Consider the following 72,089-nt stretch of genomic DNA (forward strand, 5'->3'; position numbering starts at 1 on the left):
AAAACTTGATATGTGTATAATGGAAATCATTGAAGGATTTAAATTGTTCTGAAGCATATTAAGGTTTCCAAGAAATTTATTAAATAAAGCTTCAAAAATCCTTATATGAATTGAAACAATCAGGGACCAAGTGGTATAATCACCTGAGTGAGTACCTGTTGAAAGAAGGGTACAACAATGATTCAATTTGTCTTTGTGTCTTTATAAAAAGATTTGGATCTGAATTTGTTATAATCGTCATGTATGTTGATGATTTAAATATCATTGGAACTCCTAGGGAGCTTCCTAAAGTAGTAGACTGTTTAAGAAAGAATTTGAAATGAGAGATCTTGAAAAGACAAAATTTTATCTTGGTCTACAAATTGAGTATATGAAAGATGGAATTTTTGTCCATCAATCAGCATACACTGAAAAGATTTTGAATATTCTATATGGATAAAGCACATCCATTGAGTACCCCGATAGTTGTGAGATCACTCGATATAAATAAAGATCCATTCCGACCTTATGAAAATAGTGAAGAGCTTCTTGGTCCTAAAGTACCATATCGTAGTGCAATTGGTGCACTAATGTATCTTGCTAACACTAAGGCCTGACATAACTTTTTTAGTTAATGTCTTAGCAAGATATAGCTTTTCTCCTACAAGGAGACACTGAAATAGAATCAAACATATATTGCGGTATCTAAAAGGGACTACCGATATGGGCTTATTTTATGGTGTCTACATGTGGAGGCACTGCCATATCTTGGCGATCGACTAAGCAGTCAATCGTGGCTACATCATCTAATCATACTGAGATAATTTCTATTCATGAAGCAAGTCAAGAATGTGTATGGTTGAGGTCTATAATACATCTTATTTGAGACAAATGTGGTTTAATGTGTGATAAACTACCCACAATTTTATATGAAGACAATGAAACATGCATAGCCCAATTGAAGGGGGAATTCATAAAAGGAGATAGGACAAGGCACATTTCACCAAAGTTATTTTTCACACATGATCTTCAAGAGAATGGTGATATCAATATACAACAGATTCATTCAAGTAATAATATGGCTGATTTGTTCACCAAATCTCTACCGACGTCAACCTTCAAGAAACTAGTGTACAAGATTGGGATGTGAATGCTCAGGGATGTGAATTGATGCTCTCATCATGGGGAGTTAATACGTGTTGTACTCTTTTTCCCTTACAAGGTTTTGTCCCACAGGATTTTTCTTGCAAGGTTTTTAACGAGGAAACCAAAAGGCGTATTTCTAAACATATGTACTCTTTTTCCTTCACTGGATTTGTTTTCCCATAGAGTTTTTTCCTAATAAGGTTTTAACGAGGCACATTATCTATGGACATCCAAAGGGGAGTGTTATAAGAAAAATTAAATTATGGTGGATGTCTACTCTTCTCCATTATCTCCATAACTTCCAATACTCTAATAATTATGGGGTTATGATTGTAACTCCATAACCTCATCTATGATCTTCCTCTCAAATGCTTAATGACATGTTCAATGACATATTTTGCAATAGTGATTCTTCACTTTTCATGCATATATAAAGGCCTTGTAAAAGATATGAATAGATATACACAATTGAAGAGGAAAATCTCTTCCTTCTCTCTATCTCCACTTCTTGTTCATATTTTACTAAATTATTTTTATTTCATAACAATATTTCTTGTTCATGTTTTACTAAATTGCATTTATTTCATAACAAAATTTGAATTCCCAATTTTATTTTAGAAACAGAAGAAAGTAACTAAGTGTCACGACCCAAAAATCCCACCTGCCTTGATAACGCCTATCTCACTACTAGGCAAGCCAACAATCTCAACAAACCACCATATTTTTTAAATGCGAAAAATATAATAATTAAATTCAGCGAAAGAAACTCACAATTTCAAATATAACACTCCCAAAACCCGGTGTCACTGAGTACATAAGCATCTAATATGAATATAAAGTCTGACTGATAAAATTACTGTCTGAAAATATAGAACAGTACAATAATTAAACAGGAAGGGAATCAAGTCTGCGGACGTCAAGCAGCTACCTTGATAGTCCGGGAGCACCTGGATCTGCACACGAGGTGTAGAGTGCAGTATGAGTACAACTAACTCAATAAGTGACAAGAATAACCTCTGAGCTGAAAGAAATGACGAGCTCCGTAGGTACAATCCAGTATAAATAATGGTACAAAAATATAGCCATGCTTTCAAATTTAACAGTTAAACTCAGTACAAGTGTAATAGATCAATACTGCATGATATGAGAAATATAAAATCTTAGTAGAAAGACCTTATGTAAATACTGGTCACAAATTATCCGGTCACCCGATACTGTTTATGGCCAATCTAGCCCAGGGGTTTTCCAACCCGTATATAAATACACATCGACTGACAGTCAGTCACTCAGTACCTAAGGCCAATCCAGCACTGGGAGTAATTTATCCCCAAATGTAAATGATACGGACAAGATCTATGTCTAGGTATATTCATTACAATATAAATAAGTAAGGCAAGTCCATGCCCTCGAAAATCCATCCCGAATATACATAATCATCTACGCTCACTCGAGGTGTGTACAAACTCCGGAGGGGCTCCTTCAACCCAAGCATGATATAAAGCCTTTATAGCCTACTCCAGGCGGGCAGTCCCGATCCGTATAATAATAAATCCTATAAGGCTTGTTGTAGGCGGGCAACCCCGATCCATAAAATAGTAAAGCCTATAAGGCCTGTTGTATACGGGCAGCCCGGATCCAAATGATAGTAAAGCCTATAAGGTCTGCTGCAGGCGGGCAGCCCCGAACCAAATGATAGTAAAGCCTATAAGGCTTGCTGCAGGCGAGCAGCTCCGATCCAAATGATAGTAATGTATAAAGCCATTATGGCCTGCTGCAGGCGGGCAACCCCGATCCAGAACAACAATAATATATATAAAGCCAATATCGCCTGCTGCGGCGCGCAGCTCGATCCCATAAATATCCTCACAATGGATGAATGTGACTGAGTTGAAATGTGTATTTTTTTTAAAACAACTATTTCTATAGTAACACGACCCCATGGGTCCAAATATTTTGGCACATAGCCTAAACAAGATCTTTAATAAAAGTCTCAGCTCAATTTCCTAACATGAGGAGAATATTTGAATAATAACACGATTCTTTATATTTTACAACTCCACAGACTTTATTAAGTCACAATTTTTATGGTGTACGCCCACACGCTCGTCACCAAGCATGTGTGTCATCTTCAAATTCATACCCTCATAATCAAGTTTAGAAGTGTTACTTACCTCAAACCGTGTAATTCTTTACTTCGCTATGCCTTTGCCTCGTGAATTGGCCTCCAAACGCCTCGAATCTAGACACAATTAATTCGATTCAGTCAATAAAATTTATTGAAATTAACTCCATATGAAAATATAATTTTTCCATAAAAATTCGAAATTTAACTCAAAATTCGCCTGTGGGGCCCATGTCTTGGAACCCGACAAAAGTTACAAAATCCAAAATCCCATTCAACCACGAGTCTAACCATATCATTTTTACTTAATTCCGACATCAACTCGACCCTCAAATCTTCAAATTAAACCAAGAGGGTTTTTTAATCTTTCCAACTTAATTCACCCATTAAATGTTAAAAACAACCATGGATTCGGGTAATTTGACCAATAATGAGTTAAGAACACTTACCCTAAACACCCACATAAGAATCTCTCCAAAAATCGCCTTCTACCGAGCTCCCAATTTGATTTTGTGTTATGAACTCAAAACCCCCATTTTGGAACTTTTAATTCTACCCAGTGTTATGCCTTCCGACCTCTGCCCTTCGCGTTCACGAGACACGAGCCGCGTTCGCGAATGCTTAACACCAAGCAGGCCCCCGCGTCCGCCCACTCACGTTCTTGTAGGCTTCCTATGTCTCTTCTTTGCGTTCGCGTCTCCTTCACACGTTCGCGATGGGTAAATCCCAGCATCCCAAAATCCTTCTTTGCGAATGCGTGAGACTTTTCGCGTTCGCGAAGAACAATACCAGATATCAGTTCCAGTAGTTGCAAAATAAGGAAAAATTATCTAAAACCATCTCGGACTTACCCGAGCCCCCCGGGACCTCAACCACACATACCATCAAGTCCCAAAATATCATACGAACTTAGTCGAACCCTCAAATCACCCAAACAACGCTAAAACCATGAATCATACCCCAATTCAAGCCTAATGAGCTTTGAAATTTCAAATTTTATATCTTGTGCCGAAATACATCAAATCAATCCGGAATAACTTCAAATTTTGCACACAAATCACATTTCACATTACGGGCCTATTCCCATTTCCATAATCGGATTCCGACCCTGATATCAAAAAGTCAACCCCCCGGTCAAACTTTTCAAAATTTCAACTTTTGCCGTTTCAAGCCTAATTCCACTACGGACCTCCAAATAATTTTCGGGACACGCACCTAAGTACAAAAATCACCATACAGAGCTATTGGAATAACTAGAATTCAAATCAAAGGTCGTTTACACATAATTCAACATCCGATCAACTTTCCAACTTAAGTTTTTAATTATGAGACTAAGTGTCTCATTTCACTCTGAAATCCTTTCGGACCCGAACCAATTACTTCGAAAAGTCATATAACAACTGTAAGGCATAAATTGAGATGTAAAATGGGAAACGGGGCTGTAATACTCAAAACGACCTGTCGGGTCGTTACATTCTCCCCCACTTAAACATATGTTCGTCCTCGAACATGCCAAGAGTTATTTCCAAGCCACCAAATCATTATTCCATCTTACCACGCACATACCCGGGGGGTGATCCCACGCCACCCTATTCTGTGTAAATTGTATAGGCCTGACAACACAATATAATTGAAAATCATTACTTCAACCTTAGCCCATAAACCTTGGAATTCAATTTCCAACATTCAGAAAATTCTTTTCAAGACCTGAATCTCACATCTACATGTTGTATGAGTCTAAACAAGCTATATCAAGCCATAACCATAACCCCAGATATAATCACTTTCTAAGCCGACTTTCAATATTATCCTCCTAATATACCGTAATCAAACCTAATAGTACCCATTCTAGGTCCAATGACCTTATTTTATTAAACACAACTATCCCATTGACATGCCACACCAATACAACTCAATCCACAAATGTGCAAACTTGTACCCAAAATGGAAGATGTCTCAAAGTAGAGAACTGTATTGTAAGTTCAACAAGCACCACCACAACTGTAATGTTATAAGCTTATTATATATAGTAGAACCAAGATACACAAATTTAATAACAGTAACTAGCTCTTCTAGAGCTCACATTAACATCACCGACAACTCACGTGCTATAGTATCAATATATGAACCCGCACGGACAACGCACGTGCTAATAATATAATCCATCTGGCATGGTCACAAGCCTCCAGTACAAGCATATCATACATGAGCAATCAAATAAGTATACATGTATATGATAAATGAATTAGAATTCACATTCTCCTGGACTGGTACATATAACACGCCATAGAGTAGGCATGTGTAAAGTGCGCTATCACAACTCAAATCGGCAATTAATGCAAAAATAGTAACTACCCAGTTTATTTAGGGAATTAGCCTCTTTGTAACCTCAAGTATAACCCAGATAGTCCTCAACAAAGGTACAAATAAGAGAAACGTTATAATTTTACGCTTAACAGTCAACTCTAGGCATATCTTTGCCTAAGCATTCTTCCGAGTATGAATACTCGCCTCGATGCCCGTACATGGGCCCAAACCTCACATATATGCTCACTCATAGCACGTAGCTATCACAATTAATTAACGCAACTAGTGCTTCCACCGAGTTTTAAATAAAATAGTCACCTCAAACAGGTCGCAACCCCGAAACAATATGCTTCTAAGAACTCCCAGTCTCCAATTTCATAGAACACATGAATTACCGTAACTGGTCCCAACTCCAGCACTCAAATGACAAACACATCTTTCATGCACAATCTTCCCACTAGGAATATTTTCATAATTCTTTTATGCCACATATCAATAATTTGAATATCAAAAGTTTATCAACTAGGTGAGTATCGCAATAACGATGACATCCGAAAGTCAAAACACAATGTGCCTTTTGAAATGCGCACCATTCTCAAGGATTACCAAGTAGTTATAGCATTCATCTAAATATATAAAACTGACCATTCTGTCCAAAATTTGTGACATTCCCTTCAAGAATGAACTACCACCTTATACATGTAAATCTAAATCCCGCACAACACACCACATCTATCATGTGAAAAGCACGAGAATCTCATTATAAACTCTGAGTCACCAGCAAATTACATACCCTATAAGTTAGAAACCTTTCTCTTGCTGCTTTCCAGGAGGAAATCACAATACACAACATGTTTTCCACACCGGTAGAAAATATCCGGCTCAAACCATGGTAGAAACAATAAAGAACACTTTGAAATCCATTTGCACATAACCAAGCTATCAGAATTAAATTCCTCTAACTCGACCAAGCCACACAGGTTGCCATATCCGAAAGTATTGCCGCAAAACACACGTAAAGCCCCACCTCATCCTAAGAACCAAAAGAACCGAACATACCATTACTATACTAAACCAGCATGTTACCCATTTGTCTAATTTTCTCCGAGTTTCTTCTGAATTACCCTCAAGTTAACAATTCTCTCTGTCAGAACACAACGATCCTTACCCAAAGCTCATTACAAGACATCTTAACAGATAACCACATCGCCCTAAGGCCTATAAGCCATTGTATTCTTCTTAAGCACTCCCATAAGTACCATAACTAAAACGCCCACTCTGAAAATACCTTATGTGAATTTAAAATTATTCCTTTTTCCTTTCTTATACTGAAATGTAGAATCCATAGTCAAATAGAATTACCGTCGTCCTGATACCATCCAATGTAAGTTACTGATTCTAGTGATATACAAATTAAAAAAATTTCAATTGCCACATATACATTTTGAATCCATTAGAACTCTCTCGAGAGTTATCCACTCTGCTTAAATATAATTTGCTCCGCCCTAAACGGGCCGAAAGACGTGCTATTTTAGCACAATCAACACTCAAAGAAGTAACCATGTCTTAACAATACCAATCAAATTCATACTTCGTGCACACTACGTCCTTCAAAATAACAACTTAATCATCCCATAATTTCAATATACTCATAAGGTGCAATATAACTTGTATCCAGGAATTTTCTTACTCGAGTCATTCTCGATATCAATCCTTGCAAGTCATAATCGAATCACATGTATACCTCAAACCGAAACCAGTACAATACATAACTATGAAATCAAATCGTCAATAGCAGGCTCCCCCACTTGGCTCAAAGCCATAGAACAAAACACTCAATAACTCACAATACACATACTCTATTACTGCCATAATACTGCAGTCAGTTCAACAAAAATTCTTTACAAGCTCAGGTACCACAAACCACAAAATACCTCAATTCATCCGCTAAGCTCGCTTTCATTCTCGTGACAGTCAAGTCAACTTTTTCAAACAGATTCAAATTCAAATCTCAACACATACACTCCGCTGGTAGAAAAAAAACTCCCCACTCAACATTATAAGGAACACACCTATGTAGATTACTCTGCAGAAGATAACCCACCTGCTTAGCCTCATATTGACATCTTGTTATTCCCTTTCGCAGCCACAATTACTACACAATCACTTACTCTTTCTGAGTCCAGACTCATTAACAAGATATGAGAATTTAATTTGTCCCATAATTTAACAACGTGAAAGCTCCATCAATACTCTCACAATTCAAGACTATACGTCAAATCAAGACAGAAATCAAGTACCCAATAGCAAACTCTTGAGTCACAAGTAACTTTATTCATCACATTCAACCCATCCGAACACATCCCACAATCACATCATACTTATCATATAGTCATTCAAATGCTCATCGAGCCATAATTTTCACTCACAGGGATACTACCGGACATATGATTTCAAATGTACAAGTTTACATAACTGAAACTACCGATCTTAAGTTGCGGTCTAACCCTGGTCGCAAGTCCTCCAGACTGGCCCATAATCAAAACACAGAAAAAATATCACAAATATCGTTCATGGAATCACAAGCCGGTGATGCACAACTGATACTAAGTGCTCACATACACACACGAATGCGTGGAAGGAATTCAAAGAGTTATGTTTCAAGCTGAATCAATTCTGCACGATATAATACAAGAAAGTGAAATTTTCTTAAGGGTTCGACAACCTCTCGAAGATAAGTACAAACGTCTCCGTACCGATCCGCAAGACTCTACTAAACCTGTTCATGACTCGTGAGACCTATATAACCTTAGAGCTCCGATACCAACTTGTCACGACCCAAAAATCTCACCTGTCGTGATGGCGCCTATCTCGCTACTAGGCAAGCCGACAATCTCAATAAACCACCATATCTTTTAAATGCGAAAAATATAATAATTAAATTCAGCGGAAGAAACTCATAATTTCAAATATAACACTCCCAAAATCCGGTGTCACTGAGTACATGAGCATCTAATATAAATACAAAGTCTAACTGATAAAATTACTGTCTGAAAATATAGAACAGTACAATAATTAAACAGGAAGGGAATCAAGTCTGCGGACGTCAAGAAGCTACCTTGATAGTCCCCAACATAATTAACTTCGAAATCCGCCAGCCGTTATATCCGGGAGCACCTGGATCTGCACACGAGGTGTAGAGTGTAGTATGAGTACAACTAACTCAATAAGTAACAAGACTAACCTCTGAGCTGAAAGAAATGACGAGCTCCGTAGGTACAATCCAGTATAAATAATGGTACAAAAATGTAGCCATGCTTTCAAATTTAACAGAAACTCAGTATAAGTGTAATAGATCAATACTGCATGATATGAGAAATATGACATCTTAGTAGAAAGACCTCATGTAAATACTAGTCACAAATTATCCGGTCATCCGATACTATTTATGGCCAATCTAGCCCAGGGGTGTTCCAACCCATATATAAATACACATCGACTGACAGTCAGTCACTCAGTACCTAAGGCCAATCCAGCACTGGGAGTAATTTATCCCCAAATATAAATGATACGGACAAGATCTATGTCTAGGTATATTCATTACAATATAAATAAGTAAGGCAAGTCCATGCCCTCGGAAATCCATCCCGAATATACATAATCATCTACGCTCACTGGAGGTGTGTACAAACTCCGGAGGAGCACCTTCAACCCAAGCATGATATAAAGCCTTTATGGCCTACTGCAGGCGGGCAGTCTCGATCCGTATAATAATAAATCTTATAAGGCTTACTGTAGGCGGGCAACCCCGATCCATAAAATAATAAAGCCCATAAGGCGTGCTGCAGGCATGCAGCCCCAATCCAAATGATAGTAAAGCCTATAAGGCCTGCTGCAGGCGGGCATCCCCGATCCAAATGATAGTGAAGCCTATAAGGTCTGCTACAGGCGGGCAGTCCCGATCCAGAACAACAATAATATATATAAAGTCAATATGGCAAGCTGCGGCGCGTAGCTCGATCCCATAAATATCCTCACAATGGATGAATATGACTGAGTGTGAAATGTACATTTTTTAAAAATAATTATTTCAACAGCAACACGACCCCATGGGTCCAAAAATATAGGCACATAGCCTAAACATGATCTTTAATAAGAGTCTTAGCTCAATTTCCTAACACGGGGAGAATATTCGAATAATAACATGATTCTTTATATTTTATAAATCCACAGAATTTATTAAGCCACAATTTCTATGGTGCACCCCACACGCTCGTCACCTAACATGTGTGTCTCCTTCAAACAATTGATATAACACCAAATTCAAGGATTCATACCCTCAAAATCAAGTTTAGAAGTGTTACTTACCTCAAACCGTGTAATTCTTTACTCCACTATGCCTTTGCCTCGTGAATTGGCCTCCAAACGCCTCGAATCTAGACACAATTAATTCGATTCAGTCAATAAAATTTATTGAAATTAACTCCATATGAAAATATAATTTTTTCATAAAAATTCAAAATTTAACTCAAAATTCGCCTGTGGGGCCTATGTCTCGGAACCCGACAAAAGTTACAAAATCCAAAATCCTATTCAACCACGAGTCTAACCATATCATTTTTACTTAATTCCGATATCAACTCGACCCTCAAATCTTCAAATTAAACCAAGAGGGTTTTTTAATCTTTCCAACTTAATTCACCCATTAAATGTTAAAAACAACCATGGATTCGGGTAATTTGACTAATAATGAGTTAAGAACACTTACCCTAAACACCCACATAAGAATCTCTCCAAAAATCGTCTTCTACCGAGCTCCCAATTTGATTTTGTGTTATGAACTCAAAACCCCCGTTTTGGAACTTTTAATTCTGCCCAGAAATGCCTTCATCGCGGTCGCGACCATCGCTTCGCGTTCGCGAAGCACAAAAATGTGCTGCCAAGATTCCTTTTTTGCGTTCGCGATCTCCTCATCGCGTTCGCGATGCCTTCCGACCTCTGCCCTTTGCGTTCGCGAACCCCCAGCTCCATTTCCTCTTCGCGTTCGCGTCCGCCCACTTGTATTCTCGTAGGCTTCCCCTGTCTCTTCTTCGCGTTCATGTCTCCTTCACGCATTCGCGATGGGTAAATCCCAGTAGCCCAAAATCCTTCTTCGCGAACGCGTGAGACCCTTCGCGTTTGCGAAGAACAATACCAGATATCAGTTCCAGCAGTTGTAAAACAAGAAAAAATGATCTGAAACCATCCTGGAACTCACCCGAGCCCCTCAGGACCTCAACCAAACATACCATCAAGTCCCAAAACATCATACGAACTTAGTCGAACCCTCAAATCACCTCAAACAATGCTAAAACCACGAATCATACCCCAATTCAAGGTTAATGAGCTTTGAAATTTTAAATTCTATATCTTGTGCCGAAACACATCAAATCAATCCGGAATGACTTTAAATTTTGCTCACAAGTCACATTTCACATTACGGACCTATTCTAATTTTCAGAATCGGATTCTGACTGCGATATCAAAAAGTCAACCTCCTGATCAAACTTCCCAAAATTTCAACTTTCGCCATTTCAAGCCTAATTCCACTACGAACCTCCAAATAATTTTTCGGACACGCTCCTAAGTCCAAAAATCACCATATGGAGCTATTGGAATCATCAAAATTTAAATCTGAGGTCGTTTACACATAAGTCAACATCCGATAAACTTTTTCAACTTAAGTTTTTAATTATGAGACTAAGTGTCTCATTTCACTCTAAAATCTTTCCGGACACAAACCAATTACTTCGGAAAGCCATACAACAACTGTAAAGCATAAATTGAACAGTCGATGGGGGAACGAGGCTGTAATACTCAAAACGACCGGCCGGGTCGATACACTAAATGTCTCAGAGTTAAATTTTGATAATGAAGAATATTTCGCTGGGTGCTTCTTTCTTTAACGGTCTATATTTCAATTAATCAGTCTAATATTAAAAAAATATTAATCGGTCTAATGAATTTTGATATAAATAGCTATAAAAATCAGTGTTTTAAAAGGCGCGGGAGTAAGGCGATGCGTTTTACATATGCTTCAGCGGGGCGTAAGCCCCATAGGTATTTAATTTTTAATATTTTATAAAATAATATAATGACAGTAAATATTTATAAACAGGTAAAATTGCATAAAAATTGAAGAAAACTATATATATATTATACACTACTTACAAGCAATATTTCAAAAGGCGGGGGCGTGTGTGTGTGTGTGTGTGTGTGTGTGTTCCATCCCCACAAAAAACTATTAAAACAATCTATTATACGTTACTTACAAGCACAAGTAATTTGAGTCTAAAAGAATAAAATTTTCTATATGGAGGAACAAAAAGGATGATTAACCTGCAATTTGAACTTTGAATTTGCTGCTATGAAGAAGAATGTAGTTCTCTTTGTATTTGTAAAAAAAATTAAATTTTAGTTGCTTTTGGGAGATATTAGCAGACTAGCGGATAAGATAAAAAATTGGGAAAACCATGAATTAGGGCTTAAATCAATAAAAAAGGTCTTTACTTTTAAATTTAATACTTTTGAGTTCCTTTTTAAACCTTTTGAGTAATTACCAAATTAACTTTCGATAATTTGGGTATTATATGAAAGATTAATTCAACAAATTTTGTTTTAATTTGAAAAAGTCTCTGGGGCTTACTCCTTACTAAAAACGCGTCTTGAACGCCCGGGCGTACGTCCCGCACTTTCTCCCCACACGCTCGTCCCGGGGCATTTTTGGTACGCCTCGCCCCTGGGGTCTGCCCCAAAAACGCCTTTTAAAACATTGATAAAAATCAAATAATGTAAAACTAGCTTTAGGAAACACACACGGTCCAAGCCCGAATCGAAAGCGAACCAAAACTACTATTCGAGCGGCTTCATTTCAACTACTTTAATTCCCTTATCTATAGACAGGAATGGTATAAATCCATTTTCAGTCCCCTTGAGCTCTAGACAAAGCAACAACAATGGCTGGACTAACCAGTCTCAAGCTATCTCTGTTTCCCAATTCGTGTGCACTCTCTTCCTCTTCCTCTCTCTCCTTCCCATCCTCAAAGCCATTCCTCGTTTCAACCCGAATTTTCCACAGAACATCCCACCGTTTCCCTAGTAAGTACCCCCTCCCCCCAGTCTTCTTACTGTGGCAATGTTCTTCTTTTTCTACTCAAAAACTTTGTGTGTTATATTTAATTTTCTTGTTTTGGACATTGTCAGAGATATATGCGTATTCTAGCAATGATATTAAAGTAGGCAGCAACATTGAAGTCGATGGAGCTCCTTGCAAGGTTATAGGTGACTACAAACCACCCACTTCATATTATCTTTTTTATTTTCGTATTCCATATGATAGTATAATAGTACCATTTTCAGATTATCCATATTTTTCTGACTGGTTAGCATTTACTTCTCATAGTACATTGTTGCTAATTTTGATTTTTTAATTAGCTTTTTATTGCTTTATTATGCTAAGCATGTAGGAGTACTTTTCACAAGTAAAGGAAAGGGGTTGTGAACCAGCTCTAGTAATTTGTCTAAGTAATTTGTGAAAATTCAAGCTTTAGACAGTCAAGTAACTAATTTCAAAGAAGTAAAAGTTCTATGCTATTTACAATTTCTGGAGGGTACTATTTTAATAAGTTCGAAATTTTGTAGCCATGTGTAATTGTCCTACCGACCCCGAATAGCACGATAATTACTGTTGAAAATACACAAACTAGAGCAAGACTAGTGGATTCCCGAGTGAAGTTTAAGGTTTCATGATTAAAATTGAGTGATTGACTGAATGATTATGCGAAAATTTGCTCAGATCATTGTTGGTCCACTCAGACTTTTTCTTTTCCTTCTAAAAAAAAAGTGTATCTTCTGAATATGAATATATATGGAATAGCTTGGTATCTAGTACACCTAAAATTTGGTTGACTCTTTTACGGTCTGATAATATTTATTATTTGGGTGTGTTTAGAGTTTCTTCATGTAAAGCCTGGGAAAGGAGCTGCATTTGTGAGGACCACATTGCGCAATTATGTAACAGGGAACACCGTTGAGAAAACTTTTAGAGCTGGAAGTAAGGTAATATCTTTGGAACCACCTGCTCTTCAATGCTTATTCTCTTACTCTGTCCGCGTTATATGCTTCCAGTGGATTTTATTGCTAAGTTCATGCCACATGCATGTCATCTATACTATATAAGAACTTGTTATGCAGCTCGAGCCATTCTTTTTGCATAACTTTGTTGGATAAGTTCCTTATTAATAGGAACGACAACACTAATCGTGTTGCTTGACTTTCACCAGGCAATAGGATATCTGTCGAAGGCAGTGTGAAAGTTCCTTTCCTTCTTGTTTAGAACATAAGATACATTTCAATCTACTGAAAGACTCTCAGATCTATTACTTTGATAATGGATCTGCAACTTTGTCGTCATTTTTTTTTCTCCAACCAAATTGACACTGCCTATGTGATTTTAAATTTCAGTTGACATTCAACTATCTCTGCAGATAGAAGAAGCAAATATCTACAAGGAGACAAAGCAATTCACTTACAAAGATGGTGCCCAGTTTGTCTTCATGGATCTGGTATAGTAAAGTAACTTTTAATAGAGGGGTCCAATGTGCTAGTTTTGTTTTTGTAGCATCAGTAAAATGCAGCTTATGCAGGTTACTATTATAGAGCTCCCAAATCCCAATCCGTAAAAGTGACCCTCCGCCATCCTTCTCCCTTCCTCCAAAGCAAAAATAAATCAGAAAAAGAAAGAAAGAAAAGAGCAAGCATAAACCTGGCCACATGTTAATGGGCTTGGTTACTTGTGGGATTATGCCTAACTCTAGCAGCAATTCTCTCTTTTTGACTGTTTCCCTTTGAAATGCGAGATACTACTTTTATCCCTTGTTAATATTTAGCCCCTATGTTAGGATCGGGAACCCGGGTAGTGCGGAATTTAGCCAAACAACGGTATAATGACAATAACAAAGACAATGGAAGTTGATAACAACGACAATTAAAGTAGATGAAGAAAACACAAATTTAACGTGGTTCGGTCAAAGTGACCTACGTCCACAAGCGGAGAGGAGCAATTTACTATAACAATAAGAGTACAAAAGAGAGTACAAAATTAGAGTAAACACTCTAATTAATCCCAAATACCCTAAGAGAATAACCTCACAAGATCACTCCAAAGAAAGGGTTCACACAAGTGCTTCCCAACACTAACTCTCATACAAAATACTCTTAATAAAGGAAGAAAGGAAAAAACAAAAATTGAAGACAAGTCTTGTTGGTGTGTCTAAAATGAACTAATTGCCTTCCCTTTTATAGGTAAAAAAGTCTTGGTCTCTTAGGTGTAAAAGAAGAGATACAAGTTGTGCAAATGATATCCACCATATAATGCAATATTTTTGGGTCCCAAAGAATATTGCCAACAAAGTCTACACTTTGCAAAGATGCTTATGCTTATGTGAGATGGACTCCATTAGCCAAAATATTGGCCATAATTACAAATTTTCACCTTGGCCTAATTATGGCTGATATAGTAAATTTGATCCACCTTCTCCGCAAAAGTCCCAATGGGCATATGTCAAAATTTAATGCCATCAAAATCAGACAAGTTGTCTGATACCGAAACTGTAGTAGGACCTATAACAGTGGATCCCAATAAAGTATACAACGAACCAGATCTGTGTTCTTTCCTGATCACAAGAGCACCATGAGAAACTTTCAGAACTCTACCTTCACCTGTGTACTTGCACCCAAGAGATTTTAGAGTGCCCAAAGAGATGAGATTTTTCTTCAAGTCAGGAACATGTCTAACATCAGTGAGAATTCTCACCACACTATCGTGCATTTTGATTCGGACTGTACCTTTTCCAAAAACTTTGCAGGCAGCATTGTTGCCCATCAAGACAACTCCACATCCAATAGATTCATATGTGGTAAACAAATACCGATTGTGACACATATGATAAGAACAACCTGAATCTAAAATCTACTCATTGTTAGATTTGAAACTATTATTAGTTGCTAAAAAAATAGTTCCCTCAGTCTCATCAGCAGCTACACTTGCTTCGGCAGTGTCAGTATTTTTGTGCTCATTTTTCCTTTCCTAATGCTTTTCTTTATTTTTCAGCTTATAGCATTCGGAGATATTGTGACATTTCTTATGACAATAGCGACACTCTAAATTATTGTATCTGGATATGGAATCGTATTTTCCCCTAACAAACAAGCCAACTTCCGCTTGAGTTCCATTAGCTTCCCCAGTAATATCACTATCTATCTGTTCTTTTGATTTTAAGATAGATTTAATATCCTTATAAGAGATATTATCCTTTGCATAAAGTATAGTATCTCTTATATGCTTAAAAGATGGGGTAGAGAACAAAGCAGTAACACGGCTTGATCCTCATCTTTAATTTCAGCATCTATATTACTCAAATCCATAAGAATGGAATCAAATGTGTCGAGATGAGAGAGAATAGAGGTACCTTCACCCATACGAATTGTATAAAGCTTCTGCTTTAGGTAAAGTCTATTTTCCACCGTCCTCTTCATATATAAGGTTTTCAATTTTTCCCACATGCCTTTAGCTGTGGTTTCTACAGAAACTTCACGTAAAACCTCATTTGAGAGATTTAAAATGATACCTGCTTTTGCCTTTTTGTCTATGATGACAAACTCCTCGTCCGTCATTTTATCCGGCTTCTTCTCCTTTCCTTGCAACGCCAAGTCTAAGCCATCCTGAATTAGGATAGCTTCCATCTTTAATTGCCACATTCTGAAGTTTGCACTTCGGTCAAATTTCTCAACATAGGTCTTTATTAGAGTCATTTTGGCTATTGAAACTAACCCGGTTAGATCTGGCTCTGATATCAATTTGGTAGGATCGGGAACTCAGGTAGTGCGGAATTTAGCCAAACAACGGTATAATGACAATAACAAAGACAATGGAAGTTGATAACAATGACAATTAAAGTAGATAAAGAAACACAAATTTAACGTGGTTCGGTCAAAGTGACCTACGTCCACAGGCGGAGAGGAGCAATTTACTATAACAATAAGAGTACAAAAGAGAGTACAAAATTAGAGTAAACACTCTAATTAATCCCAAATACCCTAAGAGAATAACCTCACAAGATCACTCCAAAGAAAGGGTTCACACAAGTGCTTCCCAACACTAGCTCTCATACAAAACACTCTTAATAAAGGAAGAAGGAAGAAACAAAAATTGAAGACAAGTCTTGTTGGTGTGTCTAAAATGAACTAATTGCCTTCCCTTTTATAGGCAAAAAAGTCTTTGTCTCTTAGGTGTAAAAGAAGAGATACAAGTTGTGCAAATGATGTCCACTACATAATGCAATATTTTTGGGTCCCAAAGAATATTGCCAACAAAGTCTACACTTTGCAAGGATGCTTATGCTTATGTGAGATGGACTCCATTAGCCAAAATATTGGCCATAATTACACCGTATAATATTCTGGAGAGTATGTCTTTCATCTGATCCTTGGACTAATTTATTTGGTTTTGGTGAAGTTCTAAATATCTTATCTATAGTTGCACCTTACAAGTCCCTTAAGTTGTGGGTTCTGCCCTTTCTTATCCCAATTTAGCTGTGCTAGTCAGACAGGTAAAAGTGGTTTATTCAGATATTTGAGTATAGAAGTATAGTGTGCATTTCCAAAAAATTGGAGTTTTACATCTTTTGTGTGCTTGGTGTAATCTGAAACAGGAAAACAATGTAAATATTTTTGTTAACTTCGTTGTCTCACTACATGTTTAAAGGGATATGAAAGTTCTTTTTGCTGTAAATATCAGTATCTTCTTGGTGCATATGAATGAAATACTTATAAAAATACAAAGGAAAAGGTTCAATGTTGCTTCCTGATGTCTTAATTGGTCTCGTTAATGAGCAAAAATAATGTCTTAATTGGTTACATTACTTGTGTGGATCAAGTTCCCTCCAATGCCCCTTAGTCCATACCCACTTCTAGGAAGGATGAATTAGAATTTGGTTGTCTTTTATTCCCCCTTATATGTATACACTATATATACTATGATAACTTTGGGGCAATTTTAATTGCAGACCAGTTATGAAGAATATCGTCTAAATGAAAAAGATGTTGGAGATAAAGCAAAGTTTCTAAAAGAGGGAATGGACTGCAGTTTGCTTTTCTGGAATGGGAAGGTATTTTCCAGTGCCGAACTTATTTTCAGTGTTTGCAGTTCTGATTTTCTCCTTTGAAAGTGTCAATCCAGAATCTCTGATTAACCCTATAGCTTGTCTTGTCGAAGCTAGTACTTTCGTATCTATTTTTTAACGGTAATCAATATACTAAGGTTAATATTTTCATAGGTGATCGACTTTGAATTGCCTATAACAGTGAAGTTGACAGTGGTGGAGGTTGATCCAGGTCTCAAAGGTGACACTGCACAAGGTAATCATTTCTTCTTTTCTAGCCTTGAGCTTAAATGGAGAAACATGGTCAGTGAGGATTCATATAGCCAATCCGAACTTGTCTGGGACTGCAGCACAGTTATAGCTTCAACAATTGAACTGGGAGACTAATGTCTATGAGGGGATTATTCTTAATGTGTGTAACTTGGTCCCCCCAAAACGTGTCAGCTTTGCCTTTTTCCCCCCATTGCCTTCAGTTGGGTTGGGATGGGGGAGCCAAGTTTTACTCTGAAGTCCCCTTCATTATCTTCCTATCATGCCCGTCCCTCTTCAGTTTGTAGAAACCATAGATGACGTCCCACTTCCTTCTTTCGTTATAGTTTATCCGGAATATTTCCAATTAAATAGAAAATGTTGTTGCGAGAGCCGAGAAGTATAGTCATATGTAAATATTGAATATTGACTCGCATTCAAGGTGTATGTGGGCAACTGTTTCCTATCTTCTGCCTATGATTCAATTGTAATAGGGCTATAGCATTATAATTATCCATGTCTTTGGTCCATCTTTGTGTCAACCATTGAAATTTCTTGACGGTCTTCTGAATGGCTACTATGACGCCAAATATACATTTGATGGTCAATTGTGTAGAGTAAATTACTCCTTTTCTTTTTGTTCTTTTGCGAGCTTGTGAATATGATTTGTATTATGTGGCAGGTGGATCAAAGCCAGCAACCGTTGACACCGGTGCAGTTATTAATGTTCCGTTATTCATAGGAAGGGGAGAGGAAATTTTGGTGGATACTAGAAACGGACAATACATGAGTCGCGCAAAGGAGGCTTGAGATAAGTTTTGTAGCAACTGGAAATTTTGGTATTAAAATCAAGTGTTATCCGGAGTAACATTAGGACCTCACTGCAGATGCTCGTTTGTTTTCCACCGATTTGAGTAGACAATATAAATTGGAGCTAAAAAGTCTCTGTTGTAATGAAGAGACAGGTGGTTATTACAGTAAATGTAAACGTCCTCATTCATTTTTTGATGTATCCTATACATCTGGGAAAAACAGGTTTCATTAACATGAAAATTGGAATGATTTAAGAATAACATGGCCCTGGCCAAGGATGTCCAAATTTTTCCCTCTATAAAGAAGGGGAAAGTATAGTTTACCATCAAAATAATAGCCGATAAATGTATATTAATGTATAATATACGTATTCATATTTGGCTAGCAAATGTTACTATTTTAAAATTTATACACAAATGCTTGCAAAATTGTCTAATTAGGCTTTGGCAAGCAAAACATCCATGTATAAACAAAATGGCTAAACTTATAAAAATTTAAGAACATTACGACATTGTTTTAGAAAAAAGTCAGAACTAAAACGATCTCCTTTTTGTCACTTGGGAAATATAGATCCCTAGATATGTTTGTTGTTGTTTTCGTCATTTGCAATTTTAAAAAAAGTGATTTTTAAAATTAAAAATTGTTTATTAGTCCTATTAAACAACAAATCCTAATCAATGTTTAATTGGTTTCACTCTCACTCTTCACTATTGTCTCTAGGAAGAAACAAAAGAAAAACCCTTTCTTCAAAATCACCAGTTTGCCACTGCTCGAAGCTCTTCGGCAGACCGCGACTCCGACTCCAACTCCGACTCCGACTGACCTATCTCCACCTCCACGTCGACTCTCTCCGTCGGCGTCGCCGGAAAAGGTCTTCTTCTTACTCTTATTTTTCAGTTAGCAATTGGTAAATATATTCAGTTTCGTAGCAATTCCTAGTTTCATGGCACCAATATCCATATCGGATATCTCAGTTTCTCCCCTTTCTTTTTTTGACTTAAGTCTCTCACTTTATTCCCTTTTCTTCCTCCAATCTAGTTTAAGGCCCGTTTGATTTTTGTACTAAAATGAGCTGTTGTGTATCAATGTAGCCCATTTGCTCATCAATGTAAGTATGAAAAGTGGGTTGAGACCTTATTTTCGGCCACTTCTACACTTATTTAATCTGTATTCCTTGTTTTCCATACTTCTTTTTTTCTCTCGTTCTCCGGTCTACTGGTGATTTTTTTCCGGACTTCTGTGAAATTCGAAACTGAGGTCTGAGATAGGTCCGGTGAATTCTACATTTGTGAGAGCAGTTACATTCATGTGGGTAAGCTTTGAAAATAGAGTTTTGGGACAACTTTTGATCCTTTGCGCAATAAATTGTGTACAATGTAATTTAAGGTCAAAGGCTATATTTTAAGGAAACAATTGATATTGACTGTATGTTGTTCTATTAGAGCCTCTTTCAGCTGATCTAAATACTTTTACGACTAAGAATGTGATGTTGACTGTGGAAAGTGAGTTTCTTTGTACTTATAGAGCCAAAGAGAAGTCTCGCCAGTTGAATATGTATTGATTTTTGGGATGTGGTAAAGTAGGACAACTTACACACTTTAAACCATCTGAATGGATGTTCTTTTGAATTTTACCAAAAATGACAACTTCTTTGTGTTTAGGCCTGTAACTGTTTATTCCCTATGGATTTTAAAACCAAAAGCCCGTCAAGGATAATTGTACTGCCGGTGTTTATATTTGTGCAATGTGCTCTGATTATTTTTCATTAATTTGTGGATGTGTACTGAAAATGAGTACTTTTTGCTCGATCTTGTTATCGTGGCATGATTACTTTTGGTTGCTATCGCAGTAGAATTGTAAACTCACTGTATTTATATCCCGGATTCTCTCCATTTTGTGAGTGCCTTTGATCTGTTTACGGGTAAGTTGATAAGGTTATCCTTCAAGAGAAAAAAATTCCCAAGTGAAGGTGTTAAAATCTTGCTATGCTAACTGGTTGTGGTTTGATGCATCATACCTCCAATAGGAAACAAATTTTCTTTGAATTTGAAGTAAGTGTTTCACAAATTAGCTGATTGGTTGGTTCTTTGGCAGATGAAGTACATGAAGCCATACAACTTATTTCAAGAATTGCTCAAGTCAAATACACTTGCAAGTAGTCGTTTTCTTGGGTTGGATGTGGGCGATAAGTACGTTGGTCTAGCTGTTTCGGATTCAACCAATAAAGTTGCATCACCTCTCGCGTAATGTAGCTTCTCTGAAACTTCTAAAATTCTGGTCACGTCATGCTCAGTTTTATGACATCATTGTATTAGAAAAAAATGACATTAATGTTGGGTACATGCAGTGTTCTCATCCGCAAGAAAACAAATATCGACTTGATGGCCAAAGATTTCCAGAGTCTGGTAAGGTTAACCATCTTGCAAGATTATACTTTACATGTCCTAAGTTAAATTTGCTTCTGATTTGCCTAAAAATGGATTGTTAAATGATGGCTTAATAATAATGAGAGACTTGCAACGAAATCCCCAGCTGCATACGAACATAAAAAATACTACACGTTGTGCCATGTAGATTGATGTGACTATATTGTTACTTAATAGGTCCCTCAGATTCTTTTGTAAACTTATCAAAATATTATATAGTTAACTTACGATTTCTAGCAATTTGGTTCATTAAGTGGTTAAAGAGTTTTGTTGCTTGCCTTCTGCCACTTTTAACCTAATTCAAAGACCCAAATCGATTAATCAATCAACACGCGCAGTTACATATAAAAGACTTTATTTTCTTAATAATTGTTTTGCAGAAGTCTATTTGTTATGAACCCAGCTCTCTTCCATTCAGCTTCTCTCTTTTCTCCACCTTTGACCATCACGGTACTACAAAGAAATCTAAACTCTGTGTGTTCTAAGTTACTTGGATGTACATTGTACATTCATCATATTTGGACGACAATAAAACTTGCTTTCTATAATAGTAGTGAATAATGTACTACTGCAAAATGCAAAATTTCATCCTCCCTTCTACCTTCAAATAACTCTTATTTTTTCTTTTTTGTCTGTAGGTTTCTGAACTTTCCTTGGGGGCCTTTGTTTTCGGCTATCCGTTTGATAGACAGAAATTGAGTCGAGATGTATGTTTTCACTTTGATAATGATTTGGTCTGCTCTATTAGCACGGTTTGAAATCAACATTTTTTCGTTCTTTATCAGGCTGTGCAAGTTAAGTTTCTCATTGACGACCTTTGTCGGACGGGGGAACTTAGAGGTGTAAAGTACACATTTTGGGATGAATGTTTCACATCTAAGGTATATGATCTTAACTTTTTAACTTTGTAAAAACAGAGTCATGTCTTATTATCAAGATAGTATCGCACAATTCTTCTTTTTGAAAGGTTGCGACTAGTTTACGTTCTTCTTTTTGAAAGGTTGCGACTAGTTTACGTTTAACTCTCCTACCAAAATAATGTTAGTTGATGTACTTACCGTCGATAACTGAGCTTGAATCTTCGTTTGTTATTGTTAATGTTAACTTATAGTTGCATGTAAAAGAAAGATTTAGGCCTACCGCAGTATGACTCTTTAAATAACTATAAGCAAGCTTTTGCTTTCAAATGCGAAATGACCAACAATTATATGTACTGTTTTGCTTTCAGAATGTTGAGCTGTTACTACAACCTTTAAAGTTGCACCCAGCACAGACGAAGACGATGTTAGACAAATTTGCAGCAGTCGGAATACTTCAGGTAATAAAAGAACTTACCCCGTCTGTACAGTTGAGTTAAAACCATAGTTTACTTCGCTGAATAAGTATGTATTCTTTTCAACGCTTAGACAAGTTCATAATTTAATTCGCTGAAGAAGTACAATTTCTTTTCAACACTGAGACAAGTTCCTTAATCGACATTCAGTTAAAAAGAGAAAAAAGGTGATTTATGGGAATAATTTGTGGCTGAAATATTCGGAAAAACTTTTGCAATTCATAGCTGTAATAGTCTCAGCTTATTTTCAACTAAGATAAGTAGATTTTTTTTTTTTCATATTTATTTAAGTAACTGGAGTAACTGAGGCAAATCTTTGCCCCTAATTTTTTAGCTCCTTTTGTTTTTTGTGTTTTTTCTTTGGGGCAGTCAAATTGTTAGGCTAGCATTTACATCTAATAAAGAGTTCATTAGTTCAAACTAGAGTTTCAATAAATTTTTCACGATTCGATAAAGTCTTAGTGTCCCATTTCAGTTAGATTCATTTCAGGATTAGCCTTGCCTCTTCTCTTGGAAAAAAAGAGGAGCACAATTTGGTGTTACTGTGAAGGCTTTGCATGTTGTAATACAATAATTATGATGGTTTGTGGCAGGGGTACTTGGACTTTGTTAACAGGAAACACGCCTCGACGCCTGACAAAGACTCTTCTGAGGATGGTCCCTAATAAAACCTACATCTGATTACATTAATTCCTTCAAAAGATGGACATGTAACATTGTAGTTATACTAACATTGAAATAATGGGTTGTAGATTAGTGTATTTTGTTAAACATTTTTGTATTTACCCTATGTGTAAATTGTAACACTGTATTCAGCAAGACTCTAATGGTATGGTCCACGGGGTGGGGTTCTTTGTTGGGAGTCTTTTGACATCTTAACCACATTTGAGGTTCTTAGTGATTAAGTAATAACTCGTGTAAAACTTTAATAAGATTGGACAATTATAATTACTACTTATTGTGCATCACACAACTGACACTTATCTCTTTTTTGTGGAGTTGTTAAAGTGGTATATTAAGTGGTAGGTGTTAATCCTTTGTATACATACAGCACAAAAGCAATCAATCAGTACAATAAAGCTATTAATTACTTGTATTGCTTCCCATTTTCTGAATACATTTTTTCCAAATAGCTCCTTTGGTTATCTCTCTCCAGTTCTCATATCATCCCTATGGATTTTCTGCAAGGCAAGCTCTCGAATGCATCGGGCAATATTTGAACGAAAAAACACATTATTTCTTGATCGGTGGTGTGGCATAGGTGTCTCAATTCCAATTCTTAATAAGATAACCCAACTTTAAAATAATGTATTTTTCAGCTTCTGAAGCTGGCATGATTCATGTTACAAGTTTTGTATTGCCTGATGTATTCAGAGCTTGACTACCATAATATAAACTTCTGTGCGATCTCTTCAGAAAACCAACTTTTGAAGATGATGCAAAAGGGTGCACCTTTTTTGTGCTAGAGCTATAGTAAGTTTTAATAGGAGTAACTTCCAATTCCAAACTAAAAGCTTTAGTTAACTTCAGAGTTGGAAGTTACTCCTTTTAAAACGAAAGATTTTTCTAAGATTGTTATAAGTTATCTTCATTCAAAGCTACTTCTTTTAAACTGAAGATTATTTGGTAGGCTTTCCATAAAAAACCAAATTTTCAATACTCACTCTGCTGTCTATCAGCACTGAGGGAGATGCAACCACAGAAACAAGGTTGTTTAGTTTGTTCTATTAGTATAACTAGTATTAAGGTACGTGCGTTGCACGTGTGTATAATGTCAGTAAACTAAATTTGTATACAAGAAAAAATTAATTATGCAAAATAGAAAATAACAGTGATTTAAGTGACAAAAATAAACGTCATTACATAGACGTCGCAATTGGATATTTTCAGAGCTTCCAAAGATAAACAGATCAGTTAAGTTAGTTATATATTATTTAAATTATAGGTATTTTATTTTATGAGATAATAATATGTTAGTATATTATTGAATCTAACCCAATTTCTCTTTCATAAACGATGTTGTCGGTCCTAAAAATTTCAAATTATTTATTTAATACTGAAAGAAAAATGACGACTCTTTATCATTTAATCATTTAGATGCATATTAATTTATAGTAATAATAACTTAGCAAGTAAAATATTTAATCAAAGAAAATATGAAAAAAGTTTTTAAGCTAATCAGCGTATTTAAATATAATTAATAATTTAAGGTTGTAAAAGGAACAAAAAACTCAAAAGAGTAAATTTACAGAAAAAAATATAAATGAAGAACATATAATTTCAATGAGCTATATATAGTGAAACTGCGTATGGACATATAACGCAAAGATTAGTAGCAAAAATTCGAGAAGAAAATATTCAAAGAAAATATAAATCAATAGTTAATTTCAAACATTAGTTTGAATAGTAGAAACATATTTTAGCTAGGAGCATAAAATGTAATTCGACTTCATTAGGTCCTATACTAAAATTAATGCACTGCAATTGATCGCAAGTGGTAAGATCATAACAAAGAGAAAAGGAATGATTTAAATTTTCTTTAGAATTGTCAAACGGAACCTTCATGCTTAATGCAGACACTACAAAAACGTACTTAAAAGACAAATCTGCACTCTAGACTAATTTGCCATAACCATTGGTTTTGAGCCTACAAATATAATATGAAAATAAATTATAGTTTATAATCTTAATGCAATAATGAAAGGACAAAGTTTATCCAATAGATCATTAAATTTTAATTGATTTCAAACTCCTTTATTAGGCAAAAATATACAATATTTCTATTATAATTTTATTTAGCATAAATTTATGAATGTGTGATTTATCAAGAACAGCGGGAGAGAATTCTTACGTTGACGAAGAAGGGAAACTTCAGTTATCTTCATGAATAGTAATGCTTCATTAAGAAATTATAGTCATGTTACATAATATAATTAATAAAGAATTTATATAAAGTAGAATTTTAATAAATTTTAAGTCCTAAATATTAGGTTCCATACATAAACGCATACTCCTAAGTTTGAGGTAAAAGTGCTCGAGTTTTTACCATAAAAAATAAAAAATTCCTAAACCTAAGCCAAGGTGGAAGTGCTCGAAAAGTTTACCAAAATAATTTATAAATAATTAATAAATTTTGTACCTAAGATAATTATAAAGAATTAGTGATATTTTTCTTACAAGGAATTGATTGTTTTTAAAAAAAAAGATTTCTAAACCTAAAAAGAGGCCAAAGCACTCAAAGTTTTTATAACTTATAACAAATAAAAGAAAACTCCTAAACATAAAAGGAATTGAAAGTACTCAAAACTTTTACCTAAATTACCTTTTTTTTTAAAAAGGAATTAATTGTTGAAGGCATGACAAACAAAAGGACTCCCAAAGCGTAAAAGTAGTAAACGACGTTTGTGAAACACGTCACAAAATATTGTGATTTTTCATTGTTATTATTATTTTTTTTTACTAATTTGTTATATTACACAGTTTAAATTAGGAAAATATTTAATTCATAAAATCTAATTGATATCAAATTCCTAAATATTAGGAAACTATTAAATGACTATTCATATTTCTAATATTATAGAAATAATTAAATTATTATTTTATCTAGTGTGAAATTTATTTCTAAAGGGTAAAAAAGGCGAACGATATTTCGCTAAGGGCCTTCGTGCTTTTAATATAGTACTAGTCTCGGGGTGTGTGTATTTTTTGAGAATAATTTTTTTTTAAAATTACGTGTATACCATTATTTAAAAATACTTTTAAGTTATAAACTGAAATATTAAAAAAAAAATTATAAATTCTTTTAAAAGGACAAATGTAGATTTTATTTAACTTACTAATAGAAAAAGAAATCCTTCCTCGCATAAGCCTTTAGATAGCTTAAGCTTCGAGATTCCTTTACTCCTAGCATATTTGGATCAGTCTCATGATGACGAGATTTTACATGGGATATCGAGTTTTTGAACTCTATTTTAGCTTTCTCCGGCTGTCATAAAGGTTGAAGAGTGACTCAAAATAAAGAGTTTAAAGTTTAAATCAATTAAAATTTTAAAATAAAAAAAATTGCTATGAAGAAAGAATCAGTTCAACTTTCTAGAAGAAAATAAGGCAATAAGAATGTATTTGACAAATAAAACATAAGCAATTCAATACTCATTCGCATATTATGCTTTAGTTTTTTTATACCTTTTTGGAAACATTCATTAACTATCGTTTACTTCTTCTTTTTTTGGTATTTCTATTCCTAACTATATCTGCTCCAAAATTTTCTGTCTAGCTATATATTCTCATCTTTATTTATTCATATTTTTTCATGGATAAGATACTGCAACATAGTCTTTTTTAATCAACATATGCAAAAAATCAAGAATTAAAGTATCGACAGTATTTACTTCTCAGATTATCTTGATTTTTAAGAAAGCAAAATATGATAAGCAAAACACTAAAGAAATTTAATCACATACATTATCATATTATCATGGTATAAGAATATTATTTTCAAGAATCCAACTTTAACCATCGAGTTATAATCCAAGGAATGATCATTATGCATACTATAAATACATTAAGTGAATTGATAAAAAAACAAACCAAAAATAAAGATACAAAGAATAATACTCGCTTGAGTTCCAATGATGACATTGAGAACATATAAAGTGTCCTTTAGAGGTTCACCTTACAAATAAAGTTTAAATATAAATAAATTCACATATACTACTCAAACACATATACAAACATACATATAAAATAACATTGATAGTAAAAATTAAGACAATCTTTCAACTCCTATTTAGATAAACCATTATTCTTACTAATTTAGAATATCTTGCTATATAGTATACAAACACCGCAACTATTTGGATGATAAACTTTTAACCGATACACGCTAATGCAAGAAAGGTAGAATATAAGGAATGATATTCCGAATATTATTCTTTTGAAAGACACTAAATTTGAATGAACAACGGAAAAAAAGGAAGAGAAAGGCAAAAAAAATACACTTCGTGGGTAAGGGCTTGCAATAATACCTTTGTTAAATCCTCTTCTTTCATATCTTTCATCAATCTCATTGCAAACAATCTTTGCCTTCTTCTATCATTATCATCATCTACTTCTGACTCGAAAAACTGTTAAATGCATTCATATAAAATTTGCAATCTACTTCTATTCAAATTGAAACCCATTTCGCAAAGAAATTAAATTTAAAATTCTAAAATTATAGCATAGGTTTCTTGCTGGTGCACCTTTTACCGATGGTGAGAGATGCTTGCTACTTGCTAGACAAATAAAACTATATGATTGATATGAACCTGGAACAGTTGTGACTACTTTCCCTACAATATTAATTTTAGAATCAATCGTTATATTTATTTAACAAATACCAAAGACTCCTAAACCTAAAAGTAGTCTTAAGTGACAAAAGTTTCCTATTTTAATAATTTTTCTAACGTTACATTTTTTTAATAATATTTTTTTTGGTGTTACATCATTTAAATAAGGAAGGATTTATACAATCCATTTAATAATGGAATTTTTTACATACTTCTAATAAGGAAGAATTTAATGTACAAATTTAGTTTATTTAAAGCTCCTAAATATTAGGAAAAAACTTAAAATGACGACTTTGTTTGATAAAAAATCGATTTTTAAGGGTAAAAAAAACGAACGACATTTTGCTAAGGACCTTCGTGCTTTTAATATAGTATAGATAGATTAATTCCAGCATAAAATCATCAATTGTCTGGTTAACCGCATAAAATAATAATCACTGCATAAGAAACTAATGCAACATTTCTTCACTATTAAATAATATCCCCACCCATTAAGCTATGTGAAAAATGATGTACTATAGCCCCACCCATTAAAACAAGAATACGTATATTAGCAATAGAAGAATTAAACTACTTTAAAACAAAGTAGCCTTAAAATCCTTCATTGTTAATCATTATTAATAATTAATAATCACCGCACAATAGCCGCCCACTATCATTCACTGCATAAAAATGTTGTCATTATTACTCACCGGCATAACAAGTATGTGATTGAAGAGGCATATTATCCCACCTTACCATTTCAAGGCAGAGAAGTAAAGTAAGCTTCCCTTCATGCTGGAAACATTCTCTAAAGTGGCATAATGTTTGTTTCTCAAAAACTTTACCCTCCATTAAGCTTATGTCCAAAGTGAAAGACAATTGTGCATATCCCACTACAGAAAATTTCCCCTATAATAAATTGGGAGTTTATGTGTAATGTTAGGATGAACATATACATAAATAGGACCTCACTGAATGACACAAGCACAAAGAACCTCATGCCAATTGCCAACTGAAAAAAAGAGCTGATCGCGACATCACTTGATGTTACACTCTACCCGCGCAATCATTCTTCAGCGATGACTATTATCAGACATTTCCGTGGGAAACATGATTAGGTACCTCTCCTTGATTATCCAAAGGCATATACTGTGCCATGATGGCGCGGATCTCTGAATCCATGTATCTCTGCATATAAATAGGTTTTCAGGTTACATACACTAGGAAAGAACATAACATGAACTAGAAGCCTACAACACAGATAAAAATGCACTTAAGGCAATGGCCACGTATTTCTGCACGGATCAACAACTGATGAACATGCCACGGATATGGTTGTTGCAGCGCACAGAGTAAGACCCGAATGAACTTGTAATGACTTCGCCATAAAGGGCAGCCCGGGCAGCCCGATGCACAAAGCATCACGCAGGATTCGGGAAAGGGCCGTACCCCTAAGGGTGTGATATAGACAGCCTACCCTAATGCAAGCATTAGTGGCTGCTTCCACGACTCGGACTCGAACCTGTGACCTGTAAAGTTGTGTCAGTGTGACCTATCACTGACACAACTTTACCGTTGCTACAATGCTCCCCTTCAAATAAATACATCACAACATTTCTAAGTTGTTTCCCGTGTTGGGCTCCAAAAGAAGTTGCTCAATCTTGGTTTTATCTGGTGGAATCCTATTCCTTAGATTTCTTCTCGGAAATTCTCAGGTTGACACTTATTCAAAGAGAGTATTATACGTGGATACTTGTACACTCCGATAAACTGACTTGGATTAGCACTAGATTTCCAATTTTCGACATTGTTGTGTATCCCAAACCCAAAGGTCATAGTTGACCAAAATTGAAGAATTAAAAACAAAATTAACAAGACATACCCGGATCCTATACTTGTACACAGCATATGCTCCAACTCCTGCAGCTGCCAAACCCAAGATGATAACCCAAACAAGGCCCCAGCTAAATTCTGTTTTGACATCCTTGCCTGCATCTTTTTAAAAAAAAAGTTAAGATCAAACTACATCGGATTTTGAAATCACAGTACCTTAAAGCTGTTCGTGAAATTCTGTTACAGATAAAGAAGCTAATTGAGCACCACAACCATCACATTATAAAACATTTAACTAGCTTCATCCATTGTTAAAAACATATTTCCATCAATATGAGAACTTCAAACTCACTTATACACGTGTCATGTTCGTGCATGTACAACAAATTGCCTTTGCAACTGCAGTCATAACCACCCCATGTGTTCTTGCATTTGCACTCTGGGCACTGGCATGCCAGCCTTTCTTTGCATTCATCAATATCTGCAAAAGAGCAAAAAGATTTAAAAAAAAAAAAAATCGCATCAGCAAAATATTAGTCATATTGGTACTCCCTCTGTCCCGTTTTACGTAAACTGTTTGACTGGGCATATAGCTTAAAACATTAAGGAAGGCTTTTAACATGTAAACCAAATATATGCAAATTATCAAATTATCCTTTTAATTGAGTGGCGGTGAGAGTTCCACATGTCTTTTCATTTTCTCTATCCCTATAAAGAATGAATGTTTATATTACGTGGTCCCAACAAGTCATGTCCTCAAGGGTAAAATGAAAATACTAAACTCTAACAATTTCAAAAAAGAGAAGGGTGTCATTCTTTTTGGGACACGAAAAAGGAAAGCGTGTCACATAAAATGCTACAGAGAGAGTACTAATAAAGAGCAAGACTATCCCTACCTCTACATCTCTATAGGCATATACAGGATAATGTTTTTCTCGGATGGAAATTAAGATGACGGTTCTACAGAGAAAAAGAAAGTGGAAAACTTTTTGTTGCAATCAAAGAGAACGAAGATTTAAATCCTCAAGTAGATGAAGGTTAAGAAGATTCTAACAGCTGACAACCCCTAGTTATTCCACAAATGCTAACAGCAGCAAATTTCAAAAAATGATATATAATGAATAACAGATTCTCTGTACCTTCACAACTATTCACTCCATCTCCTTTGAATCCAAGTGGACATTTACAACCCTTTGTGTGGTCATCCTAACAAGATAAGGATAAACGTTTAGTTTCCCTGTTCAGAGAATGAAATTGAGACACAAGGAAACTCGTGTAAAGAACAAGTCAAGTAAAACCAGTAAAGTTAGAACCTGTGAGAGCCAAAAAAGAAGGGGGTAATTCAAAGAGGAAAAATTAATTTTCTAGCATCAATTCTCTAATAAAATTAAGAAACAAGAAAATTTCATATTCCAATCCGCTGCTTCAGTAAAACCAGAAGATAGGAAAGGGGTAAGCACCCCTCATAAAAGAAGGGGAATGCCGAAGATTAAAGTTCAAGAGGTAGGTAATTATGCTTGAACGCAGCCTCTTACTATGCAAGCAGAAAATGTCATGCCGTCCTTGGTTCCCTTCCAACAACCTCCATTATTTATTCCACAGCGTAATGCTCCAGATGCTGTCAAACCAAAAGCGCAAAAGATTAAGCCTCTGAAGACAATGCTCATGCATCAGAACAGAGTCTTTATATGACCAAGATTTTGAACATAGATTCTTATGTACCTTCACAGTGAGTATAACCATCACCAACAAATTTTACTCCCTGAACCATTGGGCATTCACATACTTTCCCACGGAAAGTATCCTGCAGCATAAGTGAAATTCACGGCATAGGAAATTAGCTAGCACTAAATTAGATGGAAAGATGCAAAATTATGCTATCATAGCAGTAGTCAAATGAAATATGACTGAATACCCGGCATGCAGTAATGTTAGCAGCCTTGTCCTGCCAGCACCCACCATTTGACTCTAAGCACTCATTTGTTTGTATGTCTGAGAAAGTGTAAAACAACTTGTAAATACCACCTTACCGGAGACCATAGAGCTTATGTACCAGCTCGTCGTGAAGGCTATATCGACTAAATGAAATTGTTTACCAAGCAATAATAGCTAAGTTATGTGTATCAGCAAAATTACTATTTGGAATGTGTCAGATAAGCTAGAGCAAGATCTGCAAGAATCAGCAGTGTGCCTTTGGAGGTGGAAATACAGAAAAATGACTCGACACCTTTTGAACAACAACAACAACCTAGTATAATCCCACTAGTGGGGTCTGGGGAAGGTAGTGTGTACGCAGACCTTAGCCCTACCCTGGGGTAGAGAGGCTGTTTCCAAATGACCCTCGGCATCCTTCCCTCCAAGAACTCCCCACCTTGCTCTTGGGGTGACTCGAACTCACAACCTCTTGGTTGGAAGTGGAGGGTGCTTACCATCAGAGCAACCTACCTTGTCTAACTCGACACCTTTTGAAATTTTAAAAAAAAAAAAAAAACAAGAATGGTTCCCCAATTTATAAAAATTAAATGCATAAAAAAGTATGCAAACACGACTATTGGTGCAATTATAATGTCTTCAAAGCAAAACAGAGAGGATTAAAGGAAATGACCATCGGTTAAACAAATTGCAGGCTCTGTTGTCTCCTCAAAACCGGAACAAATAGCCTTGAGAACTGCTCCCTTGTCCAGTTTGCCTATAAAGAAGATAACATTAAAAAATGAGAATCTCTTTTATTTAGACAAGATACACCTTCTCACTTAAATTCTATGAGTCATACCTCTGTACTGTCTGTTGTTAATCACAAGAGTTGGCAAGATAGTCACATCTCCACGTGAGTCCTTGCCAATCTGAATGTAAAAATTCAATTCAAAAAAATCCATCAGAAACAATAGAGTCGAGGAGGTTAAAAATAGAGCTTCCTATCATTTGTTTTTTTTCCTGACATATACCTGCGCTTCTTGTTCAGCCTTTAGAACAGGGTTGTCAGCATCTGCTTCAGGATCTCCAACGCATTTATCTATCTGTTTTACATCAAAGCCTATTGCAGGGGACAAAAACAAGGTTAACGGTTAGACAAAATCTCAAGTTTACAAAGAAGAAGGAAATTAATTAGCGCAGAACCATATTAACTGAAAACACAAATTATAAAACAATACAAGGCATAATCTTTTCAGCCTAAACTTTTAGCTTTCAAAAAAGAGGTGGACTGATTCTGACAAATAATCCCGTGCTATCAGGAAGTCTGAATATTCTTGAGTTAATACTCAGACTATTGTTATCTTCAGAATATTGTAAAGTGTACCATCAAAACGAAGACAAAATTGGGGATTCTGAAGAGGACTTTTGCGTAATAGAATACTAATAGTAACTAAGCAATTGAGGCTTAGACAAACTTTTTTTTTCTGAGCAAGCAAGAATATTATTCATCAACATCATAGCACCACAGAGGAGAGAGAATATGCTCAGTTACAAAAATGTCCTCTTTTGATAAGTACAGAAAATTTCCTCTTAATCCTGTAGAAAACCGAGAAAATAATATAATGTATCTATATCATTTACATATTTGAAGTTATACCAACAAAACTTTGTAACTCGGAGCCAGTGAGAACAATATTAATCAAGTTGCAAATATATTGTTAGCAAAAATTGATTTTTCTTAAAAGTATCGTTCAGTGTTAAGATTAATTTTGCAATTTCAACCAAAGGGAGATAGTTTCAACTAGGTGTATGTCGATTCCAGCCAAAACAAGATGATAACCAAGCCTAGTATTCAGCTTTATCTCGCTCCGGCTAATCTAAAACTGTATTGATTTATAATCCCAAAAAAATAAATATGTACAATTAATTAGTGCAACAAAATTAGCATCAGAAAGTTGAACTATGCCCAAGACACAGTTCTCGCTGCTCATGGAAAAGCATGTGAAGATAGAAATACTACCAAAATATAGTAACAGCAGTAACTAACCATCACCATCACATTACAAAAGAAAGAGAAACACAAATTGCAGTTGGTAAATTGAACCATTAACATTAAATGTACATCTATACTGGCAATAATGAGCATGAGCTGAAAATTCAAAAGCAGAAACACTAAAAGAAGGAACTCCAACTTACCATGTGATTTGACTACTTGATCTGCACACTCTTTCGTGTACTTCTTCTCTTTCATTGGACACCGGATTGCAAAGTCAGTAACATAGTCCCACCACAACCAGGGCTTGCCACTTTCATTGGCAACCTTGTAAAAGCAAGCTTGGCGCAAATTTTGCAAAACAACATCCTTCCCATCATAACCTTTGCTGAAGTCTTGCTCAGGATCCGGAGCACAGTATCTTCCATGGTTGATGCACTGAGACTTGCATTGCTTGCTCAAAATAAATGCCTCAGGACAATACCACGTTATGTAATGGGGAGTGAACTGCGTATATCCGTTCTGCTCGAGTATCTGGGCGGCGCCTTTGAAATTTTTGACAAACTCTCTCTGGTTCTCACACTTAGGGCCACACTCATCATTACTGTTTGTCCAAAACTCGTACTCAACTCTTTCATCGGGATGTGGAAGCGCCTCTCTCCAATCAAGGTTTATGTTAACCATCTCCCCTTTAGACAGTTGCTTCTTAATGCTATCCCCAAGAGATTGACTAATTAGAGCTGACGGAATAGTTATATTTTGCAGATAATCCGCCTGTGCGTCCTCTTCCTCGGGAGTGTCCATGGTAATCAAAGGTTCACTGCGATCATCGGCAACAAGAATAGCAGCAGCTCCAGCCTTTTGAGCATTCCAAGCCTTTAGTGTGAAATAGCAGTCTGCCCGAGCAGCAGTATACACAGACCGGAAAAGGAAAAGGAGACATATGTTAGATGCGTACATAGTTTAACAAGCTCCACGTTGGTCATCCACCCCTAATTATCCAGACTTAAATACTATTGTTCATGTAGGTGGAGAATTCATTCAGGTTGGAACTTGGAACATATACAACATAGACTAATAAGCAAATCCAGTGAAATACAAAACACAAACATAGAAAAATTTCCTCATGTTCACCGAAAGAGCCAAATACAAGTGCATGCTTATTAGGAAGACTACAAAACAGCGCCCAACTTCAAAAGGTATCACCAATGTAGAAAAAAAGCTTCTTTTTCTTTTCTACTTCTCTTTGATCGGTTTGGCTTTGTAAGAATGCCGTTACTGCATTTTTCGAAATATTCGAAGATTGATAACAGAGAGCAAAAACTTTTTGAGGTATATTAACAGGCTAAAAGTCCAAGATATAGGAAATCTAAACTAGAGAATCCCTAATTGCCTCAAAAGACAGTTCAACATGGAAATGATAAGGGCCTGAAGAATTAACTTAAATAGCCGTCCACCCAACCGTTTAAACTAAAAATAGCCAGCGGATATATAATACATGTATAATTCATGTATACTGGCTAGAAAAAGTAATCAGTGAATCCGGCCGACTATTTCTGTGAAGATCCCTAGAGTAAAATGGATACAAATGATATACCATATAGCCCACTGAGGCAAAGTTGATTGACATAAACAAACCTGATATCAGATTACATAAGTTATCAAGAAAAACAAAATCAAGATAATCTATATAATCCTAAGCACCCAAATAGATAAAATGCACCTAACAATCATCATTAAAATCAATCAGTACATACAAAATTAAAGTAAAAATTCCAATTAAAAGGGGCAGAAAAGTCAGAAACTTTACCTCCGCGATCAACAAGAACAAAGACAGGCATGCTACCAGCCTTAGATTTAAATGAAATATCAGCACTTTCAAAGCTCTTACATGACTTTTGATTAGCTTTAGGGTACGCAACATTACCAACCAGTGTTCCTCCATATTGTGGGACCCCAAAATTCCCAATTGCACACTCATACACATCTTTGATTGATTCTGGTGAAGTTACTCTCAAGCTATTCTTTTCAACCACAAATCTACCATAACATGACCCAATTACAAGAAACCAAATACACACTAAAAACCCTAGCTTTTTCTTCATCTTGGACGAAAATAACAATGACCCAGATGAACAAAAGTCAAAATTAACACCTAGAAGCTGTCAAAATTAGATCTTTACAGCAAATTGATTATACCTAAATCATGTATTTGGTGATCTAAGGAAAAAAAGAATCACCTTTATTGACCTAGGTAGAGAATTTATTGATAGAGTGGAGAAAATGGAAAAGAAAAAAACAAAAAGAGTGGAAAAGTTCAGAATGGAACGTGTAAACTGTGCTAAAGTAAGGAAATGTTTATTTGAGTCCCGACACGAATTATCAGGTTGATAGTTTCATATTCTCTCCGCTGAGTTCTGGATTTTTTATTCTCTTGTTTTTTCTCTCGCTAACTTCCAGAAAGTCTTTAGATGAAAGGGCAGACTGATTCTATTAGTAGTAGATCTAAATAGCTACTTTATCAATGTCCTAATCAAAGATTTGGACTTTTTCTTCTCACCTTTTTTATGATTACTGCAAAAATATGTACTTTACCTATCGCGTGTTGTCTCTTTGTTTTAAGTTATGTGGTAAAGTCTAAGGTTTGAAATTTAGAAAAGAAATAAATGTAGTTATAAATCGGTCCGATTTACTGTTTATTTTTTCTAATTGATATACATAAATTATATAGTATTGATTATACACAGTTATACACATGTTGTATATGATATATATATATATATATATATATATATATATATATTATATATATATGCTGACTATTTTTAATTTAAAAAATTAGGTGTGCGATTATTTGGGTTAAATCTATAATTATTATAAAAATATTTATTAATAGTAAGATGAAAGTTTAAGTTATATTATCTCATAATTTAGAAAGTTGTAATTGTTTTTTGAAACTTACTAAAGAAGATATTGTCATTTAAAAAGTCTAATAATTTTTAATTATTCAAAATTTGTAATTAGTAATACTTCTACTTTCTAATTATATAATTTATTTTCAAGTATTTTAATTTTTTTTAGACATTCGACTTTACAACAAGAATTAGATACTTTAACTTTGTTCTTGAGCCGCACTTTTTTGCGAGCTGATGAATGTATTTCTACAACCCGAAAATAGAGGAAAGAAAAAAAATTAAAATAATAAGATATTTGTTACTTATGAATATTGTTTTGTCCTTAATTAATGGTTAAGAAGATGATGAGGTATGGCGGCTTTTATTGCCTTTGGGACCAATGATGGTGGGACCCTATGAGGTGGCTCCTCCAATAGGATCCTTAGGCATAATCCACGTGTAATGTCCAATAAATATTCTGATTTCTAACTTTGATAGTAATTATACTTAATCATAATAAACTAATATAATTTTGCAAATAATAATGTAGACAATATTCTATTACTTCAAAGTTAAAATATTAATTGAAGCTTTGTAGCAAATTTGAATCGTGTCTCTTCTAAAAGATTTTAAGAATTTCATTTAGTCAAATTTTCAATATATCAAGAAAAAAGGATAAAGACTTGTAATTTGTAAATAGAATAATCTTCTCATTAAAATGAGGGGTAGGCCAAGTTTTCCTCTTTATATGTATTTATTTATTTATTTTATTGCTAATAATAATCTAATAGTAGAGGACGGGAATAGTAATTATGGGTATTTGGTGCAACTATATGGATAACTACTTCTAAAACGTGTAGCATTCCAACGCCACGTGCAAATGGTCAACTTGACATTGCTTTGAGCTTTTAAAAAAAGAAATGAAGAAATAGAAAAGAGAAAACAAAAGAAAGAGAATCCAGTCTAGAGTAAAAACAATATACTAATATCATAAAAAAAGTTTTGGTACCTAACATGCCAAAACGCCGGTCTTGGACGGGGAGTTAGGTCGCAAACCAATTTTTCTTGGAAAAAACGACTATTAGTCCATTATTTTTTTTCCTTTTTTCATAAAACTTTTGAACGTGAGAAGGCTCGTAATTACAGTGTTAGGAATTTTATTAAGAGATTTCAAAATATAAAGTAGTAGAAGAGAAGACCTTTCTATAAGAAATAAAAAGTTCATTCTTAAGAGTTAAGACTTAATTTGTCAGGGACAAAGCAATAATATCAATGATGGCTCCAAATTTTATTCCTCAAATAACTTTTCTTCATTTTTCCTCAAAATATGTTCATTGCTTATTACCATTCAGGTAAAAGGTAATCAGTAGAAGACTATGTAATAAATATATAAACAATGAAGACTATAAGGAATTCTTAATTTATTAAGAAATAGGCCAAATATATAGACGGCCCTTTAAAGTTGGTTTTAAATTCAATTTTAACACCTTAACTTAGTCAGTTTCCTATTAAGCACTTAATCTTAACATAAACCGTACCTATTAGATACAAATACTGAGGTGGCAAAGTGAGTATATCACACTTCTTTTTGAGAGCGTGGATACAAAATATTGAGTGTCAATTGAAGATTAGGCTATAATTTTTCTTCCATCTCCTTTATTTGGCTTCTCTGCAAATATCACCCCATCACGCCACCTCCATAGCCATTGTCTTCATCACCACCTCATTCTCACCTCCACCGTTTTGGCCAATTTCACCACATGTACTTTCACAGCATAAGCACCTCCATCTCCCACCGAACTATCACCGTGAAAATCACTTCGAACTCCACCACCTCTCCACCGTTAGAAACAAAACTTCGCATCATAATATCAAAACTCCACAGCTTCTTCAAACAATTCTAGACTAGATACACCCAAATTCGCAATTTCAAGCTGGTAATTTATAAATTTCTCATTAAAGAAGAAATCAAAACACCAACATAATAATACCTAGATGAAATTGAAAAGGAAAAATAAAAATAACAGAGGATAAAGAATTGAAATAGAGGATAAATTTTTTCAAGGGTTGGCGTCTTATTTTAGGACAAAAAAAGTTCTTGAGAAGTTCCACCGGAAAAGTAGCAAGTAAGACTCCATTAATGGGGTATGATCATGGATTTAAAATAAATGACAGTGATAGACTTTTGCCGGAGAAACCAGAGGGGTCAACGACATCGGTGTGGAACTTCACCTACTGTCGTTCTCTTAGACAAATAATAGAAAAAATGGTTAAAAGAGAGAGTTTACTAATGAGAGAGATTTGACAGAGAAAGAGACCGATTGATGATTGGGAGGGGTTCATTTAGAGAAAAAGACGATGGGAGAGGCAAGGTGGAGAAGGAAAAAAGTTTATATTTTTTGGGGGTATATTGTTAATATATTATTTGGGTTAAAACAGGTGTTGTTATTTGATTTATTTTTTTTGTCACGTCATCACGCTTGACTTCACGCTGTTACTTTTGTTTACTGGTGGTTAGACGATGGCCTAATAGGTAGAGTTTATGTTAGGATTAAGTGTTTAATAGGAAACAGTTTAAGTTGAGGTGTCAAAATGGAATTTGGAGCCAACTTTAAGGGCTCTCTATGTATTTGGCCCAAGAAATATAAGTATGAAATATTTAAAATGACATTATTGAATAGTATGTATTAAGAGATAGATCACCTTCATAATAAAAAGTTACATAAATAAACTTAGTAAGTTGAAAGCTGCAAATTACGTCCCCAAAAAGGGAACTATATAACTTGTTTGGCCAAGTTTCTCCAAATCCAAAAATACTTCTTTTTTTTTTTTCAAAAAAGTATTTTTTTTTTCAAGTTGAAGTGTTTGGCCAAACTTTTAAAAGAAGTGTTTTTGAGTAGAAACAAAAGAAGTTTTAGAGAAATAGAAAAAAGTAGATTCTTTCCAAAAACACTTTTTTTAAAAACACTTTTGAGAAAAATACACTCAGAAGCAGTTTCTAAAAGTTTGATCAAACACTAATTGCTGCTCAGAAGTGCTTTTCAAATTAATTAGTCAAACACAAACAACTTCTCACCAAAAGTACTTTTGAGAAAAACACTTCTCAAAATAAGCTGATTTTTGTAGCTCGGTCTAACAGACTATTAAGCGGATAGAATTTGTCTCCTCTTTCCGCCTTAGGTAAAATTTTAAATTTAAGCACTTTTTCGATTTTTAGGAGTTGATAAGGGTTGCTCTAGTGGTGAACACCCTCCACTTCCAATCCAGAGATTGTGAGTTCGAGTCACCCCAAGAGCAAGGTGGAGAGAGGGAGCCGAGGGTCTATCGGAAACAACCTCTCTACCCCAGAGTATGGGTAAGATCTGCGTACACACTACCCTTCCCAAACCCCACTAATAATATAATATTGGGTTATTGTTGTTGTTATACATAGTAGGGGTTGTTGTCGTGAAACTTGACCTCCCCCCTTTTCAATTATTATTTGATATGACCACGTGTTATGGCCTTCACACGCACTAATTTGTAGATGTAAACTTGTGATGAAGGCGTTGAAAGAGAAAGAGACATACAAAAAAATCAATAGAGAGAAGTTATTTCACAATTTTTAGAATATATCAAAATCCAGGCATATCTAACAAAAGTTAAAAAATAATGAACCGTATGAATGATACTAAACAGAAGACTAGTGCTTACAAAAAGACTCTTAATATATTAGAAATATAACTATACCCCTATTGTTAGATTATTATAAAATACTACAGAGTATTGAAATATTACGGACCCATACATACAATTTATGATATTGAAGATTTATACACCAATTTTAGTATAACTTTGTACCACTTTAACATGGAATAACTAATCCATGTATAAGTTATACGTGGATAAAACAACAAAATGACAAAAGTATCCTTATCTTTTTTCTAGAAACCTATGAAAGTAAAATATCCAAGGATATATTTGTAAACTCATAGTCTTTTAGTTTAAAAAATAAATAAATATTTTATATGATATCTTGTATATCCAGTTTTAGTACAATGAATCCAACACACAATAAGAAATAATTTATGCATTACTAATTCATATATTAATCCCTGCATTAGTATTCCATGTATAACTTATTTCGAATCAAACGACCCCTTAATGTTTTAAACACTCGGAATTAACGCAGATTCATCTATACTCCTTACTAGAAGCTCAAAAAAATTCAACCGCATTTCAACCCAAAAGACTCAAAAGATCATCACACTCGGCATTTTAAACTTCCTCATACAAGTAAAAGCCTACCACAAAAGGTTTTGACACAAAATACAAAACTAGCAGAAGCAGGGCAAGAACATTTTCTCAAGCAAAACATGTGATGCAATTGACATTACAAGAAATTGCTGAAATGAGTTTATTGGATAGCAGCGACACCTGGGTTCGTTTATTCAGCTCTAGGCATATATATACATATACAGTTGCTTTAACTCAATCATCTCTGCCTACTTCTTTTCGTAGGCCACCGCAGCTGAATGCGAAAGCTTGTGGTGGTATCGGTGAATAGAAGTTTGAGTACAACATGAAACCCTCAGAGGTTAAAAGCTTGGATAGGGGAAAGAAATAAGAGTCCGTGGCAGCCGAATATATTCAGCCTAACATAGATTTCAATATGTACAAGTTTAACTACATTTTTCGCGACTCACAACAGCCGTCGTTACTTTTGTACATGGCATACAAGTGATGTAAGAGAATTGAAATTGAAAATACAAACCAATTGTTGTTCCTGAGGGGCCGAGGATGACACTACTCACGCTTATCCTCCTCGGGATCTTCTCTTTGGTCACTTATAATCTCTGTCGAAGCAGACCCTTTCTTTTCTTTTCTTTCAAGCATGGTCCCTGAGTCACTAATAACCCTCACTCCGGCCATTACCCTCACTCCAGTTGTGAGAGAGAGAGCTTCCTCATCGTAATCATCTTCAGTTTCCCCAGCATACGCATACCTAAAGTAAACAAGCAAAAAACAATTTTAGCCTAAGTTTCTCGGACTCTGGTAGGGGTAGGGTCTGCGTACACACTACCCTCCCCAAATTCCACATTGTGGGATAATACTGGATATGTTGTTGTTGTTGCTCGAACTCGGGTGCGGGCATCTGATACGAGCACTGATCCAAGTGTCGGATTCAGCAAAATCTAAAATTTAAGACTCGGGGGTGCGGATCTAGGTATGGATACGGGTGTAAGGATTCGGCTAAAAAAATTCAAAATTATAAAAAATAAAGCCATAAGTCCGAACTCAAAACACGACCCCTTGAATTCTTGTTTTTTCTGGAACACAAAGCAGCAAATATGACACAAAAGTACTACAATATTGAAGGTATGCCATTTTCCATGTCTTAAATCTGTTTTATTTTTAATTTTGAGAAATAAAAATCTCAAGTTCCCCCAAATTTGTCGATGGACTCAGGTCAAAGTATCCGAAGTTAGTTGACCGAATCCGGGACGTATCCCGCTCCCGCACCGCTCCCGTCCCGTGTCGAGACGGGTACGGCACCAAAAACGAAGAATCCGCGCAACTTAGATTTTAGTAGATAATTCCTAGTTACATAGATGCAGATCTATACTTAAATCAACCATGAGTTTGCTATTCCTGCTACACAAGTAGGAGTAATAATGTTTCTCCACTAAAATTAACCAGAAAGACTCTGGAAAACTTAAACAGCAACAGAATCTCAATACTGGAGAAACTCCATAAACCTATTCATTATAAATGAATTTTGAACACTAAATAGATAGCTATAATAGACATTGGAAGATTTGTGACCGATAGATAGTTACTCTTCTCATACACTTTTTTCATTTATAGACCACAATTTCTGCAAAATTGACATTTTAAATTGCCTGCATCTTTCTATTGCTCAATTTATCATCGGTGATACATCCTTTATAATACGTGTCATGCCTGAACATTCTATGTCACAAAAGTTCAATCAGACACCAAAAATTAGAAAATATTGTCGAGCACAATACCTATTTAATAATCATAAAACTTGAATGGCCCATGTCAAGGTTACAATTGATAATAACAAAAAACTGGGTTGACTAGTGTTAACAACAAATATCAACGATTTTGTCAAACATTTTCATAGAAAGGCTAATTGAAAGAAAGAAAGGTTCAAGTTAAAACATCTACCTGGTTGGATTACTTGAAGGAGCCCAGAGGATACATATTACTACCAACAATGAAAAGGCAAGCAAACTCCAGAAAGCTGGAATAATCCAGGAAATTCGCCATAGCTCACTTAACGGGTCGCTAGCATTGAAGTACAGCTGAACCAGAATATAGATGAGTGATATGAAAGAAGCATTATTCTTGCACACGTGTCGGCTTAAAAAAACCATTAAATAACATGACCACAGGTAACTCGCTGACATCTCTTCCTCATGTTATCGAATGCAAGGATGAAAAATGACAGGGCGTCGAAAAGGTATTTAAATTTCCACGCTCTACCCACCATTACTCTCACCCACCCGATATATTTAATGTACCACTTTAGTATATTCTTCCCAAATTTCATCAACTGAATCTCACAGTATCCAAACATGCCAATTACCAAGATACCTATGAATAAGAGAGAGAGAGAGAGAGCGCTTTGTAGAGAAGTCAAGATAAGTAAAAGAACGTGTATATGTTATCCCTATAAACCAGGGCCGGCTCTAACGTTGTTCCAAGTAAGGCTTTTTGCCTTAGGCCTCCAAATTTTGGGGGCCCCATTTTTTTAGAAATAATAGGTTTATAAGTATTTAAAAAAAATAATATTTAGTACTTTTCACACAAAAGTAGAGTTTTTCTATAACAATTGCCTCAAAGAAAAGAAGTTTTTCAAGATTATAATTGATAAAATCTTACTGAGATAAACAATGTCTCAAGGTAGATTAAATGAGTTGACTATATTATCAATTGAAAAGGAATTATTAGAGGAAATTGATTATAAAAAATTATTAACAATTTTGCATCTCGAAAAGATAGAAAAATAAGACTTCAATTAAAATATACTCATATCATAACTTTCTTTTAAAAATTTAGGCCTCACATTAAACTTTGGCTTTAGGCCACACGTGTGTTTCAGCCGCCCCTGCTATAAACTATCATCAAAGTACAAACAAGATGCGCTACGATATCCTCACCCGCCCTTCTTGCTATGTAAGTTCTGTTTACTTACCATACCCACATCTTCAACAAGTACTAAGGTTTCAACTATCACATACCTTTACCTTCATTTTAACCAAAAGACGCTACTCCTATGTGTATCGTGGAACTTACCACCACTAATTAGGAGAGGGATCTCATAGATAGGCCGCATTTCATGTATTTGGATTTTGGAGACCATTTTTTGTATTCAGAAATTGAAATTAAATTACCTCATAGCCAACCCAAGCAATGGAAAGCAGCACAAAAATTGCAAGGGAATTGGTAAACTTTCTATAAAGATCAAGTTTTGCCATGCTTTTCCGCATCTGCAGTTAAGAGTGACAAAATAATCAATAACTGAATGAAATAATTACACGAACTACAGTAATAAAGTCAAATACGTCTCGTGTTAAAAAGTTTAGATTAAGAAATAGATTAACTAAATTAATTATATCAAGAAGGTTGTGTACTCTCTTCTCTTCTGTTATTGTTTACCCCTTACTCTTTAGCATTTCTTGTAAGCTAAATCCTATCTTGTGCGCCAAGATGTAATATGTTCATATTTTAACATTATGACAAAATCAACAAATATGGAAAGAATGAACACATACACACACATATAAATGTATAATTACTTTTTTTTAAGATATGGAGAGAATATATAATAACATATTTGCAGAAACATGCATATATCTATTTGGATAAAACGAGAAAGAAGACTTGACGCACAAAAGGGTTCAAAGCCTATATGATGACCAAGTCATTTGTAGATTGTCTGGGTGAAAAATGCACACAGTTACAACTATCATAATCCCATCCAAACTGCTAAATCCAAAAGAACTGACAGAATTGCGCCAACACTCACATTTGCACGGTTTGGTAAGATCATACAAGCAATGGAAATCATCATTTTACTCCAAACATCTACCTGTAATTTTTCCAATGTCTTGGATAATGATGAGAATATCCACAAAATAACCGACGCATCCAAGAAAACAACAGGAAGCACCAGATATATCTTGGTTTTCCTTGAGAAGTCATTGATGCTGCCCAAATGCTCCACAAGTTCAAGTGCCTCAGTGGCAATAAAATACATTAGGCATAAAAGATACACTTTTGAGGTTACGCCACCAAGCGTAGGCCGAACAACACCATAACCCATTGAAACGACTAAAAGAAGTGCACGAGACAACGTCTTCTTTACAGCAGTCATTGTGACTGCCCATATCGTAATTACCATAGGTCTGCTTCCTGTGGCATTAAGATTTGCATATTCAAAATACCAGAGAGCCATTTCAGACATGCCAAGGGCAATAACAGCAGTAATCTGATAATGTAGCTGTATAACATCCTTCCAAAACTGGACAAACTTCAGGAACCAGAATAGACCAAGTACAAGATAGGCTAAAGAAGCAAGTCCGTAGAAAGTCATCAACGGTACCATTCTCCCTGGTAAGTATCCATCTGGATTTTTCCAAACTGTTCTTCCTCTGATTATTGTTCCCTTAAGTGCTGGGTCACAAAACATGAAATAAAGATAGTACATCCCAGTACTATTTATTTCAACTGTTGCGGGAAGCATATTAGCTTCCTGATTCTTTCCTTCAAAATACGTCTGAATACGTAGTGGCCACAGTGGGTTGTCTTGGTTGTGCTGGATCATAACCTCTCCTACCGTGCAGAACTTTTCTTGAGCAAGTTTTGGAGTACAACACAGTGCATTAGACTTTGCAAAAGCATCTCCAATCTTTTCTCTGTCTCTGACCTCAAGAATGATAGTTTCAATCAAACCAGTTCGACTCTGCATCTCATTTGTTGCATCAGCAGATTCCTTTGTCCTCAAAAAAACAATATCTTCAAATCTGCAAAGCTAAAATCAACCGTGAGGTATGAATCTCAAGGTCCATAGAAGATTATTGAAATAAACGAACCAGAAAGAATATGCTAGTATATAAAAATCTCAAAATAAAATTACTACCCAGCTAAGAAGCAAGAAATTTATCAAAGAAGCTATTAAAGAAACCATAAAACTTCTTAGTGAGTATGTTAAACACGATAGAGTAGCTCAGGCTCCGCGAAATGTGTTTTTCGAGAGAAGTGAAGTAAACTTAAACAGTAAAAAGAAGATGTTTTCCCATTACCAGCATTTGTATGAGCATCACAGTGATCAAACAATTGCACCATTTAATCTTTAATATGTTAAACATAATACATGCAGACACTCATATAATGGTAAATACTAAATACTACTCTTTCTGTCCCATTTCACGTAGCACACTTTCCTTTTTAGTTTGTCCCAAAAAGAATGGTACATTTTCATATTTAGAAATAATTTAACTTTAAAATTAAAATGACCCTTAATGAAATGATTTGTAAGACATATCCTAAATTTATCCATGGCTAATCTTGGAGCCAAAGCATACTAGCTTGGAGCCAAAGAATAAAAGTATTTTCTTTTATTCTTTTTTTCTTTACTTGGAGACCAAGAACATTGCCCTATAAATATAGGCCATCTTACTTCATTTGAATCATCCCATATTTTGATTAGAAACTCATTTTGAGTATTCTTGTGATAGAGAGTTTTGTTATATTCCATAGAGTTAGTGTTGGGAAACACTTTGAGTGAACCTGTTCTTTGTGAGTGATTGTAGCGAGGTTATTCTCTTGAGATATATTTTGGGATAATTAAAGTTTCATCTCTAATTTTGTACTCTCTTTTGTGTACCGGTTATTATAGTGAAATTGCTCCTCTCCACTTGTGGACGTAGGTCACCTTGATCAAACCATGTTAAATTTTGTGCCTTCATTATATGCTTTAATTGTCGTTATTATCAACTTGCATTGCCTTTGTTATCGTCATTATAATATTGTTTGGCTAAATTCTGCATTACTCGGGTTCCCGATCCTAACATGATCTATAGTCCCACAAATAATTTTAGACTACAAGATTTCTTTTTTAAACTTTGTGACCTATCAAACGGTGTCATATAAATTGGAGCGGAGGAAGTATTAGTTAGGCCATCTCCAACCCACCTCCATTTTTACATTCAAACTCCATTTTCGAGTCAAAAATGGAGGAATTTTGCTCCAACCCAGCTGCAATTTGCCTCCATTTTGGAGGGTGAACAGTGTCACTCCAAATTTGGAGTGACACTATTCATCCACTCCATCACTAGTCCCTATTATTTTATTTATTATTTATTATTATTTAACCCTTTTAATTTATCATATTATATATATATCTAATTATGTTTATGTAATATCTCAATGATTTCACTTTTATTTGAATTATCCATTAATATGTATAATCTATAATATTTACTTACAAATTATATTATATAAATTTTATGGTATAAAATAATTTTATTTTAAATGGTTATATAAGAAAGAAATATGAATTATATGGGATGGATATGTAAAAAAGAAAAAAAGAAAGGATTTGTTTAATGGAAATAAGAAAATAAAATTTAAATAAAAGATAATAATGTAATATAAAAGAGATACCTGTTTCTGGTACACCCAAATATAAAAAGTAATATTCTTGTTTGGAGTAAAAAATGGAGTAAGGGTTGGAATTAGTTTAATACATTTTGGAGTAAAATTTGGAGTGAAGGATTGGAGATACCTTAGAAGCATAATGATCAATCAATCAGTCAACTAAGCTTCAATTAAAAACTAGCTGGGGTCGATAAAATGAATTATTTATGTGCACTAAAATAGAGTAGTATAATAAAGATAATTGCAAAAATGAAACTCTGTGAGGGGCGCGTGTGTAAGAGAAATAGCGCGTGGAGGTACCTGATGAAGGATTTTCCTTCAAGGGGTTTATCAGGGGAAGCATTTGAGGACGATTTGGAAGCATAGAGACCCTCAGTTCCACCATGGAAGAAGAAAGCGTTGGACTTTGGAATAAATTGCTCATCTTTGTACTCGTGAATTGAAGCTAATACGTTACTGATTAAGTTGAATGTATAGAAGAGTAGAATTAGAGAGCCTATCGATAACTCGGAAGTGCCGTGTTTCATTGATTGTTTCGCCGTCTTTCGCCGTGTGCGGTGGAGCAAAGGTGGTTGTGTTTGGTGGCAGTACAGTTCAGTAGAAGCAGAGAAACCAAACAGAATCTAACATAGAGCTGACGTCGAACTTACTAGAGTCATTTAATCCTCCATAACGACGTCGTTCCTTTGAATTTAATTCTTCTCAATCAAATAAAGAGTTTTATTCTCATTAAAAAGAAATTCGATTTTTATTCTCTCTCTTAAAATTAGAGTATCAAAAGCTTGAGTTGATATTTTAGGCTAACTAAGTCGCCAATGGATTCATAAGAAAACTTTAGTAATGTTTTTTTTATAAAAAAGATTGTTTGATTTGTTATCTATAGTTTTATACGATTTTTCTCTCTATTTAAAAAAACAGAGAACCTTTAATTTGGTGATTAAACAAAATAACAGAACAAGCAACTGAAAAAAGTAATTATAAATTGAACAAATTGTGCTATGATATATTGTTTAGTCTAAATTGATCGAATTCAGTTTGATCCAAGTTGAGTTGGATTGTTGCTCATTACTTTATCCGTTAGAATACGTCTAAAATTAGCTCAATTTATAAATTTGACAAAAATTCAGAGAAGAGTATGACTAAATTCATTTGGCCAAAATACATAATTGTCCCATCCCCGAAACTCAACTTTTTGGCTTTTTTCCTAAAATATAAATAAATTTAAAAAATATACATTTTGTCGACTATTAATTTTAGAAGCGACTAACAATTTACATTAAATTATTTATATTTCTTGTGGTTCATTCCTTAAAAAAAAATTGAATGTTATCACTAATCACACAATTAGGCCATATTGAACGGATGCCTTCCCAATTGGTTTCGACCTCAAAGAATGACACTGCACCAAGACAATTAGGGATATACAAAGAAAACCGATAAATCACACTAAATCGATAATCCGAGTTAAATCGAAAAAAAAATCTAATGTGGTTGGGTTTGATTTGGTTTGCTATTGAAAAATAAAATCCGACCATAATTGGTTTGATTTGGTTTTAACTAAAAAAGTCAAACCGAAACCAAACCAACCCGATAATATATTTATATAATTTTTAAAAATATTTATACATATAAATATTTATTGTAATGCAATTTTTAAATATTTTTTAAATTTTTTCAAAGTTTTATCCGTCACACCCCCTTTTTCCCGAGGGATGGAGGAGTTGGAGTTTTTTCAATTAAAGTGACATTATTCGAAATGAGATTATTTATTTAATTAGAGTCGCTATTTGGAATAATTATTATGGTGTCCCAAGTCACCGGTTTATTTTAGAATCCCAAATCGAGGAAATTGACTCTATTTATGATCCGCGAACACAGAAGACCATGTAAGGAATTTTGTTAACCCTGAAGAAGGTGTGAGGCACTCCCGAGTTCCGTAGTTTTAGCACGGTCGCTTAACAATTAATACTTGGCCTAATTATCTGATTTTATTACATGTTTTAGACCTATTGTGCATTTTACTCTTTACCGCTTTTAATTATTTACTTAACCACTTTTTAGTATTTATGGAGTTATTTTTTTATTTTAAACAAGTTACGATGTCGTACACTTGTCATTTTGGTACATATTGCGAATCGCGCCACGTGAAACGTATCTGCGGTTTGCAACATGTTTATTTTATTATTTTTGAAGTTATGGTCAAGTCGCGTGAAACGCGCACTTGAGTTGGGATTTACGTATCGCGACTATGCCACGGAAACCGTACTCATAGTCACGATGATTTATTAATCGCGCCTAAAGCAACTAAGACATGTTCATAATTTGTTTTTCCTTATGAGTTTGAGATCTTTGTAAGGTCAAGAGCTATGGAAATAGGTCAGCTTTTGCTCTTACTAAATTAGGCGTGACAGAAACTATTTTGACCTAGATAAATTAAAATTGATCGTAGTACAATTGATCCTTTAAAACCAACTAAAAAGTAGGCTCAGTTACTAGTTCACCATGCTACTCCATTAGTCCATTGTCCATTAGCCATTTTTAGTAATACATACTTCATTAAACAAACTCAACTCCCTTTAAATCTAATTAACACTCATGACCCAACTATACAAAATGTGTTGACCAAGACATCTTTACTTTAACATGTACAAATTAATCTATCTCAAATATAAACAGAGAATACGTGCCTTCCTACTACTACACATGACTTTAGATTCATATAAATCAAAAATAAATATACCTTTAACCCCAAAATGCTCAACAATCAAACCAACTGATAATGAAAATTAAAACACCAACTAATCATGAAAAACAACTAAACTAGAATAATATAATAAAAATTCATGCCAAATAAAGTCAACAAAGAACTACAATTCAAAGAGATATGACTGGAGCATGGCAATAAACATTACTGAAATGGAAAAGAAACAAACCTTTGAGGTGAAAAACTTTCTTCACTATATTGATAAAAAAAATCTTCAAGTTTGAATTACAATAGGAAAGTGCCGGCTACAACTTAAAGGAGAACAGGACGTCGAACGGAATTCGAACAACCTCGACGGAACCAGATTCAGATAAACGAGAACGTCGCTGAAAATGGACCTCGAACAGGACCTCTTAAACCTCACGCAAACGGGAGAGCAAGATTGGGACTTGGCTGAATTTTTATGGGTTTCAGGGTGATTTTTGGGTGGTGAAACTGATGTTTTTGTTTTTCGAAAGAAAGACGAAGAAAGAATGACACGAATAGAAATTCTCTTAACGTAAAAGAAGCAAAATATTTCTCTCAAATCCCTCCCCTCTATTTTTTTTTTCTATCTCCCCTTTCTTTCTCCATTTCTCTTCTATTTATAGAAAAAATTTCGGAATTTTTTCAGTTTTTTTAAAATTATTTTATTATTTTTTAATTAAAAAGAATTCTCACTTCCCATTTTTCTTTTTAAAATATATAAATAATTTCCCACTTTTCTTTAATTTTATATTTTAATTTCTCACTGTTTTTACTTTTATTATATTTAAATTCTTACTTTTTTTACTTTTTTTCCCACTTATTTTACTTTTTTAAATTTTCCACTCTCTTTTACTTTTTTTAAAAAACAAACTCAGCTACCTTCACTTTTATTATCTAATTCCAAATTTCTTTTACTTTTTATTTTTTTAATTTTTATTAAATAATTTCCACCAACTTGTAATTTTACTTTTTAATTCTATACTTCTACTTTTCCTATTTTTTATTCAAATTCGTTTTTTTTAAAAAAAAATATATTAATAATTTAATTTTTTCGGGTTTTTAATTTATTTTATTTTAAAATAAAGACAACAACAACAACAACCCAGCGAAATCCCACTAGTGGGGTCTGGTGAGGGTAGTGTGTACGTGGACCTTACCCCTACCCCGAAGAGGTAGAGAGGCTGTTTCCGAAAGACTCTCAGCTCAAGAGGACAAAAAGACAAAATAAGACAATATCAGTATCACCAAAGAAATCATAGGAAAAATAGGAACAACATGAAATCCAGAAGAAAAATGCAAAGCAAAAACGAAAAAAAACAAAAACGAAAACGATAGCTAGTAAATAGGCCCGACACTGAAACGCAAAATAGTAAGAGACGACATTGCCACTAGTTAGCTTAGACAAAAACCCTACCAGACTAGTCTCACAATGATATGAAATAAGACAAGACTCAACTACCTCCTAACCTACAATCCTAATACTCGACCTCCACATCTTCCTATCAAGTGTCATGTCCTCGAAAATCTGAAGCATCGTCATGTCCTGCCTGATCACCTCTCCCCAATACTTCTTCGGCCTCCCTCTACCTCTTCTCGTGCCCTTCACAACCAGTCGCTCATACCTCCTTACCGGGGCATCTGGTCTCCTCCTCTGTATATGCCCGGACCATCTGAGCTTCGCTTCCTGCATCTTGTCATCAATGGGAGCTACACGCACCTTCTCTCGAATATCAACATTCCCAATCTTATCCATCCTAGTGTGCCCGCACATCCACCTCAACATCCTCATTTCTGCTACTCTCATCTTCTGGATATGTGAGTTCTTAACAGCCGATGACTCAGCCTCATACATCATGGCTGGTCTAACCACCATTTTATAGAACTTACTTTTGAGTATCAGTGGCATTTTCTTGTTACACAGGACTACATATGCTAACCTCCACCTCATCTATCCTACCCCAATACGGTATGTGACATCCTCGTCGATCTCCCCTTCCCCCTGGATAACCGACCCAAGGTACTTGAAGCTGCCTCTACTTGGGATGACCTGTGAGTCAAGCCTCACATCCACGCCCACTTCCCCTGGCTCAGCGCTGAACTTACACTCCAGGTATTCCGTCTTCGTCCTGCTCCGCTTGAGACCCTTAGACTCAAGAGCCTGTCTCCAAATGTCCAGCCTCTCGTTAACACCGGCTCGTGTTTCATCAATCAAAACTATGTCATCGGCGAATAGCATGCACCATGGCACCTCCCCTTGAATATGGTGTGTTAACGCGTCCAACACAAGGGAGAATAGGAACGGACTGAGCGCAGAGCCTTGATGTAGCCCTATAACAACCGAAAAATGCTCAGGGTCGCCTCCTACTATCCTTACCCGTGTCTTAGCCCCATCATACATGTCCTTAATTGCCATAATGTAAGGAACCGATACACCTTTTGCCTCCAAGCATCTCCAGATAACTTCTCTAGGAACCTTGTCATATGCTTTCTCTAGGTCAATAAAAATCATGTGCAAGTCCTTCTTCCTATCTCTGTACTGTTTCACCAACTGCCTAACAAGGTGTATAGCTTCTGTAGTAGAACGACCCGGCATGAACCCGAACTAGTTGTCGGAAATAGACACCGACATTCTCACCCTCGCTTCAACCACCCTCTCCCACACTTTCATGGTATGACTCAGTAATTTGATACCCTTATAATTATTACAACTATGGATATCACCTTTGTTCTTATACAATGGAACCACCGTACTCTACCTCCACTCATCCGACATCCTCTTCGCCTTAAATATAACATTGAACAACCCAGTCAACCACTCCAAACCTGCTCTCCCCACACACTTCCAAAATTCCACCGGAATCTCGTCAGGCCCTGTCGCTCTGCCCCTACTCATCTTACTCATAGCTCTCACGACCTCCTCCACCTTGATGCGCCTGCAGTACCCAACTTCACGCTGACTCTCGGAAGGCTCCAATTCACTTAGCACGATATCCCGATCCCCTTCTTCATTCAGAAGTTTATGAAAGTAAGTCTGCCATCTCTTCTTAATCTGGGAATCTTCCATCAATACTCTACCATCGTCGTCCTTGATGCATCTCACTTGGTCCAAATCCCGAGCCTTCCTTTCTCTCAACTTGGACAGCCGGAATAGCTTATTCTCCCCGCCTTTTCCCCCAGTTCCTCGTACATACGACCATAAGCTGCAGTCTTAGCCTCTGTGACCTCCAGCTTAGCTTCCTTCCTAGCTACCTTATACCTCTCTATGCATGAACGCCTCTCATCCTCACCTATGCTCCCCACTAACTTCAGATATGCCGCTTTCTTCGCTTCCACTTTACCCTGGACCACTTTATTCCACCACCAGTATTCTTTGTGCCCGCCAGCGACGCCCGTCGAGAACCCTAAATAGTACAGGTGAGTCAAACAATTAAATGATCTAAGCATCTATGACAAAGTGTAATGAGACAGGAACGTATAACCTGGTATCGTCGACGGAGACGGTGGGGCCGATGGTGGTAGTCGAAGAACTGGCCAGAGTTGATGGGTAATGAATCACTTGGCTTGCAGACGGGTCTGATTTGCGTGTGACCACGACACCGCAAATAGGCCTGAAACTTGGTTGTGGTTGTTCCCACTCGCCGGCGACCGATCCGTATCTCGCTGGAGTCTGCTGTCTTGTTCACTATGGAGTGAAAGAGCGCACCCCCAGTGCACACGGGGCTGGACAAGTGAAACGAGGGGGAAAAGAGGACAACCGGTAGAGTGTAGAATATTAGAGAGATGTCGTCGACGTCTCGCCGGCTAGGGGTGGGCATATTTCGATCAGAACCGAAAAAACCGACCGAACCGAATTTTTTTTTATTTTAGTTTCGGTTATTTGGTTTTTTCGGTCGGTTTCGGTTTAAAATTTTAAAATTTCCGTTTTTCGGTTCGGTTTTCTGTTATTAATTTATTTAGTTCGGTTAACCAAAAAATCGAATTATTAGCATATAAATTCTTTAAGTTATATATAGGCTAAGCCCATAGATAATAAATTAATACTATCAGGTCTAATCTATCAAAGACCCAACCCAATTAAGTAAGTCCATCAGCTTCCCAATCTTAAAGACTTTGTATCCATCAGCTTCCCAATCTTAAAGACTTTCACTCTATTAAAACTTCCATAGCATATATGATAGTTTACCGGGAGGATTTCACACAAAGTTATAATTTACACTATGTTTGAATTTTATGATCCATAATAGTATGCAAAGTTTAGTCATTTTGTTTTTATAAAAACAATATTTCCAAGAAGTCCGAAGTTTTGAAAAAAAAACAACAAATTCGTCAGTCCTATTATTACATAGAAGGAGCCCAACCGAAAATCGATCTGAAAAAAACCGAACCGAAATTAGAAAATCGAGACGATCCGAACCGAACTTATTTCAGTTCGGTTTCGGGTAACCTTTACAAAACCGAAAACCAAATAACCGAACCGAATTTCTTCAAACCGAACCGAACCGACTGAACGCCCACCCCTATCGCCGGCAGTGAGAGATGGAGAAGACAAGACGGGAAAGAGGAGAAACAGGGCGAGAGATATGGGGGAAGAGAGGGAGGAGGGGTGTGGGCTGATGAGGAGGAGAGTGAAGAGAGAGAGGACTTACCTGGGCAGAGGGTAGTCGCCGGCGACTGAATTGATTGCTGGTTTTGTTACCGTTATGTTACCATTAACGGGAAGGGAACGCTTGGGAGAGAGAGAGAGAGAGAGAGAGAGTCAAGTGAACAGCGGACAAAATAATCTATTTTCTATTTTAAAATAAAGGTAAAAAATAAGAATAAAAATAAAAATAATATTAATAGTAATAATTGACCATTTAAATTATCTTTAATTTTTACCCTATATATAAAAAAAATGTATATATATAAAATATATATATATATATATATATATATATATATATATATATATATATATATATATATATATATATATATATCTAAAAATATTTACACAGTAGAAGGTGATAAAAATTTAAATATAGTCAAAAATTAGGTGCTCACAGCTGCCCCTCTTTGCTTGGATACATGAAGAGTTTTTAGTCAAAGACTAGGTGAGCCATGTGACTAATTTTTGACCAAACCATTATTCAAAAGGAAAAGAAATAAAAGATAGGGTGCAACCGATTCCTGGTTTGGACATCCTACATATCCCGGGTTATAGGGGAATCAGGTCGCGTTTAGTTCAAGAAGAATGGTAGAATGATGAGTTGAGAAGTCGAGTGAGGTTCGGTCGAGGCTCTGGTCTGTGGTCCTGCTATTATATCAAAACAAAAAGAAACTAAACAAGCCTATCAATTATGAGTTACACGATTCCTATCTATGAGTCTTCTGAAACTTGATCTTGAGTCTTGACCAGTTCTTCATGCAGACTCTGATCTAAACCTTGATTCTCGCTAGTTGTAGGTGCTAGCTCATTGTTCTATAGCTTTTTCTAATCAAAACGGGACTCCAATGCTCGTGACTTCAGTCATGTCTTGAGCATTCCACATCTTTTCAACTGCTTTTGCATTTTGGATTCACTTTTTTTTTCTTTTATTCTGAATTGATGCTTTTTCTTTTGGTCATTTCGAACCCAGTGCCTCGAGATAAAACCTACCCAGACACCAAAATAAACAAACGAACGAAAATTTTCTGCCCGAGCTTGCACTAGAAAAATTTCGTGAGTTATTGTAACAAAATTCTAAACTACTTCTTTATTGAAAGCAATAAAAGGTCGCAGGTGGTGTACCCCGAAAAGATCATGTTGATTATTTATTTTTTTTTGGATGGTGTTCCTTTATTGTCAAAAAGATGTCTCAACTAAGGATTGGAGTACCTTATGTTGGGAAAATATGGCCAGAGAATGGTAAACCCTATATTGGCAATGATATCAGGGAATGGTGTTCCGTGCATTTAAGATCAAATCAACTAGGGAGTGGAGACCCTATATTGGAAAGAGACTAGGGAGTGGAGACCCTATGTCTAAAATAATATCAACAAGGGAGTGGAGACCCTATGTCTAAAATAACATCAACTAGGGAGTAGAGACCCTATGTTGGAAAAGAGACTAGGGAGTGGAGACCCTATGTCTAAAAAAAATAAAAGTCAACTAGGGAGTGGAGACCCTATGTTGGAAAAGGCGACTAGGGAGTGGATACCCTATGTTGGAAAAAGGCAACTAGGGAGTGGAGACCCTATGTTGGAAAAGAGACTAGGGAGTGGAGACCCTATGTCTAAAATAACATCAACTAGGGAGTGGAGGCCTATGTTGGAAAAGAGACTAAGGAGTGGAGACCCTATGTTTAAAATAACAATCAACTAGGGAGTGGAGACCCTATATTGGAAAAGTGACTAGGGAGTGGAGACCCTATGTCTAAAATAACAATCAACTAGGGAGTGGAGACCCTATGTTGGAAAAGTGACTAGGGAGTGAAGACCCGATGTCTAAAGTAACAACAACTAGGGAGTGAAGACCCTATTTGGAAAAGAGACTAGGGAGTGGAGACCCTATGTCTAAAATAATATCAAATATGGAGTGGAGACCCTATGTTAGAAAAGAGACTAAGGAGTTAAGACCCTATGTCTAAAATAACATCAACTAGGGAGTGGAGACCCTATGTTGGAAAAGAGACTGGGAAGTGGAGATCCTATGTCTAAAATAATATCAACTAGGGAGTGGAGACCCTATGTCAGAAAAGTAGACTAGGGAGTGGAGACCCTATGTCTAAAATAATCATCAACTAGGGAGTGGAGACCCTATGTTGGAAAAAAACTAGGGAGTGGAGACCCTATGTCTAAAATAACATCAACTAGGGAGTGGAGACCCTATGTTGGAAAAGAGACTAGAGAGTGGAGACCCTATGTCTAAAATAACATAAACTAGGGAGTAGAGTCCCTATGTTGGAAAAGAGACTAGGGAGTGGAAACCATATGTCTAAAATAACATCAACTAGGGAGTGGAGACCATATGTCTAAAATAACATCAATTAGGGAGTGGATACCCTATGTTGGAAAGTAGACTAGGGAGTGGAGACCCTATGTCTAAAATAATCATCAACTAGGGAGTGGAGACCATATGTTGAAAAAGAGACTAGGGAGTGAAGACCATATGTCTAAAATAACATCAAGTAGGGAGTGGAGACCCTATGTTGGAAAAGAGACTAGGGAGTGGAGACCCTATGTCTAAAATAACATCAACTAGGGAGTAGAGACCCTATGTTGGAAAAGAGACTAGGGAGTGGAGATCCTATGTCTAAAATAATATCAACTAGTGAGTGGAGACCCTATGTTGGAAAAGTAGACTAGGGAGTGGAGATCCTATGTCTAAAATAATCATCAACTATGGAGTGGAGACCCTATGTTGGAAAAGAAACTAGGGAGTGGATACATGATGTCGCCCAAACTCACACCACAAATATAGGTAGTGAGGCGGTCGAGGCAATAATATAACCTAACGCAAGTCGGGGTCGAATCCTCAGGGAGTTAGAATTGGGATTAGGTATATATGTAGTGTAATTGTACAATATGCCTTAGATTACACTTCCACATTCTTGTTTGTTGTTTCTACTTCTACTTTAGACTATTGATTGCAATTATAAAACTAGAAGACAATATTTTTGGTTTTGGTTGTTTTTCAAATGATAAAATATCTATGGTTGTGACTTTCACCTAGGTGGTTACCTATTGGGTTGAAAACTCTAGGACTAGCCTCATTGGTCGGGGTTGTAATATAACAATCACACGCAATTACCCACTATATACCTCTTGGTAGTTTGAGTGGTTTTTTCCAATTTGGCTTTCTTAAATCCAAATGGGTATTGCACAAAACAAGTGATAACTGCTCAAGTCGGATCTTACTATCTCTAGATTCAACCCTTTAATTGGGGCTATCAATTTCTTGAGTTTACCCCAATTTCTTGTTAGTCAAGTTTTCCTAGACTTAGTCTCTCTTTTTCAAGTAGAGACTAAGTCAATTAGGCATGAATCAATGTTTGCAACCATTAATTCTTGAATTCAATCAATAACTAGGCTAAATATCACTAATCCAATCACAAACAAGTCCTATATCAAACACCCATCAAGTACCCACACTAGGGTTGGGGCACAAACCTAACTAAAAATTTAGCTACTCATAAAAAATAAAGAAATACAAGAAGAAGTTAAGATAGAATGTATAATAATTGATTAGCCAAAGAAAATCTCATGTTTAGAAGCTAATCTATTACAATATTACTCAAAACAGTAAAGGAAAACGGCTCAGGTGCTCTCCAAAAATAAAACTTACCCTAAAAATGACAAAAAGTTCTATTTATACTAAGCTGAAAATATCTGACAAAAATGCCCATGCGGAGGTTGTGCGGCCGCATAATTATGTGTGCGGTCCGCACAACGAGACTTGACTTGACAGGTTCCAGTTCTGCTACTACACAATTCTGGATTGCGGCCGCACTCCTTCAACTACTGCGGACCGCACATTTGTGAGTGCGGCCGCACTCTTACTTCTGCGGCCGCACAATTACAGTGCGGTCTGTACTCTTTGATCTTAAGCTTGGTTGTGTGAGACTTCTGTGGACCACATAAAAATGAAAGCGACCGCGCTCTTGATTATGTGGCCGCACAAAAATGGCGCGGTCCGCATTTCTTCTTGAACTTGAAGTCCCATCTCTCTGATCTTTGACTTCTGCATGCCGTATAATATTGAGTGCGACCGCACTTGTCATTCTACGGCCGCACAATTATGGTGCGGTCCGCACTCCTTCAACTTGCCCAAAACCAGCTCTCTGAATCTCCTCTTCTGCGGACGCATAATATTTGTGCAGTCCGCTTTTTCTGAAGAAGAACTGACATGGCTCTTCTTTTGTTTTGCAGCCGCACACAGTATTGTGCGGTCCGCACTGTGGTCCTTTTGCCTAGTTTTGGTCCTTCTCCACTTTTGACTCCTTTATGAGTTGATTTTGACTCATTTGGCTGGTTTTCTAATGTTCTTGTATAAAAGCACATTTTATTAGTTTTCGGGAATACCTTTAAGCATTTTTGAGCTAAAACGCAAGTAAAAGAGAGCAAATAAACGGTCAAAATCCCTACTTATCAACTCCCCCAAACTTAAGCTCTTGCTTGTCCTCAAGCAATTAAGGCAATTCCCACCTCCACTAGAAAAAAAAATATTTTAGCTGGCCTAAGGTGAGTCAATTACACATCAATTGGGACCAACAATTACCCATAACACATATGAATTATCAACAACGCAATAATTTGACTTGTTGAGTACCATAGTTCTAATGCAACACTAGAGCATCAAGAGTTGACTTTATTCATCGAGGACACTCGTTCTTTCACGTAGGTCATTTTGGATCCCAAACTCCTCCTCCTCTACTCTCCATTAGCAAATCTCACTTTAGAATGTAACACTCGAATCAAGGATTGCGAAAAGTGCGCTTATCTCTCTCAAAAGGATGTCACAAGTCCGGCTCTAAGTACCATAAGCTTGCCCCTCATGTAAATCACCACTAATATAATCTCACTCAACGTGAGATCATGTAGGGATTTTGCTGGATGTAATGAAGGCTTTAGGACCAAGGTAGGATTTGTTGGAATAGAATGGTTTCATTTTTCCTCAAGCACTCCATTTTCTCATTTCGGCTCATACTTTTTCAACTCTTTGAGTCATTTTCTTTTTCCTCGGGAAAACTAGAGAGATGTAACGTCACTCTTTCTTGATCATGACATCTATTTTTCTCCTTTTCTATTTACTCCATGCCTATCATCATTGTTTTCTTTGAATCACTTCAACTTTCTTCCTTATTCACTTTCTTTTTGGTATTTTTCTTTTTGTTCTTTCTTTCTTTTCTTTGCCTTCCCTTTTCTTCATTTTTTCTTTTCTTTCCCTCCCCTTTTCTTCATTTTTTCTTTTCTTTGTACCTTTTATTACTTCCAAACTCCTCGTCTCTCCCCCAAACTTATGTTTTTTTTAATTATTTCTCAAGAATGCTAAGGAAAGATCGGGTTCCAAGAGAGGGTCATTAGCAAATAAATAAAGGCTTGTAACATAGTTATTGAAAGAAAGAGGGTTTAGGCTCAAATGGGTTGACTAGGGATATCACATTGGTAGGCTATGGAAGATTTCAAATTTAAAATTGGACCAAGGAGAGCCTACAATCATTTCTCAAGCCAAGCTACACTTAGAATTTCGCCTAGAAAAACATTCGGGGCAAGTTCTAGACTATTAGCACGGGTACTTGGACTTGCAATTAAATACCTCACCTCTCATGCTACTGGATTGCTAAAGTGAACGGAGTCAAGGGCCCACAATAACTCTAGTTGAGATTGAGAATCACAAATGGCTCGACTGAAACACTCGATGACTGCTTAAGTCAACACAAGAGTCAAAAGGTCACAACTAGAGCTAATTTCTGCCAACAACTTGTTTTTAACCATAAGATCGTGGGTAAATATGTTGGTACCAAATGAAGCATGTTTGCCTAAACATAAAAGAAAATGGACTCAATCCCTTAAGAAGGTTGTCACGCCATCTATCGTTAGGAAGAGCCACACGGTTCACACAAAATCTATCTTTGGAAAGAACTGTGGCATTAAGAAAACCAAAGGTTTATTGTTCACTCAAACGTAAAAAGAAGCTAACAAATCAAAAAGAAACTACTAAAGTAAACAAGAAGTTCTACTACTAAGAAAGACAAAGTAAAGAAGCTATGAAATAAACTACAGAAAGCAAGATAAATGAATATACAAATCGAAGTAAAATGAATATATACATCAAACGAAGGGGGAGAATATATACATACCAAAGAGAAAATAAAGATAAAGGAAAAAAATAGTATAAGAGTTATTACATGCCAAATGTCAATGTCAAATTAATCAAAATAGACCCCCCCCCCCCCCGAATAAAAGTGAGCATTATCCCCAATGCTTATAAAAAATAAGAACAAGAAGGGGTATATAGTTAAGAGAACTCCCTATGTGGTATCAGTCTGTATGGCATCCTCAGCACCCTCGGTCTCCTCTAGCTGTATCTCATCATCACCTGGCTGAGGGAAAACAGGGTTGCTAAGCATCTGGATCATCTCCTCAGCGGTGTGGGCAGTCACAACCGGCTCCTCAGACTGGCCGGCTGCTATATGTGATGCCTCTGGTACTGCTGGTGCTGAAGGTGCTCCCTCCATAAGTAGGTCAAAAATTGATGTCGCCCAAACTCACACCACAAATATAGGCAGTGAGGCGGTCGAAGCAATAATAAAATCTAACGCAAGTCGCGGTCGAATCCTCAGGGAGTTAAGAATTGGGATTAGGTATATATTTAGTGTAATTGTACAATATGCCTTAGATTACACTTCCATATTGTACAATTACACTAAATATATACCTAATCCCAATTCTTAACTCCCTGAGGATTCGACCGTATTCTTGTTGGAATGTATATATGTTTGTTGTTTCTACTTCTACTTTAAACTATTGATTGCAATTATAAAACTAGAAGACAATATTTTTAGTTTTGGTTGTTTTCCAAATGATAAAAGATCCAGGGTCGTGACTTCCACCTAGGTGGTTACTTAATGGGTTGAAAACTCTAGGACAAGCCTGATTGGTCGGGGTTGTAATATAGTAATCACACACAATTACCCACTCTATACCTCTCGGTAGTTTGAGTGGTTTTGCCCAATTTGACTTTCTCAAGTCCAAGTGGGTATTGCACAAAACAAGTGATAACTGCTCAAGTCGAGTCTTACTATCTCTAGATTCAACCTTTTAATTGGGGCTATCAATTTCTTGAGTTCACCCCAATTTCTTGTTAGCCAAGTTTTTCTAGACTTAGTCCCTCTTTCTCAAAGAGAGACTAAGTCAATTAGGCGTGAATCAATATTTGCAACCATTAATTCTTGAATTCAAGCAAGAACTAGGCTAAATATCACTAACCCAATCATAAACAAGTCATAAATCAAACACCCATTAAGTTTGGGGCACAACCCTAGCTAGAAATTTAGCTACTCATGAAAAACGAAGAAATACAAGAAGAAGTTAAGATAGAATGCATAATAATTGATTAGGGAAAGAAAATCTAATGTTTAGAAGCTAATCTAGTACAATATTACTCAAAACAGTAAAGGAAAACGGCTTAAGTGCTCTCCCAAAACAAAACTTACCCTAAAAATAACAAAAGGTTCTATTTATACTAAGCTGAAAATATCTGACAAAAATGCCCCTGCAGAGGTTGTGCGGCCGCATAATTATGTGTGCGGTCCGCACAACGAGACTTGGCTTGACGGGTTCCAGTTCTGCGGTCGCACAATTTTGGATTACGATCGCACTCCTTCAACTACTGCTGATCGCACATTTGTGAGTACGGCCACACTCTTGCTTCTGCGGCTGCACAATTACAGTGTGGTCCGCACTCTTTGATCTTAAGATCTGGTTGTGTGAGACTTCCGCGGACCGCATAAAAATGAGTTCGGCTGCGCTCTTGATTATGCGGCCGCACAAAAATGGTGCGGTCTGCATTTCTTCTTGAACTTGAAATCCCATCTCTCTAATCTTTGACTTCTGCGGGCCGCATAATATTGAGTGCGACCACACTTGTCATTCTGCGGCAGCACAATTATGTTGTGGTCCACACTCCTTCAACTTGCCCAAAACCAGCTCTCTGAATCTCCTCTTCTGCAGCCGCATAATATTTGTGCGGTTCCCATACTCTGAAGAAGAACTGACATGGCTCTTCCTTTGTTTTGCGGCCACAGACAGTATTGTGCGGTCCGCACTGTGGGCCTTTTGCCTTGTTTTGGTCCTTGTCCACTTTTGACTTCTTTATGAGTTGATTTTGACTCCTTTGACTAGTTTTCCAATGTTCCTGTACAAAAGCACATTTTATTAGTTTTCGGGAATACCTTTAAGCATTTTTGAGCTAAAACGCAAGTAAAAGAGAGCAAATAAACAGTCAAAATACCTACTTATCAACTCCCTCAAACTTAAGCTCTTGCTTGTCCTCAAGCAATTAAGGCAATTCCCACCTCCACTAAAAAAAGGGACATTTCAGCTGGCCTAATGTGAATCAATTACACATCAACTAGGACCAACAATTACCCATAACACATATGAATTATCGACAACGCAATAATTTGACTTTATGAGTACCATAGTTCTAATGCGACACTAGAGCATCATGAGTTGACTCTGTTCATCGAGGACGCTCGCTCTTTCACGTAGGTCATTTTGGATCCCTAACTCCTCCTCCTCTACTCTCCATTAGCAAATCTCACTTTAGAATGTAACACTCGAATCAAGAATTGCGAAAAGTGCGCTTATCTCTCTCAAAAGAATGTCACAAGTCCGGCTCTAAGTACCATAAGCTTGCCCCTCATGTAAATCACCACTAATGTAAGCTCACTCAACCTGAGATCATGTAGGGCTTTTGCGGGATGTAATGAAGGCATTAGGACCAAGGTAGGATTTGGTGGAATATAATGGTTTCATATTTCCTCAAGCACTCCATTTTCTCTTTTTGGCTCATACGTTTTCGATTCTTTGAGTCATTTTATTTTTTCTCGGGGGAACTAGAGAGACGTAACGTCACTCTTTCTTGATAATGACATTCATTTTTCTCCTTTTCTATTTACTCCATGCCTATCATCATTGTTTTCTTTGAATCCCTTCAACTTTCTACCTTATTCACTTTCTTTTTGTTCTTTCTTTCTTTTCTTTGCCTTCCCTTTTCTTCACTTCTTTCTTTTCTTTGTACCTTTTATCACTTCCAAACTCCTATCTCTCCCCCAAACTTATGTTTTTGCCAATTATTTCTCAAGAATGTTAAGGAAAGATCGGGTGCCAAGATAGGGTCATTACCAAACGGATAAAGGCTTGTAACGTGGTTATTGAAAGAAAGAGGGCTTAGGCTAAAATGGATTGACTTGGGATATCAAGAGGGCTTAGGCTACACTTAGAATTTTGCCTAGAAAAATATTCGGGGCAAGTTCTAGTTTTATATATCGTTGTAGTATAGTGTTGAGTATCCCTGCCTGTCATGCGAATGACCCGGGTTTGATCCCCGGTAACGGCGCCAAAAATTGATGTCACCCAAACTCACAACATAAATATAGGTAGTGAGGCGGTCGAAGCAATAATAAAACCCAACGTAAGTCGGGGTCGAATCCTCATGGAGTTAGAATTGGGACTAGGTATATCTTTAGTGTAATTGTACAATATGCCTTAGATTACACTTCCATATTCTTGTTTGTTATTTCTACTTCTACTTTAAAATATTGATTGCAATTGTAAAACTAGAAGATAATATTTTTGGTTTTCGTTGTTTTCCAAATGATAAAAGATCTAGGGTCGTGACTTTCACCTAGGCGGTTACCTAATGGGTTGAAAATTCTAGGACAAGCCTGATTGGTCGGGGTTGTAATATAGGAATTACACGCAATTACCCACTCTATACCTCTTGGTAGTTTGAGTGGTTTTGCCAATTTGACTTTCTCAAGTCCAAATGGGTATTACACAAAACAAGTGATAACTGCTCAAGTCGGGTCTTACTATCTCTAGATTCAACCCTTTAATTGGGGCTATCAATTTCTTGAGTTCACCCCAATTTCTTATTAGCCAAGTTTTCCTAGACTTAGTCCCTCTTTCTCAAGTAGAGACTAAATCAATTAGGCATGAATCAATGTTTGTAACCATTAATTCTTGAATTCAAGCAAGAACTAGGCTAAATATCACTAACCCAATCACAAACAAGTCCTAAATCAAACACCCATTAATTACCCACACTAGGGTTGGGGCACAACCCTAGCTAAAAATTTAGCTACTCATCAAAAATGAAGAAATACAAGAAAAAGTTAAGATAGAATGCATAATAATTGATTAGGAAAAGAAAATCTAATATTTAGAAGCTAATCTAGTATAATATTACTCAAAACAGTAAAGGAATACGGCTCAGGTGCTCTCCCAAAACAAAACTTACCCTAAAAATGACAAATAGTTCTATTTATACTAAGTTGATGTGCTGCAACAACACTGGATATGTCAGACAGCTTTGAAGTAGTTTCCTGCATCCAGTTGTTGAGACTCGCCAATATGTGAGAGACTTGCAACGCAGTTAGTGGATAAGTAGATGAAGATGGCACTGATAATGGAGGTGGTAGTCTGGAAGAAGAAGATGGTGGCATGTCTGTTGTCCCGGTGGAAGGTCCGGCTGCTATGGAAGGCATAGCATCTGCGGAAGGCTCAGTAGCTGAATCAGTAACTACTACTGTTGGCTCCTCAGACTAGCCAGCGGAGGTAGTTGACTTACCCTTGAACTTCGGGTTGTAAGAACCCTGTAGGTGGTACCATGAAAAAGGCTTCTTGGCCTTTACTTTAGTATCATACTGCCTCGGCTCCACCTTTTGATCATTGAAGTACTCTGTGAGGAAGTTCGGGTAGGGGTAGGATCTCTCATCTGTCTAGACAACCAAAGTGATGTTGGTTGATATTATAGCACCCACATTGATCGGGTACCCAGACATAATTGAAGCCACTGGGACTGCTCGGGGAGGTGAGAGGTTGTTCTCATTCAAGCATGGGTCAATGCGGCTGCACACGAAAGTCTGCCACCCTTTAGCTTCAATATTTAGGGTGGCCCGGACTATGGGAACCCCTGCTGTGAGCCACAAAGGTTTTGATCCTCGAATAGCCAAAATCTTAGCTAGCCATGGGCGAGCTGCATCACCCATAGCCAGCTTTTCCAAGCATTGGGCTGCCTCCACTTCTTCAAATCCCACGTAAGAGTTCAAAGCACAGGATTCGAATTGAATTTTCAGATTTCGCACTTTTGTCACCTTGGTACCTTTCTTAATGTGAGCCATATTAGCATAAAATTCTTTAACCAAGTGCTCATTTTCATCGAGGGCACTTTGGGTGAACCATTTCCATCATTTTCTCTCCTGGAACTGTCTGAGGACATTTGGGTTGTTCTTGTCCAAATCCCTCATCAAGAATTATCGCTCAAGAGTGAGCGATCTCTAGGGCCACCACTCTCTAAATCTGTTGAAGTCAGTCAAGCTGACAAATCTGTCTTCCCACATCTCCCTTTTCTTTGTCCTCTCAAGACCACCCACTTGAGTGTCTCCCACTCTACCGTCATCTGGTACGTCATCATCATCATCAACATTGAGTGGTGCAGCCGGGGCATGTGAGGAAGAAGGCTCAAAATTATGGCTACCCTCTTCCGAACCTTTAGAAGAACTAGCAGCGGAAGATGATTCATTAACTAAGTGGAATCTACCCGGGACTTATTGAGGTTAGGTGTTAGGTGGGGCTTGATCAGAGTTTCCCTCAGAAACTTCCCTAGACGGTAGATACTCACTGGTGTCTGATGATTCAGGGACTCTGTTGGCCGTAGCCTTCTTGCTTAACACTCTCTGGATGGCTAGTGGTAGGTTACTCTTGCTTCATCCACGTCCTCAGCCTCGGGAGGGTTCTGCCCTCCCTTTTGATGTATATCCTCCACCACGTGATCTAACCATCGTCTGCAATTCATAACAATAAGAATCAGTTAGAGTTCAGGTTAGTTATGAAAAAATAGAAGAGGCACTGCGGACCACACAAAAGTGAGTGTGGCCGCAGACTGCCAAGTGCGGACCGCATAATCAAAAGTGCGGATCGTATAATTTTGAGGGCCACTACACAGCCCCAGGTTCAGACTACTGGGTCTCTGATCATTTAACAGTGTGGACCGCAGAATTTTGACTTCGGACCGCACAATTTCACTGCAGACCGCATATTTTTGAGTGCGGTCCGCACAATTTCACTGCGGACCGTATATTTTTGAGTGCGGTTCTCACAATTCAACATATAGATGCCCTAACTTAGAGACTGCGGACCGCAGGAAACTGTGTGCGGCCTCACAATTTGGATTAACATGGCACTGCTTTACGATTCATACAAGTTTTTCAAGAATTAGACATGACCCTAATAATCAAGCATGATTAGCTATTTACCCAGGCCCCAATTAATAATTATGAAGCTACCCACATGATTTTGAGCAAAGATGACTAACTATTGACATTTTTATGCATGAAATTAACCCTAGACAAAAGAACAAAACTAAGAGAAGATGAAAAATCTAAAGATAAAATGAATATACCAGTGATGGAGGATGAAGGTGAGAATCTAAGAGATGAAATGCTTGAAGTTTGAGAATTAGTGGGGGATGCACTGTGTTTGCTTAGGGCTTGAAGGTTTAGAGAATGTAAAGTGTAAAAAGTTGAGAAAAGCCCTATTTATACTTTGACCCGTCAGGCCCAGACCTACTTGAGTGCGGCCACACAATTTTGAGTGTTGTCCGCACTCATTACCTGTTCCTTCAAAGACGTTCTGTGGACCGCAAAAAAGTGAGTGCGACTGTAGAATTTTTGCGGACTGCACAATTTTGTGTGCTGCCGCACTTTGTTAAGGATTTTTGACAGGCCAAACTTCGGAGAGCATGCAATTTTGATATTCCAGTTGTGCGACCGCACACAGAATTGTGCGGCCGCAGAGTAGTTGTGCGGTCCGCATAATTTTGGTGCGGTCCACACTTTTTGTGACACTTAGCCAATTTTTCTTGTACAATCCCTGTAATGCACACCCATTTCTGCATACACTTAAAACCAGTTAGCACAAAACAACACCTATCTAACAAATAAGAAAAGAAAAAGAAAAAGACACATGGGTTGCCTCCCAAGAAGTGCCCGATTTAACGTCACGTCACGATGCAAATTACCAATCATTTGAAATGAAGGACTGCCACAATGTGTCCATCATCAACCTTGCTAAGATAATATTTAACCCGATGTCCATTGACTCTAAACACCTCATCATTCTTATTTTTCAAATCTAGAGCACCAAAGGGGGTTACATTCACCACTTCAAAGGGCCACTCCATTTTGAGTTCAACTTGCCCGGAAACATCCGTAACCGGGAATTGAACAATAGCACAAGATCACCCTCTTTAAATTCCTTGTTATAGATGTACTTGTCATGGAGGTAATTCATCTTCTCCTTGTAAAGGGACGAGCTTGTGTAGGTATGATACCGGAATTCATCAAGCTCATTCAATTGTGACACCCTTATATTTGCTGCGACATCCCATTCAAGGTTCAACTTCTTCAAAGCCCACATGGCCTTATGCTCAAGTTCTACTGGAAGATGACATGACTTTCCGAACACTAATTGGTATGGAGACATCCCGATTGGTGTTTTATAGGCCGTTCTATAAGCCCAAAGAGCATCATCAAATTTTCTTGACCAATCCATCCGGTTAGCATTGACTGTCTTTGACAAAATACTCTTTATCTCCTGGTTGGAGACTTCAACTTGTCCGATTGCTTGAGGATGGTAGGGGATTGATACTTTGTGAGTGACACCATACTTTGTGAGTAAGGTATCAAAAGCCTTGTTGCAAAAATGCGAACCCCCATCACTAATAATGGCTCTTGGGGGTACCAAACCTCATGAAGACGTTCTTTTTCAAGAATGCCACCACACTCCTTGCTTCATTATTGGGCAAAGCAATGGCCTCAACCCATTTAGATACATAATCCACCGCAACTAGAATGTAGGTATTTCCACAAGAGCTAACAAACGGACCCATAAAATCAATACCCCACATATCGAAAATATCTATCTCCAAAATGGTGGTGAGAGGCATTTCATTCTTATTTGAGATCCCACCGACCCTTTGGCATTCAACACACCGTTTGACAAGCTCACTAGCATCCTTGTATATAGTAGGCCAATAGAATCCACAACACAAAACTTTTGCCGTCGTTCTTGCTTCACCATGGTGACCACCATACGGTGAAGAGTGGCAAGCCTAAAGAATACCCATTTATTCTTCCCCCGACACACATCGTCGGATCACACCATCAGTACATATCCGGAAAAGATACGGTTTATCCCAATAGTAGTCAAGGCAATCCCGTTTGAGCTTCTTCCTTTGGTTTGAAGAGAACTCATTTGGTACAATGCCACTCACAATATAATTGGCAAAGTCGGCGAACCATGGCATCCCGGTCATAGAAATGGCTAGGAGTTGCTCGTCGGGAAATGAATCATTTATCTCAAGGCCATCATGTGGCCTCCCCTCCTCCTCCAATCGGGACAAGTGGTCCGCCACTTGATTTTCACTACCCTTGCGGTGTTGAATCTCTAGATCAAACTCTTACAATAGAAGCACCCACCGCATCAACCTTGCCTTAGAATCCTTCTTGCACATCAAATACCGAAGCACCACATGGTCGGTGTGAACAATCACCTTTGTACCCATCAAGTACGGGCAGAACTTCTCCATAGCAAAGACAATAACAAAGAGCTCTTTTTCGGTCACTGTGTAGTTGACTTGGGCATCATTCATGGTCTTGCTTGCATAATATACCGGATGAAAGATTTTGTTGATACGTTTCCCCAACACCGCTCCAATCGCCACATCACTTGCGTCGCACATGAGCTCAAAAGGCAAGCTCCAATCCGGTGCGGTAATAATATGAGTAGTAGTCAACTTGAACTTAAGCAACTCGAATGCCTTCATGCAATCTTTATTGAAATGGAACTTGGCATCATTCTCCAAAGGTTTACACAAAGGGTTCACCACCTTAGAAAAATCCTTGATGAATCGGCGATAGAACCCTGCATGACCCAAAAAGCTCCTCACTCCCTTCACGGATGTAGGGGGAGGGAGTTTGGAGATCACTTCAACTTTGGCCTTATCAACCTCAATACCATACTTTGAAATCTTGTGACCGAGGACAATGCCTTCCTCGACCATGAAGTGACGTTTCTCCCAATTCAAAACCAAGTTAGTTTCCTCACATCTTGCCAATACCTTGTCTAAGTTGTTCAAGCAATCATCAAAAGAATTCCCAACGATGGAGAAATCATCCATGAAGACCTCAAGAATATCTTCCACCATATCAGTGAAAATAACCATCATACACCGTTGAAAAGTCACTGGTGCATTACATAACCCAAATGGCATCCTCGAAAATGCAAAGGTACAACATGGATAAGTGAAAGTGGTCTTCTCTTGGTCCTCATGAGCAATAAGAATCTGATTGTAGCTGGAGTATCCATCCAGGAAGCAATAAAAAACACGTTCGGCCAACCTATCCAACATTTGATCAAGAAATGGAAGCGGAAAATGATCTTTCCGAGTGACTTTGTTAAGCTTCCTATAGTCCATGCACACTCTCCCCCCGGTGACAGTTCTTATGGGGATCAATTCATTCTTGTCATTAGTTATCACAGTCATGTCCCTTTTCTTTGGGGCACTTTGCACCGGAGAAGTCCATGAGCTATCGTAAATGGGGTAAACAATCACGGCATCCAACCACTTTATGATCTCCTTCTTCACTACCTCTTGCATTGCTTCATTCAATCTTCTTTGATGCTCCACGGAGGGTTTGGCATCCTCCTCCAAAATAATCTTGTGCATGCAAAAGGCGGGGCTTATGAATATCCGCCAATGTCCAAACTATCGCTTTCTTCCTCTTTTGGAGCACCGCCAAAGTATAATCTACCTGCACGTTAGTCAAGCAAGAGGAAAGAATAACAAGTAAAGTGGAACAAGGGCCAAGAAACTCATACCTGAGATGTGAAGGCAAAGGTTTTAACTCCAAAGTGGGAGGCTCCTCGATTAAGGGCTTTGTTGGAGGAGTCTTCTGGTTCTCAAGATCTAAGGACAATTTTCGGGGTTCATAAGTATATGACCCCATTCCTTGCAAAGCATTGACACATTCCACAAAGCCTTCCTTCTCACCATCATCATGATTAAGCAACACAACTTCCAAGGTATCCTCAACATTCATCACAGCACTAGCATCATCAACAATTACTTCGGTCACTAAATCCTCGAATGAACAAACTTCGTTGCTATTTGGTTGCCTCATCAATTTGCACACATGGAAAACCACCTTTTCGTCACCCACCCAAAAAGTGAGCTCACCGGCTTCCACATCAACAAGAGCCTTCCACGTAGCAAGGAAATGTCTACCTAAGATAATAGGCACCTCGTAGTCAACCTCACAATCAAGGATCACAAAGTCCGCTGGAAGGATGAACTTATCAACACGGACTAACACATCATCAATAATTCCCAATGGCCTCTTCATAGTCCGATCCGCCATTTGCAACCTCATAGATATGGGTATTGGTTGCCCAATTCCTAAAGTTTTGAACACAGAGTAAGGCATCAAGTTGATACTTGCCCCCAAATCACATAAAGCTTTGGCAAAGTCGGCGCTCCCAATAGTGCAAGGGATTGTGAAAGCACCCGGATCTTCTAACTTCGGAGTCATTGAGTGCACAATAGCACTCACTTGATGTGTCATCTTGATAGTTTCGCAATTCATCGACCTCTTCTTGGTGACCAAGTCCTTCATGAACTTTGCATAACCCAACATTTGTTCCAACGCCTCAACCAATGGTACATTGATAGACAAACTCCTCATCATGTCAATAAACTTTTTGAATTGGTTCTCACTATTTTGCTTTGCAAGCCTTTGCGGGTATGGATGAGGAGGCATTGGCATTGGTGCCTTAGCCTTTGGAACTACCAGTTCCGGTATGTCATTCATGTGCTCCCTAGACGGGTTCACCTCTTCTTGTGTCTCCTCCATATTTTCATCAATATAAATTCTCACTTTGTCATTAGCTTGAACCACATTGCTTGGAATTTCATCTTCTTGAACTATAACATCATCATCCACAATTCTTCTGTGATTTGAGGTGGTTGCATCTTCACCTTTTCCACTCCTCGTAATCATGGCCATAGCATGTCCCGTATTATTCCCCCCCTTTGGGTTCACCACCGTATCACTTGGTAGTGCCCCCTTAGGACGAGTGTTCAATGCTTGTGAGATTTGACCAAGTTGAACCTCCAAATTGCGGATTGAAGTGTTGTGGGAGGCTAATTGAGCATCAGAGTCGTCATTGTTAGAAGAGCTCGGGCTCGGGCCTTGAGAAGGATAGGGGGTGGATTGCTCGGTTGTTGGAACATCGGGGGCCTTTGAAAACCCAACCCCCGGTTGTTGTTATTGTTCCACCCTCCTTGATTACCTCCCTAATTACTTTGACTGTTGCCACCCCAATTGCCTTGGTTTCCTTGATTATTCCAATTGCTTTGA

The 72,089-nt window shown here is 36.7% G+C and overlaps 4 protein-coding genes across 13 annotated transcripts; 2 read left to right on the forward strand and 2 right to left on the reverse strand.

Moving 5' to 3' along the window:
- Window positions 1-12,456: 12,456 nt before the first annotated feature.
- On the forward strand, window positions 12,457-19,686 carry LOC104105385 (uncharacterized). Of its 2 annotated transcripts, XR_011411496.1 has the most exons (8): window positions 12,480-12,691; window positions 12,797-12,874; window positions 13,545-13,651; window positions 14,080-14,157; window positions 17,659-17,760; window positions 17,929-18,010; window positions 18,686-18,968; window positions 19,537-19,686. XR_011411496.1 is itself a non-coding variant. In XM_009613674.4 (7 exons), exons 1-7 carry the CDS (start codon window positions 12,550-12,552, stop codon window positions 18,811-18,813), a joined length of 717 nt encoding a protein of 238 aa, XP_009611969.1. In that variant the 5' UTR covers window positions 12,457-12,549; the 3' UTR covers window positions 18,814-19,076. The 2 variants fall into 2 exon arrangements, 1 of the variants encoding a protein (XP_009611969.1); XM_009613674.4 differs by lacking the exon at window positions 19,537-19,686 and having other exon boundaries at window positions 12,457-12,691; window positions 18,686-19,076.
- LOC104105384 (uncharacterized) lies at window positions 19,553-23,529 on the forward strand. Of its 2 annotated transcripts, none has more exons than XM_009613673.4 (7): window positions 19,553-19,687; window positions 20,911-21,059; window positions 21,164-21,221; window positions 21,881-21,949; window positions 22,028-22,123; window positions 22,471-22,560; window positions 23,169-23,529. In XM_009613673.4, exons 2-7 carry the CDS (start codon window positions 20,911-20,913, stop codon window positions 23,238-23,240), a joined length of 534 nt encoding a protein of 177 aa, XP_009611968.1. In that variant the 5' UTR covers window positions 19,553-19,687; the 3' UTR covers window positions 23,241-23,529. The 2 variants fall into 2 exon arrangements, with proteins under 2 accessions (XP_009611968.1, XP_009611967.1); XM_009613672.4 differs by lacking the exon at window positions 19,553-19,687 and adding an exon at window positions 19,711-20,128.
- Window positions 23,530-28,711: 5,182 nt separating this feature from the next.
- On the reverse strand, window positions 28,712-36,108 carry LOC104105383 (vacuolar-sorting receptor 1). Of its 2 annotated transcripts, none has more exons than XM_009613671.4 (12): window positions 35,438-36,108; window positions 33,831-34,523; window positions 32,666-32,754; window positions 32,494-32,563; window positions 32,326-32,409; window positions 31,636-31,712; window positions 31,443-31,524; window positions 31,256-31,338; window positions 30,860-30,926; window positions 30,073-30,201; window positions 29,770-29,876; window positions 28,712-29,075 (listed from the first exon to the last, which is right to left on the reverse strand). In XM_009613671.4, the coding sequence occupies exons 1-12, from the start codon at window positions 35,730-35,732 to the stop codon at window positions 28,977-28,979; spliced, it is 1,875 nt and encodes a 624-aa protein (XP_009611966.1). In that variant the 5' UTR covers window positions 35,733-36,108; the 3' UTR covers window positions 28,712-28,976. The 2 variants fall into 2 exon arrangements, with proteins under 2 accessions (XP_009611966.1, XP_009611965.1); XM_009613670.4 differs by having other exon boundaries at window positions 29,770-29,882.
- A 5,026-nt stretch (window positions 36,109-41,134) lies between these two features.
- LOC104105382 (uncharacterized) lies at window positions 41,135-47,917 on the reverse strand. 7 transcript variants are annotated; one of them, XM_009613665.4, is made up of 5 exons: window positions 47,493-47,908; window positions 44,560-45,556; window positions 43,925-44,020; window positions 42,696-42,832; window positions 41,135-41,505 (listed from the first exon to the last, which is right to left on the reverse strand). In XM_009613665.4, exons 1-5 carry the CDS (start codon window positions 47,717-47,719, stop codon window positions 41,307-41,309), a joined length of 1,656 nt encoding a protein of 551 aa, XP_009611960.1. In that variant the 5' UTR covers window positions 47,720-47,908; the 3' UTR covers window positions 41,135-41,306. The 7 variants fall into 7 exon arrangements, with proteins under 7 accessions (XP_009611960.1, XP_070043941.1, XP_009611961.1 ...); XM_070187840.1 differs by having other exon boundaries at window positions 44,623-45,564; window positions 47,493-47,904; XM_009613666.4 differs by having other exon boundaries at window positions 44,623-45,556; window positions 47,493-47,903.
- Window positions 47,918-72,089: the final 24,172 nt, after the last annotated feature.

Source organism: Nicotiana tomentosiformis, chromosome 10 (assembly GCF_000390325.3).
Source record: "Nicotiana tomentosiformis chromosome 10, ASM39032v3, whole genome shotgun sequence".
NCBI lineage: Eukaryota > Viridiplantae > Streptophyta > Magnoliopsida > Solanales > Solanaceae > Nicotiana > Nicotiana tomentosiformis.

What these genes read in the sequence shown, in the direction of transcription:
- LOC104105385 (XM_009613674.4), top strand. Translation starts at nt 12,550, where the DNA reads ATGGCTGGACTAACCAGTCTCAAGCTATCTCTGTTTCCCAATTCGTGT. An exon ending in AGCTCCTTGCAAGGTTATAG is followed by an intron (nt 12,875 to 13,544) that starts GTGACTACAAAC and finishes GGGTGTGTTTAG; the next exon opens with AGTTTCTTCATGTAAAGCCT. An exon ending in TGCTTTTCTGGAATGGGAAG is followed by an intron (nt 17,761 to 17,928) that starts GTATTTTCCAGT and finishes ATATTTTCATAG; the next exon opens with GTGATCGACTTTGAATTGCC.
- LOC104105384 (XM_009613672.4), top strand. An exon ending in GACAGAAATTGAGTCGAGAT is followed by an intron (nt 21,950 to 22,027) that starts GTATGTTTTCAC and finishes GTTCTTTATCAG; the next exon opens with GCTGTGCAAGTTAAGTTTCT. An exon ending in ATGAATGTTTCACATCTAAG is followed by an intron (nt 22,124 to 22,470) that starts GTATATGATCTT and finishes TTTTGCTTTCAG; the next exon opens with AATGTTGAGCTGTTACTACA.
- LOC104105383 (XM_009613670.4), bottom strand. Translation starts at nt 35,732, where the DNA reads ATGAAGAAAAAGCTAGGGTTTTTAGTGTGTATTTGGTTTCTTGTAATT. An exon ending in TGTTCTTGTTGATCGCGGAG is followed by an intron (nt 34,524 to 35,437) that starts GTAAAGTTTCTG and finishes CTGCTCGGGCAG; the next exon opens with ACTGCTATTTCACACTAAAG. An exon ending in TGACATTTTCTGCTTGCATA is followed by an intron (nt 30,927 to 31,255) that starts GTAAGAGGCTGC and finishes TTATCTTGTTAG; the next exon opens with GATGACCACACAAAGGGTTG.
- LOC104105382 (XM_009613665.4), bottom strand. Translation starts at nt 47,719, where the DNA reads ATGAAACACGGCACTTCCGAGTTATCGATAGGCTCTCTAATTCTACTC. An exon ending in TTGCTTGGGTTGGCTATGAG is followed by an intron (nt 42,833 to 43,924) that starts GTAATTTAATTT and finishes ATTCTGGTTCAG; the next exon opens with CTGTACTTCAATGCTAGCGA. An exon ending in CCTTCAAGTAATCCAACCAG is followed by an intron (nt 41,506 to 42,695) that starts GTAGATGTTTTA and finishes TGTTTACTTTAG; the next exon opens with GTATGCGTATGCTGGGGAAA.